The 72,089-nt window shown below is 36.1% G+C and overlaps 1 protein-coding gene across 2 annotated transcripts; it reads left to right on the forward strand.

Moving 5' to 3' along the window:
- The first annotated feature begins 3,695 nt into the window (after window positions 1–3,695).
- Window positions 3,696–52,329, forward strand: LCA5 (lebercilin LCA5). Of its 2 annotated transcripts, XM_020975512.2 has the most exons (9): window positions 3,702–3,786; window positions 16,728–16,989; window positions 32,347–32,870; window positions 38,866–39,003; window positions 39,776–39,872; window positions 41,494–41,636; window positions 45,628–45,748; window positions 49,763–50,600; window positions 52,241–52,329. In XM_020975512.2, exons 2-8 carry the CDS (start codon window positions 16,788–16,790, stop codon window positions 50,578–50,580), a joined length of 2,043 nt encoding a protein of 680 aa, XP_020831171.2. In that variant the 5' UTR covers window positions 3,702–3,786; window positions 16,728–16,787; the 3' UTR covers window positions 50,581–50,600; window positions 52,241–52,329. The 2 variants fall into 2 exon arrangements, with proteins under 2 accessions (XP_078011401.1, XP_020831171.2); XM_078155275.1 differs by lacking the exon at window positions 16,728–16,989 and having other exon boundaries at window positions 3,696–3,786.
- Window positions 52,330–72,089: the final 19,760 nt, after the last annotated feature.

A 72,089-nucleotide genomic window follows, 5' to 3' on the forward strand; every position in this document is an offset into this window, starting at 1 on the left:
TCAGACATCATTGTCTTCTGAGTTTGTATCTCAATCTTCCCTCTCACCATAGTAATTTTTATGGTTAGGTTATTTTTTGTTTGTTTGTTTGTTTTTGTTTTTGCTCATTTTTCCTGCCTATTTATTTTTAGCAATTCAATCACTTATTTATTGCTTTTTAAATTTTTTTTTCATTTTGAGCTTAAATACAAAAAGACAAAAAAGGAACATGTCCTTGTACACAGAACAACATAAAAAGATTCAATATAAAATCATGAATTTCCATTTCACTGTTTATTTTTTTTGAAAAGTTATGTAATAAATGCAACATCATTTTCAAAGCTCCCCTGCTTTTCTGTGCTTCCTTCTATGTTTTCTTTTGTTCTCTGCTGTGCACTTTCTTTTTCTTCCTCTCTTCTCATCTCACTCTAGAGAAGGCTACTGTTAGACATAAATCTGTATACATATGTATGCGAAACCATAGTACATATACTTCTTTTAGTTCTTTCTATGTTTTTTTTTTTGTTTGTTTGTTTGTTTTTTGTTTTGGCTAGATAGTGGGGTTAAGTGACTTGCCCAGGGTCATGCAGCTAGTAAGTGTCAAGTGTCTGAGACTGGATTTGAACTCAGGTCCTCCTGATTACAGGGCCAGGTGCTCTATGCACTGCACCACCTAGCTGCCCCTAGTTCTTTCTCTGGATGTGGATAGTGTCTTCCTTCAAAGATCCGTTGTAGTTGATTAGAGTATTTATAATACTCAAAATAACTTAGTCATTCGAAATTGTTCTTACAACAATAATGTTATTACTGAGTCTTTCCATGTTTTTCTAAAATCATTGAACTCATTTCTTATAGCACAGTACATATTACATCACAATCACACACCATAACTAGTTGTTCAGTCATTCCCCAATTGATGGGCATCCCCACAATTTCTAGTTCTTTGCCACCACAAAGACATCTACTATAAATATTTTAGAGCACGCAGGTTCTTTTCCTTTTTCCCTAATCACCTTGGGAAACAGATCTATTAGTGGTATTGCTGGGTCAAATGGTATACAGTTTTATAACTCTTTGGACAAAATTCCAGATTGTTCTCCAAAATGGTTTGATCAGTTCACAGTTACACCAACAGTGAATCAGTGTTCCAATTTTTCCACACCTCCTCTAACATTTGTCACTTTCCCCTTCTATCATTTTAGCTGATCTAATAGGTATAAGATGATATCTCAAAGTTGTTTTAATTTGCATTTCTCTAATCATCAATCCCTTATTTATGTATAGGTTCCCAAACATTTTTTTAACCTTTTTGGTTAAAATTTATATTAACGCACTGATTATATAGTAGTGTGAACTGAACTGCCCACTGTAGTCAACTGCTTTGTAATTCTTACTGATCTTTGGGATCATTTTAAAATTATTTCACCCATCCTACATCAGCAACTCTACCAGATGAGCAAGAAAAGGTGTCATACCTCAATTGTTCTACTTTTTAGCAATTCCATATAAATTTGGATGAAGAAAAAGATTATCAGTAATAAGTTCAGTTGTCTTTGATTGCCTGTAAATCTTACTTCTCTGTCTTCTGTCCTTTTCTATCCATAAATTAAATTTAGCTATACCTAGTGATGCTTTTCATGTTTAAGTAAAATATTTCAGGTATTTTTCCACTTAAATTTCCAAATGATTAACAATATCCAACTCAACGATTCAAGTCAAATTCTAAAAAAATCAAATTATGCAGACTTTTTCTCTTTTAGGCAACATTAATGGCCTTTGTACTACACAGCACATTTAGAGAAAATACTCAAGAGATTGGTGTTCATTTCATTATTTCAGTTTCATTTTTGGGATTCATCTTACTTCCAATGTCATATTGGATAGCTTCTCATGCAATCCTTCTCATGCAACAAAGTACATTCAGACATCTCAGTATTGGTGGGCATCTTCAACTGCATGTAAAAATATACTGACTTGCATAAATCAATACCTTTTCTTGTATAGCAAGGCTTGGTTCAGTCAAAAAAAATTACCTTATTTCACATATTAGAAGAGCTAGATGAGGCATTTAACCACAGTTATATTAAATGTGGTTCTCTGAAAAATCGAAAAGCATTAAGCACTTATTCTATGCTAGAATTGAATTTCAAACCTTATCACTTATATGTTGAACTGAATTTCTTCAAAACCCTACCTCTAGTAAACATATAATAACAGTGAAGAAGAGGAGAATTTAACCTTCCCCCCTCTTAAAATAAAAAAATACTCCCAAACTGTCAAGTCCGGGGCATGAAAACCAGAAAGCCAGAGGCAAAGACTTTTAATGGTTTTTTTTTTTGTTTCTTTTTGTGGTCCCAATAGCTAGCAAAAGGTGTTTAATAAATGTTTGTTGAATTGGATCCCAGTTACAAATATTACATACTCAGATTACTTAAGTACAGCATACATACATAACATTTCTCTTTTGGAACTTGTTAATCTCCTGAAAACCTGTTTAAAATCAGTCAATAAATTACTAGACTTCTATATGCCAGGAATTGTGCAAGGTGTTGAGGATATAAAGACACGATACTCTTTGTTCTCAAGGAGCTTAGTAGAACTGGGGAGACAAGATGCAGACTTATATACAAGCTACAGGTTAGGAGAACAGGAAAAATTGTATATCATCAACAGAGAGAAGTCTCTAGAATTAAGAGGGGTCAAGAAAGGCTTTTCATAGGTGAGATTTTTAGCTGCAACAAGCCAGGATGCAGAGATGAGGAGGGAGAGCATTCCATGAGAAGGGAAATTAAAAACTTATTTTAAATATGTTTCTAGTATTTAACCTGGAGTCCGCAAAATTAAGAAAAAAATATTTCTTTTCAAAATAAATGATCCTATCCATTTTATTTCATGCATTTAAAAACATTCCAGGGGAAAACAAAGACTTCACCACATTGCCAAGGAGGTCCCATGACGCAACAACAAATAACCCTGCAAAATAAATAGAACATCGATGGAGTTTTCATAAGACTATTTTTATTTATGCTTTTCAGCCTATTCTAAGAAGACCCCTGGAAACGCTGAACTTCTTCCAACGATTGAAAAATCTGACCCCCCGAAAAAGGAATCATTCTCTGAAAGGGCCGAAGCGCAAGGTGCCATCCATCCCCGTTTCTAGTACCACCGATTTCGCCAATTTTTTGCTCCCAGATCCCACCAATTTTCCTCCCAAAGGCCATCCTCTAGCCGGCTTCCTTTCTTCCTCCTTCCCCTTCTCCCTCTTTTCCGAATCCCCCTCAAACCCCAGGAATTCGAGAGGGGGATTTCTAAGAGATAGACATTCAAAAACACACTGGAGGCCGACTGAAGCTAGAACATGAAGAGCCTGATTGACATTCTCTGCACAGAGCCCTGGCAGCCAGCCAATGCCAGACCCTCACCTGCAATAGTTCCGCCCCCTCCGCGTCATCCACTAGGGCCTGAGCCAATAGGAAGGACAGGCCGCTAGCACCACCCAATGGGAGTCGGAGAAGCGGCGCCATTGGCCGGGGCTGTACCGCAGTGCAGTCTGGGCCCCCGCCTCCGTTACCCTGGAGCCCAAGTCGCTGCCCCAAGAGCCTCCTCCCCCGCCCTCGTCCCCGCCCCCGGCTCCGGGTTCAAACACAACGCAACCTGGCAACCGCAGCCCATAGCCAGCCCCGCACCCTCTCGGGGAGGGAGTCCCCCACCGCCCTCGGGCGTCTGCCCATTGGTGGGCCGACGCGGAGATCTAGGGCTGGGAGGCTCCTTAGCGGAGAGGAAGGTGGAGAAGACCGGCCAGATTTGGTGAGGGAGGCCTGGAGACTAAGAGGACTAGAGGGGTGGGGTGGGGGGCGGGGAAGGGGTGTCGAGATCCCCCAGTGTAGAGGGCCTTGCAGATGGCGGGGGGGGGGTGGCCCTGTCAAAGTCGGGGCGCGACACCTTGCCGAGGGGATGTGAGGCCCTCTTGCTGGAGTAGGGAGGATAAGGCCCTCTGGGTGGGGGAGGTGACTTCTGAGGGGGGTGTGGCCCTCCTGGTGGGAGGGGTTCGTGGCCCCTGTGAAGTGGGTGAGTCCAGGCCTGGGAACAGATGGGGTGGTGAGGAGGGAAGATTAGTAGGGGAAAGGGTTGGAGGCTGGAGAACGGCAATGGGGAGCCCAACTCTGAAAGGATACGAGAGTTTGAGTCCTGACTCTTGTCTCCAGTACCCCGTGACCTGCAGTAGGCCACCTTCCTTCTTTGAGACTTGGTTTCCTCATCTGTAAAGAGAGAGAGAGAGAGAGAGAGAGAGAGAGAGAGAGAGAGAGAGAGAGAGAGAGAGAGAGAGAGAGAGAGAGAGAGAGAGAGAGTGAGTGAGTGTGTGTGTCTAAGAATATGCAGATTTGAACCATAGGAGCCTTGTGGTTCCTTCCGTCTCTTAATCTACGATCTTATATTTATTAAAGGGACCCTGGAAGTGATAGTAGGATTGAAATAGAAGGCGGAGGCTGGGGCAGTTGGTCAGAGTGGAAAGGAACTTTTTAGAGAGGGTCATGCTTTATGATTCCAAATAGTCTATGTTTTCAGAATCCTGAGACCAATCAAAAATCTTATGTTGTGTCTCTTTTGTATCAGGAAGCACTGTACTGGAATATAGATACAAACAAGACACCACAGTGGGCCCTGGAATTTTGGAGTCAGGAAGACCTGGATTCAAATCTACCTTTACACCATTAATTACTAGCTGCCTAACTCTGGGCAAATCTCTTAATCTTTCTAGGGTCAGCTTGTTTCCTCATCAGTAAAATGGGAGATCCGATGAACTAAGGGGTTGGGAGAATTTGAAGGTTGTGCCTATCAGGAATAAATTGATGTGCTCTCAAAATTAGAGGATTCAAGATTCATGTAAAGAGAATTTATGGACTGTCTTCTCCCTCCTCTCCCCTCCCTTTTTTGGTTCTTGAATGCAAATGAATATAATGGAGGTGGAGTCCTGTTTTTTGTAGGTAATTATGTGGTGATAACTTTAAAAAATAAATTATGAAACTTCTTTGGAATTGAAATTTTCTTTCAATCATTAAGCACATATTAAGTACCTTTTATGTGCCAGGCACTGTCCTGTGATACAAAACCTTTGCAGCCTCTGTAGCTTCTGCCCTCTAGGAGCCTACATTTTTACATTCTTGATTTTGCTTCTAATCAATAAGAGGACTATTTAGGAATAGGATGTTTAAGAGGAACATTACAATTAAGTTTAGTACTTGAGAATGTGGGAACAGATTATTTTTTGAGAAGTTGTCAAGAACAGGGGAAATGATACATAACTGGAGACAAATGATAAGTTTCAGAAAGGTGTTAGAAATAGGCTTGACACCAAAAATTTAGTATCAAGAAAATTTATTACAGAGAAAGTCCAGAGGATTTAGATGTTTCTGGCCAGAAGCGGGCTCCACCCCTCTTCAGGAGAGGTGGGCCCTGAGTGCAAGGGCAAGTGTGCTTTTATGCAGTTGAATTCGCCCGGAAACCTCCCAGGCCTGGATTGGTCCATCGCTTCCCAGGTTACACCTTTCCTTACGTGTTTCCCCTTGATATGCTCAGGTATGTTCCCCCTCCCTTGGTCATATGTCCCATGACTCGTTAATGAGGCTTTAATTTTATGCGGGGTGTTTCAGATAATAGTAATGAAGCTCATTAAGCAGGCGCACTAACATTTTTCAGGTGTCCTCAGGTTGACCCTAACTGGTCTGAGCTGGTTTGACCCTTATCTTGATTTTGGGGTCTTTATGGAACCATCAACTTACTTTTTATTGGCTAAGCCCGAACCCACCTACAGTGTACTACTCCTGGAGCTGTTCTTTAAATCTCTGCTTTGTTCTACCTGTGGAAACTTAAGCCCTTCTAACTTTAACAAAGGGCTTAAGAAGATACTTGAAAATATGGGTTATTTAACTTTTCTGACCCTCCATTAACACCTCATAAAATGGCGTTATTTGCTCTGTCTCACAGGGTTATGAGGAAAGTACTTTTAAATGTTAATAAATTATTTAATGTGAGCTATTATTATTATTCTTTGGAAATTCTAGAATTGAGCTATTTAGGAAAGGAAGAGCCAGCATTGATTCATTAAAAATTATATTCAACTAATTTTCATTTCCTTTTTTCAGCAGTTGCTAGATATAGTCTTCATAAATTTCAGTAAGCTCATGATATCCTTATAGGCAAGGAGAATAGATGAGGCATATTACATGATAGTATGGTTAGATAGATTATTTTCTGGTTGATTAACTGAAAGCAGAGTATTAATTAATGGATCTATATGGCTCCCTCCTTGGTGCTCTACTGATCAATATTTTGATGTTTAATTTAGATGAAGATGTCTGGGCATACATAATCAAACTTGTAGATGATCCTGAAATTAGGAGAGTAGCTAATGATTGCATGAAGTTATTGAAAGCCGCAAAAATCTTACTTGGCTAGAGTGTGTCTAAAGCTGCTAAGATGAAATTTTAGCAAAGAGGGGAAATCATAGATTTAAAACCAGAAGGGAGATAGATCTTTATAGATCATCTAGCCCAGAGGTGTCAAACTGTGTGTGATTAGCCAGCAAAACTCCCTAATGAGTCTGAATCAGACTAAAATGTCTTTGGGAAATGCTTAACAAAATAAATAAATACAATATAGTGTTAATTTGTGATTTTCTAAGTCAGTATGCTGCCAACAGGGATGTGTTTCTATTTTAGTTTGACACTATGAATTTAATCCAGTCACCTAATTTTACAGATAAGGAAACTGAAACCCAGAAAAGTACACAACTAAAAGGTCCCTTTAATTGGTAGAGATGGGAGTTGAGTGTAGGCTTTGTCTCTAAACTCAGTACTCTTTCCGCTGTCCCATGGTGTCTCATTAATTAAAGGGATAAATATGAATGTGCACTTGTATTCAAAAGATGAGTTGCACAAGTATGGGATGGGGAACATGGTTCAAAAATAGCTCAGAAAGAACCTAGGATTTTAATGGACTATAGGACTATAGGGCTTTGTTCAGTTGAATAAATAAGCAAGTATCTGCTATGTGCCAGGTACTGTTAGACCACATGTGTATAAAGAAAATGAAAACTGTCTTGCCTCAAAGAGATTACATTCTGTTGGGAAGCAGAGGAAGAGGATGCATGTACAGAGATAAATAAAAATAAATACAGAAGTTTTGAATGGAGAGGGAGAGCATTACAGGAACTATACAAAGGTACAGCAGATGCAGTATATTATATATGAGGAATGGCAAATAATCCAGTTTGGCTGAAACATAGATTGTAGGAGGGAAGGTGAGATGTGAGTAGCATGGAATGAAAGTTTGGGGATGGATTTTAAGTGTCAAAGAGGAGATTTTATTTTTTATCCCAGAGGCACTATGGAGCCATGAAGCTTATTGGGCAGGAAAGTGGCATGGTTAGAACTATACTTTAGAAATACTGGTTTCACATGTTTGTAAAGGATGGACTGGAGAAGGGAAAGATTGGAGGCAGGGAGGCTGATTAGGAAGCTATTGCAATAGTCCGAGTAAGAGGTTATGAGAGCTGAAACCAAGCTTCTGAGTGGAGAGAGTTGGCAGTGATCTGTTAGCTAAAAACACAGTTTGGTTAAGTATCCCTAGCAAGAGAGATGATATTGTTGTCTTCTTCCTTCCAAATGTGAGCCCAGCTGCATTTGGAATATTATGTACAGTTCTAGGTACCACTTCCTGAGAGGACACTAACAAGCTATATCACATTTCAGAAGAGACATTGACAGAGGGTAGCAACTAGTATAGGGAACTGAATGATAACACTTCATGTTTAGGCTGGAATAGTGAAGACTTAGGATATTTGAAAGGTTATCCTATAGAAGAAGAGTAGGACTTATTATGTTTGGGGCTAGGGGTAGAGCCAGGAACAATAAGTGAATGTGATAGGGAATTAGCTCCTGAGTCAGTAACAATTAGAGCTATCCAAAAGTAAAATGGACAGCTTCAAGCAGTCCTGGATTCTCCTTCGCTTAAGGTGCTTAACTAGTTGTTTGGGATATAGATAGGATTTCAGTTTATATAAAAGGTTGTACTTGGTGATCTCTGAGATCACTTCCAATTATCAAATTCTGTGATTCTGACTTTGTTAGGTATAGCTATATTGATAAGTATATAATGGGGACTGACAGTCTGATTTAGAAAATTTCATCCAGTCTGGGTTTAGTGATATATCATAGCATACAAGAAAGTGCATGCACTTTGGGGGCCTTTTAAAGAAGGGAAGTGTGTTCTTAAAATTACATGAAGTGTTATCAGAGAGATGATAGACTTTAGAGGTGCATATGAGATATCTTCAGACGTCATGGATATATTAATGTTTCGTTTGACTAGAAGAGTTTCAGTTAGAAGTGACAAAGGCAATTATTTTCCTTAAAGTCGTTTTCAGTCTTGTCCACTCTTTGTGACCGCATTTGGAATTTTCTTGGCAAAGATACTGGAATGGTTTGCCAATTTACTTCTCCAGCTCATTTTACAGATTGGGGAAGCTGAAGCAAACAGGGTTAAGTGACTTGCCTAGGGTCAAGTACAAAAAAAAGCAAAAAAAAATTCAAGAGGACAGAAACAAACAGCGTAATTTTGTTAATACCTTGTTAAATTTAATATTTGCTTTTCAAAAGCAAACACTTCTTACAATTTTAGATACAGTCTCTTTTGTTCTTTGTGTTTTTCATAATTAAGTTCATAATAAAGAAATGTTTTTAAAAAGTTACATAGGGAATTGCATGGTTTTTTTAATAATAAAATGGGATTCGAGGTAATTTTAATTGTCTTTAATTTGTTCAGTGAAAAATAGTATTCTCAGGTAATGAGATGACATGTATAAGTGTAGGAGATAGAATATGATTCTAGCTTTATATTTATTATATTAATGCAGTGCTTTACAGTTTATATAGTGTATTCCTCATAACTACCCTGTGAGCTATATAGTGTGTCTTTATTGTCCCCCATCTTACAGATAAGGAAACTGAGACTTAAAGAGGTTAAATGACTTGCCTAAGATGATACAACTTATAAGGATCAGGGCCATTATTTGAATCCATTTCTCCTTATTCCAGTCTGGTGCTCTTCCTTCCATATTAAATGTGATAAATGAGCTGTAGATATTTGGGGGGAAATTATTTTGGAAGGGAGTGTACCTGTGATTATCAGGGTAACTTTAATATATCTGACAGGAAGGATTGTGAGAGGGCTAAGATCGGATTAAATCTGATTGGGATCAGTGATTATACGTTTTTTAAGGGAATAATTTTTTTTAAACTAATTGTTTGGTAATGATCTGTTTAGGCTAATATTTAACTTAGAATTAGATAATGGAGCTGCTGAGAGCCTGTGCATGTGTGTGCGTGTGTGTGTGTGTGTGTGTGTGTGTGTGTATCTTTTATCTCCATGCAAGCTATAGAGAAAAATGAGACTTGGAATAAGAATAAGATTGGGGAGATTTTTTTTTCCTTTCTCCTTTTCATTAAAAAGACCTTTATAGGGGCAGCTAGGTGGTGCAATAGATAGAGCATTGGCCCTGGAGTCAGAAAGACCTGAGTTCAAATCCGACCTCAGACACATAATACTCACTAGCTTTGTGACCCTGGGCGAATCACTTAACCCCATTGCCTAGCCAAAAAAAAAAAAAAGAAAAAAGACCTTTATGTATAAAGCATATTTAGGAGACAATATTGTTTTAATATGAGTGGCCATCAGTTATTTTCTAACATTCTGTTGTTTAGTGCTAGGCAGATTTCACATTAGGATTTCTTTGTGTTGTTCATTTGTGTTATTATACTAACATTTGTGTAAATCATTAGTTTACATTTGGATTCTTTGATAAAATATTTATTCCGGTGTAGAATATTACATAGCAACTTTAAAACAGTGAATTACCTACATATCCTCTGTTACTAGTGATATGGCAACCTGGAAAATTTTCCTCTATGAGGTCAAAAACAAAAGTACAGTAGAATTCTGACAGCTCGTTATTACACAGTATGTGTGTGTGAAGTATTTGGTTGTCTATTTCTGAGGTATCTGAACCATAAAGTAGGGGGAGATCAGAAATTAAACCCCATTAGTGTCAGTGATTCTGTATTTTTAAGGAACAGTTGCTTAGCTAATTAAAAAGTTGTGTTGATTATAAGATTATATGTTCCTAAAAAATTGCCTTGGCTGACCTAGGTCAACTCATATCCCTTAAAACAGAAGTCTGTAATTAAAGCCAGATATGAAATGATAGTAGTCCTGTTTCTTAACACTAGAGTTATGATGGTAAGCAGTCTCTTAACTCTAGTGTTATAAAGGGGTTCTACTTTATGAATGGTGATCAAACTACAGACAGATTATATTCCAAAATTTCATTTGCTGTATCCCAACCTCCCAGGCCAGTGTGAGCCTTTTGTTTTAGCTCCTCTTACTTGTGCATGTAGGTATTAGCATTTGGATCACAGATCCATTGTATTTGTACATTGGATTTTTTTTTTAGCCTAAACATTAATTTTTTTAAATGTTGCTTAAAGATCATAGAAAAGAAATAATTTGGTTTTGCTATTTCATTTGCCAGTGACTAAACTTACTATGACTAATTTAATAAAAAAAGAAATTATTGTAGTAAAAAAAAACCTTATGGGAGGGTCAGCAACATATTTTGTCATGTGCTGCACTTCATTTATGAACTACTGGCAGACCTTTAAAATGGGTTAGCATTAAATTAAAAGAGAAAAAAAAATCAAATTGGAGAGTAAAAGAATGATATAAAAGGGGAAAAAAAAAGATAACCGAGAATACCAACCAGGGATGATCTACCCAGACATAATGGAAGTGCTATAACGACCTGAATTGTTTTGAACTAGGAGTTCGCAGTGAATTTTTTAAAAATGTTTTCATAATTGTATTTCAGTATAATTGGTTCGCTTTGTAATCCCTTACATTTCATTTTATGTATTTAAAAAACATTAAAACATTCTGAGGGGTCCATAATCTTCAGACTGCCAAAAAGCATACTTGATGCAAAAAAGGTAGGGAACCTCTTTTAAACCAACATGAAAAAAAGTCCTTTTAAGTAAGTTTCTGTATAGACCACAGGAGAAAGGTAAAATAAAAGTCGACTTTCTAACTTTTTCCCTTTTTGGATTTAAGAGAGGCTCCAAAAGCCCTTGTCAATTTATTTGAATATTACTGCCTCTTAAAATTAAAAAGTAGATTTTTAGGAAATAACTTTTAGTGTCTATTTGCATTTTCTAAACCAGAGGCTAATATTTTCAAAGTAAATATTTTAGTCACATGCAAATTTCTCTTCTCTAATGTTGCATTCCATCTTGATGTGAACGTCTTTGAGGGTTGTACTAGTAAGGTATAAGCTCTGGAATTTTCTACTAATCTAAATAGGTTTTGATTATAGGCCCAAAGGAAGGCTGAATAGCTGTTGACCCTAAGTACCAGCATAGCTAATTTGGAAAATCTCATCACCAGATGAATTCTTTGCTCACAGTAACTTTTTTTTTCCTTCTTTTTAAAAAATTTATTTTATTAATTTATTTTGATTTATCAACAATCACTTCCATATGCTTTCGAGTTTAAAATTTTTCTCCAACTTCCTCCCCACCACCCTCCCCAAGATGGCGCACAATCTGATGTAGGCTATACATTTACATTCCTATTAAACATATTTTCACATTAGTGAAGTTGTAAGTAAAAATTAAAACCAGTGGGAGGAGAAGAGAAAAAAAGAGATAGTGATTCAAATTTCACAGTTATGATTACTATCTATCTTTTTCTCCATTCTTTTTTCCCCATTTATGCTTTTCTTTCTCCTTTCTCCTTTCTCCCCCTCATTAGTGTTTTGCTTTTGACCACTGCCTCCTTCAGTCTCTCCTCCCTTCTATTATCCCTTTCCTTTTCTTCCTCTTTGCCCTGACTGCTTCTTCCCTCCCTTCTTTCCCTCTGCTATAATAGGATTTTGTGTCTTTTCCTGTAATGTAATTTACCCTTGTCTTCCTCTTCCTTTCTCAGTACATTTTCTAAGATCAGACTAATCCACTTACTTGGATTCATTTAACCCACTTGATTAGTTTTTTTTTTTTATCATTACGTCAAAGTCAACTAATATCCACCCTCTTTATATATACTCCTTTAACATGGTATAATAACAATACAGTTCTCAGGAGTTGCAAGTGTCATCTTCCCTTGTAGGGATATAAACAGTCCGCCCTTATTAACAACATTTTGTATCTTTCTGCCCCATTTACCTTTTTATGTCTTTCTTGAATCTTGTACTTGAAGATCAATTTTTTTTGTTGAGCTCGGGTCTTTTTATGAGGAAGGTTTGGAAGTCCCCTATTTTGTTGAATATCCATCTCCTCCCTTGCAATCCAAGCTTCTTTGCCTTATGGAATATCATGTACCATGCCCTGGGGTCTTTTAATGTAGAAGCTGCAAGGTCCTGTGTAATCCTGACTGTGGTTCCATGAATTTTAAATTGTTTCTTTATGGTTGCTTGCAGCGCCTTCTCTTTCATCTGGTAATTTTGGAATTTTGCTATTATATTCCTTGGTGTTATCAATTTGGGATCTCTTTCAGGTGGTGAGCAGTGTATTCTTTCTGTGGTTATTTTACCTTCTGGTTCTAGGACTTCCAGGCAGTTTTGCTTTATGATTTCCTAAAAGATACTGTCCAGGTTCTTTTTTTTGTCATGATTTTCAGGTAATCCAATGATTTTTAAATTGTCTCTCCTGGATTGATTTTCCAGATTGGTTGTTTTACCAATGAAGTATTTTATGTTTTCATCTATTTTTTCCTTTTTTTGTTTCTATTTGACTGATTCTTGCACTCTCATAGAGTCATTAGTTTCCATTTGTCCAATTCTAGTTTTTAACAGATTGTTTTCTTCTGTAAGTTTTTGTACTTCCTTCTTCAGTTGGCCAATTGTGTTTTTTAGGGACTTGTTTTCTTCAGTGTACTTTTTTTCCAATTTGGCCAATTGTATTTTTTAAGGACTCTTCTACCTCTCTCATTAGACTTTTAAAATCCTTCTTGAGCTCTTCTAAGAAGGATTTTTGGGCTTTGGACCAGTTCATATTCCCTTTTGATGTTGCAGATGTGGGTTTGTTGACAATGTTGTCCTCTTCAGAATTTCTGTCTTGATCTTCACTCTTCTCATAATGTGACTCTATGGTGTGTTTCTTTTTACTCATGCTTTCTTTATTCCCTGGCCTTTAAAGAGATTGAGCTCTCCTGCTGGGGAACAGAGGGCACTGACCCAAGCTTCTTGTGTTGGGAGCCTAGGTCTTGGTCACTGGCTTTGTGTGCTGGGGCCTCTTATGTTGGCAATTGGAGGCTGTAGGGTTTTGGCAGCTTACCTGGTGTTGGGCTGGAATCAGCAAGGCTGGAACTTTCAGGCAATTCTAGGTTGCCTGCTTTTCCTTTCCTTAGCTTTCTTCAGCTCCTTTTAGATGGGTGCTGCAGGGTGTTTATCTGCCTGGGGCCCCTTGTAATGCTGCCTCCCTCCTTTCTGCTAATGCACTGGGAGATTCCTTTGAGGTAGAGTGCTGAGGCACCTGGTGGTTTTCTGAGCTGGCTTCTACTGGTTTCTCCATCCTCACTGAGGCACTCGGAGGTCCAGGTATGGGTGTTTGCCTGCTGTACACCTGGGCTTCAGAATCTCCTCCTGGTTGATAGTTGGAGGCTGTAGGGTTCTGACAGCTTACCTGGTGTTGGGTTGGAATCAGCAAGGCTGGGACTTTAGGAAGACTTAGGTTGCTTTCTTCAGCTCCTTTCAGATGAATGCTGCAGGGTGCTTATCCTTTGTAGTGCTGCTTCCCTTATTTTTGCTGAGGCACTGGGAGACCCGTTTGCTGGGCTGCTGCACTGATGTTCCCAGTCTTTCTCCTACTTCAGCTGTTCCAAGGTTTTTTTTTCTGGGGTGATATTTTCTGGGTTTTCAGAGGTTGATAGGGGAGGGTGAAAGCAACTACCTTTTTACTCCACCATCTTGGCTCCCAGAAGTGGAAGTCGGTCACAGTAACTCTTGAGGAGAAATTGTAGAGTGGTCTGATAAGTACATTCTAATGATGGCATAGATTTTTAAAATAAAGATTTTTATATTAAGAATTTATGTTGGATTTATCTTTCAAAAGAGACGGGGGTTCATTCTTAATAGGTATTTTCAGTTGACTTGATATGAGATCACAATTGTAGGACTAGTTTGAAAATAGTAGTTTTTTAAGTACTCATAATTGTCACCAAATATAAGAAAATGTTATATTTTCATTTTTTCCCTGTAGGTTTTGTTTGTAAGGAAAGTTATCTTTCATAACATTAATGTAAGTTAGGGAATTAATGGGAGATGGGGGAAAAAAATGAAACAAGGTCCCCAAATTTCAAAAGGCAATCTTTTTTTTTTGGCAGTTGGGGTTAAGTGACTTGCCCAGGGTCACATAGCTAGTAAGTGTCAAGTTTTTGGTCTGAGGCCAGATTTGAACTCAGGTAGTCCTGACTTCAGGGCCGGTGCTCTATCACTGTGCCACCTAGCTGCCCCTCAAAAGGCAATCCTTGAATTTACTACTGCATGAGTTTTTGGCCAGTAATTTCTTATGTAAAAGTGCTCAGTATAATTTTCAAAATTATTTTAAAAGATTTTATATTTACATGATACTTGTAGCATGCCACGTGAAAGATTTATAATAGCTATTTTCTGCTTTAGGGCTCAGCCTGAACCCTGCTAGAACAAGTAATAGGGACTGCTGCTCCCTGTATGTTCAGATAAAATTAAGCATCTAATGAATAATCAGTTTTTAAACTCATCCTACAAGTATTTGGCAAGAAATATCCATTTCAATATATATTCCAATATATATTCAAAATATATTTGAGAATTTTCCCAGTTTGTTTCTTACGTATGCTATAGTATAAGTAGTTAGTTATTATTATTAAAACGCTTTAAAAACAAGTTGTTGCTTTTTCACAGTTGCTTTTTCTTTCTATATATATATTCATAAAATCCATGGATGCTTTTTTTATGTTAACGTCTTTAGTCTTTTAAGTTTTCCAGAGCAGTCAATGATCTGCATTATACCAATGAAGTCAAAGGTCTGGACAAACAAACAAAACACACGTGCATGCGCGGGCACACGCACATCCAGACTAAAGAAAGTTTAGTATCTATGTACAATCGTCCATGATTGAGTCTGTCAGTTTGCTGTATATTTGTGGAATTTATTGGAGTCAAAGATGATTTCATGTAGAAATGAACCATGAATGAGTTTTTATTTCTATTGATAGCATTTAAATAGTATATAGATCTAACTTCAATAATTTTATATATTACAACATTTTCATCAATAAAAATCTAAGGTAGTGCTTATCTCACGTATGCTATTCTTATGTGCCCAGAGATATAGAGAATTTTTATTGTACATAACTTTTTACACAATACTATTTGTGTTCTATTTTGATTGTTTATAATTACATTATTCACTTGGCAGTCTATTACGGTGCCTTTCATTATGCTAAAGTTCACTGAACATGTTTAATGTCCTAATATACAGTTATCTCTTTACATAAATGGACTATTCTGCAGACTTCTACCTAAAGCAGTTTTAACATAATGTAAAATTTGCCCCTACCCACTCACTAAACTTAGCTTATATTACAAAGGCATATATACACCAAATAAAGGCTTTGCATAAGTCATATAATATGCTAAAATGCAGACATATTAAATATTGTACCATGATAATAAACAGGTTTATGAAATGAAAGGTAAAGTTAACGTTAAAGTATGTAAAGTACTATACAGTAAAGTTAACATAGGTGTGCAGTATGTTATCCCTTCCTTACCCCACTGTACCTAACCTTTATCACTGGTGATTGGCTGGGCAACTTTTTTTTTTAATGAAACTATCGAGAGATGTTTAGACAGTGGCTCTCTTATTCCATGTGCATCCAAGAATAGTTTTTCCTTGTGTATCCAACAATAGCAAGAAAAATTATCCTCAAGTCATCTTTTAACTTTTAAAAATTTTGAAGTATTTGGATCCATCTTTTCAATGTAAGGAAAAAAAATTCACTCAAATGATGAAATGCTTCTGCTAATTGTTTCATTGTGAACCTTTTTGATTCAACCTTGCCTTCTGAAGCTTCCCTTTCTTCTTCTATAGTCTTTGCAGTTAGCAGTTCAGTCATATCCTCATGAGGATTTCTTTCAGAATTCTTTATGGAATGTTGAGTTTGCTTAATGTGAATTTATATAAAGTGAGAACTATCTGTAATTGAGAATTTGGATTTTTTGCAGAGTTCAATATCAAAGTAGCATAGACTTACAGACAGTGGTGATATACTTTGTTCTTTCCTCTAGTATTGTAAATCATTATATATGAAAATTTAGTTCAGATTATATACCCTATTTTCTCCATTTAAAAAAAAAAGTAAAGCAGAATATGGTTGTGTTTTTCCTTTAAAGCACTTTACTGGCATTAGCTTTATAAAACCTAAAAGTAGGGTATTTTAAGACTATTCTGTTATTATCATAAAACTTTTATTATAGGAAAACTAGTTTTTCTATAAAAAAAACTTTCATAACTACAAAAGAAAGTATTATTAAGTAATATTATTGATTACTAATATGAAACTTGGGCGATTTGAATATGAGAAAAATAGGAATTACAAAGAATACAGTATTTTCACCAGAATTGGAAGACTATTAAAATGTCCTTCCCTATTATCAGGGACACTTCTGGAGAAAAGGATCCGTGAAATTATGTGAATACAGACTATATGTCAAAACAATGGGAGAAAGAGCAAGAAGCACAGATTTCAATCAAGACGGATACTCAGAACAAGAACGATGTAGTGATACCTTTTGTTCAGATGATTTTCCAAGTTCGTTTGCTTCTACCCTGTCATCAGCCCAGAAGGCCTATCATACTCCATCAGTAAGGAAGAAAGGTACTAAGATACACAGTTCAGATAGTCAAGTACAACACCAAGGTAGGTGCAAGGTCTACTAAAAAAAAAAAAGAAAGGTTCATTTTAAATTTTCTTTTCTTTTCTTTTTCTTTTTTTTTTTTTTAAGACAGTTGGGGTTACGTGACTTGCCTAGGGTCACACAGCTAGCTAGTAAGTATCGAGTGTTTGGTCTGAGGCCCATTTTTAATTTTCAAGGAAAGTTGGATAAAGGTTACTTTTTAAAGATGTCTATGGATGAGGTTCAGAGCTGGGGCTAGGAATAGGCAAGACAGGTACCTAAGGTACAGCATCAAGGATGGCTAAGTGAGAGTTAAATTTTGATATTACTTTTAAACATGTGTATCTTTTTAGTGCTAACAAATTACACTCTGGCAGGTAGGTATTTATTTTGTGATAATCTAAGTTTAATGTCTTACAATTAGGATTTGGTCTCCAGTAGGCAGTTAACATATATGAAGAGCAATTTTCAAACCTTACTGAAAGCTGTTATGTTGCTTGCCTCAGCTCTAAATTTGTACATATATATATATATATGTGTGTGTGTGTGTATATATATACACACACACACACACACACACATATATATATTTTATATATATTTTACATATGTATGTTACGTGTGTGTGTGTCTAACAGTGGGATTGTAGAAGTCTTTTGTAATCTATTTTGGATTGAATATAATGTTGGTTTCAAGGTACAGTGCTAGAAAATATTTCTGGAATAATATTTTATTTTCTATGCAAATACAAGAAATACATAATACAATAAAACATTAACTCATTATATGCTTGCTGTTCTGTAAATACAAGCAAAAACCACATATGATGATTAGCTTCTATCCCTATCCATCCATATACATAACACATTTGTAGGTGGTAGGGTGGGAACAGTGAATGGGAGAATACTTCTTGGTGTCTTATTTTCTTTAGGTTTTGTGATCAGCTGCTAGGGAGGGTACAGATTGTAGTGAGATAAACATACTGGCCTGCCACAAACATAGAGGGGCATACATGGGCTTGAAGTTCAACAAATATTTGTTAAGTACTTCCTGTGGACAGAGCATTATGCTAGGTCATGTGGGATATAGAAAATTTCAGTAGGATGCTAGTCCCTGCCCTTTTGGAGCTTGTGTCTATTTGTTGTTGTTGCGTCATTTCAGTTGTGTCTGACTCTTTGTGACCCCATTTGAGGTTTTCTTGGAAAAAATTCTGGAGTGGTTTGCCAGTTCCTTTTCCAGCTCATTTTACAGATGAGAAAACTGAGGCAAACAGGGTTAAGTGACTTGCCCAGGGTCACACAGCTAGTAAATGTCTGAAACCAAGGTTGAACTCAGAAAGATAATCTTCCTGATTCCAAGCCCAGTACTCTATCCACTGTGCCACCTAGCTGCTCTATAGTCTAAGAGATGGATATAAAATACAGATAATATGCAGGATAACATAAATACACTCAAGAGGTGCAGAACCAGTGCTTTAGATGCTGCTGAGGTGGGGCAAGGTAATTTCAAATTATGGAATCAGGCACAATCATGCCAGAGATCTCTTTTGAGTTGAGTTTTAAAGGAGGCATAGTTAGTTGCTCATTTGTCAAAGAATCGGAGAGAGGACATTGTAGGTGTAAGTACCAGCATGAGCAAAGAGATGAGTAGGCAGGGACACACAGGACATATAGTGAATCTTCTGGTTTGGCTAAATTGTAGAGAATATGTGACAAAAAAGGAAGTAGAGTACCAGATTGTAGAGTGTTTGAATGCTAGGTGAAGGAGTTTGAAGTAGGGAATCACTGAAGATTTAAGGAGCATCAGCATGAAGGATAAAGGATGAATCAGCAACAGGATGAAGAATGGATTGTATTGGGAAGAAGTGGGACCGGGAAGCCTGCTGTTATAGGACCAGCAGATGGTGATAAGAGCCTGTGCTAAGGTTGAGGCAGTGGGAATAGAGAGAAGATGTGGACATGTCATCAACAGGCCTTACTAATTTTGCATGGAAGAATCGGAGGAACACTAACATTTTGAACAAGGAATACTGGGTGGTACTGCTGGGAATGGTAGTACCACTAACAGAAGTAGTAATATTGTGGTAGGGGGTGGTGTGAAACAGATTTACGATAAAATAAACTCAGTTTGGGGCACAGAATTTTAAAACTGAAGTGAACCTTGGAGGACATGTTGTATTTAACAGCTACATGGCGCAGTGTATAGAGTACCTGCCCTGGAGTCAGGAGAACTTCAGTTCAAATGTGGCCTCAGACCTTGACACTTACTAGCTGTGTGACCCTGGGGCAAGTCATTTAACCCCTATTGCCTCAACAAAAAGAAAATTAGGACATCCAATACAGAGAGATACTCTGTAGAAAAATGCAGGATAGGAGCTCAGGAGAAAGAAAGGGGCTGGTAGATTTAGAAGTCATCTGCTTAAAAATGATAGTTGAAGCAGTGAGAATAAGATTGACACTAATCATAATAAAAAGTGGCACATGCTGAGCACTCAGTAAAAGCTTGTTGACTGATATTTATTTATGTAGCACTGTACTCTTTTGAACTTCCAAACAATCCTGTGAAATAGGTGCTGTAGCTGATGCTGTCATTTTACAGATAGGTAAACTAAGGCTCAGAGAGGTTGAGTGACTTTGTCATGGCCACAGAGCTAATAATGTTAGAAAGGATCTGAACCTCGGTATTCTGATTCCACATGCAGTACTCTTCCCCACTACATGGCACTGCCTCTAACAAGAGAAAGTATTACATAAGGACAGAGCCTTGGGGATTACTGATTTTTAAAAGCCTGGAAGAACACATGGGGTATTAAGACAAGACATTCAAGAAAGTATCTCAGAACCCAGGGAGAAGACACTACCTTTAGAAGAAGAGGTGTCTACATGCTGCAAAGAGGTGAAAGAGAATGAGGACCAAAGAAAGTGCTTTCTGGTTCTGGTGCTTAAGAGTTTATTGTTTACCCTTGAGAGTGCAGTTTCAGGAAGTAGTGGGGAGAGGAGACCAGACTGCAAGGGCATAAAAGAAAGTGGTTGAGGAAGTGGGAACTTGGATAATTCAACAAGTTTAGCAGTAAAGAGAAAGAGAGGGGATAGGATGCTAACCAGATGTCATATATGGAATAAGGGGATGCTTTGTGTCGTTTTTTTTTTTTTAAATATTGGGGAACCTGTGTATAGGCAGACGGGAAGAAGCTAGTAGAGAGGGAGAGATTAAAGATATATGAAAGAAAAAGGATAATTGCTGGTACCAGGTCTTGGAAAAGATAGGCAGCAGTATGTGCTCAGGCATACAGATTAGCCTTAATGATGAATAGGAATACCTTTTCCTTTGTGACAAGAGGCAAAGAAGGGAGAATAGATGATAGTGCCGAGAAGTTTTGAGGAGTAGAGTATAGAAACTGAGGGAATTCTCTTCAGGTGGTCTCAGTCTTAGTAAAGTAGAAGGCTGTCATCAGCTGTGAGGTTCAGAACTGTGGTTGGAACATAAGAAGAAACAATTTGGAACAGTTGTTGCAAAGAATAAGATATAAGAATAGAAAATTTGTTGACCACCACTGATGACTTAACTCAAGTTACATATCATAAGTTTATTGTAGATCTTTATTTCATGAAATTCTTTTTTCCATCAGAGTTCATTGGATAAATCAGATCAGATCTACCCAGGAATAAAAAATCAATATGTCTGAAATAACAAGTATGAGGGAATTTGGAGTGTTGAGTTAGTGAAATATTTAAGGTAATGGATCATATACTTAAAGCTGGATATGGAGATAAGTAAAGGCAGTGGAAGAGAGATAGAATGGGACAATAATGTTTGAAGACAATAGTGGAGGTTGAAATCAGGTTTAGTGTGAGGGAATGGAGAGTTGGAAGGATAGGAGACTATGGTTGGTGGGTAGAATTTCAAAATACAGGATCTTGGAGTACAAGGGAAAGCCAGGTTTCAATAAAAAGAGAAGAGGTGAAAGGATTATTGGTTGAAAAGTTTAATGTAGCAGAGTTTAAGAAGTGAATAGTGGTTGGGGCAGCTGGGTGGCATAGTGGATAGAGCACCGGCCCTGAAGTCAGGAAGACCCGAGTTCATCCAGCCTTGGACCAAATACTTGATGCTTACTAGCTGTGTGACCCTGGGCAAGTCACTTAACCCCAATTGCCTAAAAAAAAAAAGTGAATAGGGGCTCAAAAGGGTACATTAGAATGGGCTGGGGCATGAATGAACCAAATTGGAGTAAATTTGGAGAAGAGAAGGGCTGCTCAGAGTTGTGCTTATGGGTTCAGTTAGAGGTAGTATGAACATGCAAGCTGTAACTGTAAGTCATAGACTGCTTGGAAGCAAAACATTGATATCATCATTATAAAATTAAAAAAAAACTGTTTACATATAGCTCTTTAATGTTAGCAAAGTGGTTCACATACATTTTCATACATATTTTCATTTGATCCTCACAACTCCATGAAGTAGGTGCTATTTTTATAGACAAGGAATCTGAAGTCAGAGAGGCTAAATGATTTACCAAGTCAGAGAGCTGGTATGAGAACTTAGGTTTTCCTGACTCTGAGTCCTAGGCTCTCTCTGTCTGCTCTGTGATGCTTTCCAACTAACTGACATTTTATATAGTACCTTAAAGTTTGTAAAGTGCTTTACATCCATTATCTTACTTGAGCCAAAGATCAGATGAAATCTAAGAATATTTAAGCATTTATAGTTTGAATTCCAGTAACCAAGGAATATATCTTACATTTAGAGCATTTATTCTGTAGAACTAAGTGGTGGTTCCCTTATAATATTATTTTACCTAATTTCATATTTTTGTGGAACCAGTTATCTTTAGGTGGGGTGTGTGTGTATATATCTATATGCATACACATATATACATACACGTGTGTGTGTGTGTGTGTGTGTGTGTGTGTGTGTGTGTGTGTGTATAAATGGTTCTCATGTGAGTTTATGGGGTCATGAAGATGTGAATAAACTCTAATAATTTGACCATTCCCCTTTTCTGTTAATGACCCACTGTATTCCTTTAAAAATAAAAGCATAACAGAATTCAGTTACCATGAAGAATAGCAATAATTCTCTCAGTTATAAGACCTTTTATTTTATAAATTAGGTAAAGTACTTATTCCAAATAATGCAATAAGTCAGTCCATAGGAGAGTCAGAGCCAGAATCCAGAAATAGAATTTAGTCTTTGAATGAGATTGTGTTCTAGTGGAACAGAAGGAAATAATTAGGAAGAAAATGTCACCAATCTGGAACACTTGAATCCAGAGTCTGTAAAGTAGACAAGTATACCATAAAATAAACTAAACTAATGAGAAAATTATAGTAGAGCTATAACAGGTAAATAAAGTATTATATATTCTACTGAAATAGTAGAAGATCAAGTAAGGTCATGTGTACATCAAGTAAATAATCTGGGAAGGAATAAAGCATATAGGAATCATGGTATTATTTTCCTGTTATATACCTAAGTCTTATGTCTGCTTTGAAATTCAGCTTAGAAGGAGAACAGTAATAGTGATTTTAAAATTTGGAACATAGAAATTAGGTCTCCTTTCACCTCTTCTCTGGGCAAGATAATTCAAATAGCAATTTTAAAAAAAATTTGTTTTAATCATCCACAATCTGCCCTCACATCCTTTCATCTCAACCCCCTAACCCTAATTAAGAACGCAAGGAAAACAAAACCAAAATCAAACATTTTTAATCAATCAAAGTAAATTTCCACATTATCCACGTCCAAAAAAAATTTGGCCCATTTTACATTGAGTCCTTCACCACTCTGCCAGATGATGGGTAGGGTGTTTCATCATTTGTTCTTTAGAACACTGGATGGTCACTACTTTGATAAGAATTTTTTTTCCTTTGACCTGGAAGCCCTATGATGTTCTAGGGAGTTTATGTGTTGGGGTTTCTTTCAGGAAGTAATTAGTGGATTCATTCCATTTCTCTCTGATTCTAAGAAATGTGGGCAGTTTATTTTTAAGGTTTCTTGAAATGTGATGTCTAGGTTCTTTTTTTTTTTTCTTTCTTTCTTTTGGCCATGGGATTCAGATAGTCTGTTGATTCTTATTCTTTTCTCCTTGAGCTGTTTTCAAAGTCAGTTGTTTTTTGGGATTTTGTTTTTGTTTTTGTTTTTTGTTGTTTCAGCCTTTTGACTTTATTTTGATATTTGTTGCTTCATGAAGTCATTGGCTTTTATTTGGTCATTTTAATTTTCAGAGAGTTTGTTGCTTGAGCAAGGTTTTGTACCTCTTGTGTCTAGTTGTTAATTCTCTTTCCAATTCTTCCATTTCTTTTCCAATTTTTTCTCTAAAGCATTCTCATTCCATTTATAAGAACATTTTAAACTCAAAATTATTTCTTCTCAGAATTCTAGTTGAGTTTGAGTCTAGCTTATGTTTTTCTCTGAGGCATTGCTTGTTGATGTTTTGGAGATAGTGTCTCCTCTGCATTTGTGTCTTGAATATTCCTGCTACCAAAATAGAATATAGTTAGGGTTCTTTTTTGTTTGCTTATTCTTCCAGCCTACTCCCTGATTTTGGACTTCTTGTTAGATCTGGACTCTGTGGTACTTCTGGAAGGAAGGTCTAGGCTGGTACTGTTGTCTCTTTCTTGGGGTATTGAGTATTGTATTATTCCAGGGTCTTAGGAACAGCAAGCTTTTGTTGCTCCCAGAGTAGTCTATCCATGCCCTCTGGTATGAGATCTGCAAGTTCCTAACCTGGATTTTGTTCATCGGAAGAGTAGACTGCTGCTGGACCAGCCCCTATCGCACAGCTGGAAAGCTCTGACAGAAGTGTAGGTCTTTTGGTCTGCAACTTCTCCTTTGGTTATTCCTCTGCAGGCTGAGCTAGATACTGGAAGTGAGAACAGGATCTAAGCTTGGGGTCTGATCCAGCCCTCTGCAGCTTGCTTTTGAACTTTCTCCTTTCCCTATAACCAGCCCAAGGCTTCCCTATCTGGAGGCACTATTCTCTAAAAAAGTCCCCTTCTTACTCCACTCTGGATCTGTGACCAGGAACTAGGTAATGGGTAACAAAGCTGCCAGTTGACGCCTAGCGTGGGTCTTGTAGAACCCATGTATTGTCTGGGATGTCCTTTTGCTGATATGCACAGCCTCTCCCAGAGTAACACTCTGCAGTGTTCCTACTCTTCCCTAGCATCTAAAGACCTCTCTGTCTTCCTCTGCAAAATTGGGCTCTCTGTGTCCTTTTCTGGATTTCTCCATCAATATCGGTTTGGTGCATTTTCTAGGTCTTTTCGGAGGAATTTTGTGACAGAGAGCTTGCCACACTGCTTCTTAACACTCTTGCCATCTTGGCTGTGCCCCAAATAGCAATTTTCAAAAGACTTGATTTTACAGAGTACTGATCAAACAACAGATACATTTTTTGAGCACTACTGTATGCTAGGCATTATGGGAGTGACGAAAGGAATACAAATGATAAGACAGTTCTCTGCCAGCAAGAAAAAAGGATAACAGTAAGAGGCAGTATATGGAAAGTGGCAGATACAATGTAGGGCACCAGACAGAGAACAGACTAACTTAATTTCTATCTTTGGTACCACTAGCACCTAGCAAAATGCCTCAATACAGAATAAGTACTTAATTGTCAACTCCTGCCAGACTAACGTCATTTTCTTTTTTCATATGATAGATCAGGGTGGACATAATTAATCAATGCAATATACACAAAGCTGGGAGGGATATAGTTAACACACTGAATTATAGAATCAAGATGCAAAAAGATCCTGACATGCTAGAACGATAAGACTTAAACAAATTAGATTAAATTTCCTAAAGGGAAATAAATGATCAGTAAAATCAGTTTCACAAGTACAAGATAGAAATAATAGTTCATGGGGGAAAAGTTCCAAGGGTTTGAGTGAACTGAAGTGAGTACAGTAAGTGTTTGCAGTGCAGCCAAATTAGTTCTTGTTCTTTTTTGGAATCTTAATGAAGAAGTATTGCCTAGTCCAAGGGAAGTAATAGTCCTATGTTCTCCCCGCTAATCACATCTAGTATACTTTATTCATTTTTGGGTGCCAACTTTTAAAGATGACATTATCAAGCTGGCATAGTTTCCAGAGGAGGGTGACTAGGCTGGTGAAGGTTTCAAGGCCCTGCCTGCCATAGAGGGATCATTAGAAGGAACTTAGGATGTTGTGCTTTGAGAAAATAAGTCTTGGGGGATCAGGAGAGGTGATAGAAGTATGTGAAGGACTGTCATGTAATGGGCTGCCTTGGTTATTAGTTAGTAGATTCCATTTCACCAGAGATCCTCCAGGAAAGGCTACACATGTTGTAGGGAGATTCTTGCCAAGACCTGATCTCTGGAGGAAAGTGACTGTGATGATAAGAGGATTTAATACTATGCAATATAAAGTTGAAGAAAATGGCGGTTGGTCTGGAGAAATGAAAACTTAGGCAGGACACTGTCTTCAAGAATTGGATTTGTTCTCCTTGGACCTGGAGGGAAGAATGGGAACAATAGATAGAAGCTTGTGGTGTGGATATCAGCTTGATTATTAAAATAGATTTTCAACAATTAAAATCTCTTCTAAAAGTGGATTTTCTTCATGGTATTGAGTTCTTGTTGCTGAAGGTTTCTGAGGAGTGGTTGAATGACTACAGTATAGGATATTGTGTAGGAGATTTCCCATTCATATATGTACTGAACTAAGATGACCTCTGGTCCCTTCTATAATTCTGTGTTTCTGTTTATTCACATAAGGTATTAGAGAGTTGGTGAGTAGACAGGTGTGACTGGAACATAGAGTTCGTGTATGTGAATAGTAGATGATAAAGAATGGTAATTCTTTAGATTGGACCAGCTTTCAGAGACCTCAAAGATCAGGCTACAAAAAGTTTTTACTTTATTCTCAAACTTTTGTTTCACAGAACCTTGTATTGTCACAGAGCAACCAAAGAGATTTCTTGAAGAAAAAGAGTTGTAGTGGTGCTAGACACATGCAATAAACCTGTCAGCTCTTGTTGTCTCAGTTGATTGTATATTAACATGTGCATTCCGCTGATGGAGAAAACCATCAAACATTGGTTTAATTCTGTTTTGTGATGAAAAATTTTTCATTACGGACCTGTAGTATACACTGAATGCATTAGCATGATGCAGATAATTCTTAGTCTTTCTTAGTATAGGGAATGTAAAATAATCAGTGTCCACATATAGGCTTGCATTTTTTAATCTATGAATTGTATTGTGCTTTTTTTTTTAAATGGCAGCAATCATTATGGGAAATTTGAAGAGAAAGCAAAAGTGTTGATAGCCAAGACTGACAATGAAACAAACATATATGAACCTATTTCAGGTATTAAGCATAGAACAAATGAAAAAGTGATTATAACTATCTCTGATTTGCAGACTGTATTTATCCTACTAGTTCTAAATTTTGTGATCTTCCACATCCATAGTCTTAAAAACTGATCCATGGTTCCAGCAAAATTGTAAATATATTTACAAACAAACAAAATTTTAAAAAATACTTTTAAATCTTTAAGGCAAAGATATTGGCTTATATAAGTTAAGAGGAATATTAAAATTATTGTAAGGCATCTTACAAGTAAGCTATCACTTCCAGTGTTCCCAAATATAAAACACTAATAGGACCATCACATCCTCATTAAGCAAGCTATTTGTGTGATCATTCAGTTTGGAAGAAAAATTATCTGGAAAAAGCATGTTTTTAAAAAATCAGACTTAGGTTATTTGGTAGCATTTCCAATAGTCGTTGAAGGTCCTTGAGGATAGGGACAGTGTTTTTTTGCCTTGTGTGTGTGTGTGTCTCTGTGTGTGTTGTGTGTGTGTGTGTGTGTGTGTGTGTGTGTGTGTGTGTGTGTGTGTGTTTTCCCAGCACTTAGCACAGGGCCTGGCACAGAGTAAGCACTTAATGCTTGTTGATTAACTGACAAAAATAACATAAGATTATTCTGAGTTTTTGCTTAAATGTAGGATTCCAGTGTGGTTTTTAAAAAATTATGAATTTTTGTAATAGATTAGAAGTAGGAGGACATTGAGTTATCTCATTGATGATCTTTAGGTTACTTATAAACCAGATACTTAAGTATGATGATAACTAGAGATTTTTTGTGACTCAAAATTGTATATATATTTTCCTAAATAAAAATAATTTCTATACATTTGTTCATGGGCTTTTTATTTCTCATATCAAACAGAAGTACCAGTAATGTATTAGTGATATCACAGTTGATGACTTCAGTATTAAAAGTTCTGTAAGAATGTTGAACTTCAATATCACTTCAGTTTGGAAAAAAATTGTTGGTTGAAAGAATCCCAGTAAAGCTAGAGAACATAATTTGTTTTCAAACAGCTGAAAGGTTATCACGTAGAAGAGGAATCATGCTTATTCCTTTTGGGCCACAGGGCAAAGCTAGGCCAGTGGTAAAAACTAGGAACACAAATTTTGACATGATATAAAAAAACTTCCTTACCAGCAGAACAGTTCTAAAACAGAATGGGCTGCTTTGGAAGATTTTTGAGTGAGGTTAGGTATTTATGTTGTAAGGGTGATTATAGTGGATGATTACTAAGGCCTGTTCCACTTTGGGGATCATATGATTTTATATGAACTTCAAAGCTGAACTTCATGAACTTGCTCATGGAAAGCCTTATTTGAAGGCAACCATTTCTTTTCCTTTGTTTTCCTCCTATGCAGCTTTGAGTACTGCCCCAGTTAAAGAAGCAGAATTTATAGCCATGATAAAATCTCACATTTTTAATTGAAACCATTCCAGTATCTTTGCCACAAAAACCCCAAAAGGGGTCACGAAGAGTTGGATACAACTGAAATGACTAAACAACAAAAAATTGTTGAGAAAGCTATTCACATAACCTTTACTTGAGAGATTTTCTTTATTTTCTGACTTGTACTTTTCTCCTGGTTTGAAATCTCTGGTTAGTTATTTTCCCTTAAATTAAAAACAAATGATAGAACTAAACTGATTCATTTGGAACCATCAATTATTAAAATAACAGTAAGTTAATTTCTCCTGGTTTAATTGCAATCACTGTTATCTGAACTAATGAAAGAATATCATGACATAAAACAATTTCTTTCTTTTGTATGTTTGTTGTTATTTAGCCGTTTTCAGGTGTGTCCGACTCTTCACGATCCCTTTGGGGTTTTCTTGGCAAAGAGACTGGGGTGGTTTGCCATTTCCTTCTCTAGCTCATTTTACAGATGAGGAAACTGAGGCAAACAGGGGTTTAAGTGACTTGCGAATGTCACACAGCTAATAAGTGTCGAAGGGCAGATTTGAACTCAGGACTTCCTGACTCCAGACCCAGTACTCTATCTCCTGCTCCACCTAGTTGCCTATAATTCTTTTTTTTAACATTCAACATTACTGACTTTGAGTAAGGTTAGGAATAAAAGCATATTTTAATATTTTTGATACAATTTAATATTTTAATACAATTGCTAGAAAGATAGTCAGCATTAAACATTCCTATTGGTTATTTAACCAAAAATGTCAACATTGAATAGTAGTTTTGCTATAGTTCATATTTTGGTATTCTCCATTTAACCACATGTAGCCACATTATTTGTATACACGTATACATGTAAAATACACTATAGCTGTTCTGCCTTCTCTTTCCATCATAAATAACATTTATCTTCTATTTCACCACTCAAAATTTGGTAAACCATACATAAGAAAACCTAGAATTTTTTCTATAATGAAGAAATCTTCATGTTCATTTTTTAAAAGATACACTCACTCCCTCTCTCTGTGTCTGTCTCTCTTCCTCTCTTCTAAGAGGGAAAAAGTTTGAAGGCCTTTTTGTACTCAGTTTTACCCAAGCTAAATAATTGAAAATGGAGATTTGATGCCCGTTCTTATCCTACTATTCAGTAAAATTACTCCAAAACCTTACCTTCTGTGCTGGACAATTCAAACATGTACATACATGTATGTATATGTATATGTGAAACATAACAATTTGGGTATGGAGTGTTTCCCAACCAAAAAAAGAAGTATCAAGTAGGAAATCCACATATTTCCAAGAGTTGAACATTTCCTTTATTGTTATATTATTAGATACTAATAAGCTAATTATACTATCTAATAATAGCTAGTATTTAGTGCTAGCAAATAGTATTTTGCATATATTATCTCATCATGATTTATCTTATTTGATCCTCACAACAACCCAACCTTATGAGCCAGACACTATTAATGTTCCCATTTTACAGATAAGAAAACTGAGGCCAAGTGAGGTAAAATAACTTGCCAAGGACCACACAGCTAGTAAGTATCTGAGTCAGGGTTTGAATTCAGGCTTTCCTAGATCCAAGTTCAAGGCCTTAGTCTTACCCCATGGGATCAACTCATCTCCAGCAGTGAGAAGTTGAGTCCTACACTCCCTTCCAGTCAGTGGGCTTGTCTCCAATACAACCATGCCTTCTCTTATCACCACATAAATTATACACTCAACATCTTCCTCCACTGTTGCAAGTTTCCAGTCCCCTCCCTTATGCATACCTCATCAGCTCTTCTGAGAAGCTTTAACATACTTATGACCCCATCCCTACCCCCCAACCCCCACAGCAGCAGGTACCATTGAAAAATTCTACTAACTCCTCAACACCTTCCAGCACCTAGCTTATAGACTCACTGCCCTCCAGGTGTCCGTTTGGAGTATTAGCTCTGGAGCAGTGACCTAATGAGTTATGCACACCTCTTCCTTGCCCTTCTCCCTTTTCATTTTGGATGGGACAATGAATCATACAGGATGAGCCAGTGTGGATGGGCTGCAGTATACCTCAAAGATCTTAGGGCTGTCTTTACCCCCCAAATCCAGCTTTCTTCTGAACTTCTCTTTTTTCTGTGAAGGACACTGCAGTCCTGTTCAGACAGCAACCTCAGTCTCATCCTCAGGCCCTCATTTGCCCTCACCTCACACATATATAATCAGTTGGCAAATCTATATCTGCGCCTCTTGCCGCTTCTCTCTACGGAAAAACTACGCACTGGTTCAGGCCCTGATCACATGTGGTGTAGACTTTTCTAACCGCTTTCCAAGTGGTCTCCCTTCCTCAAGTCTCTCCCTGCCAATCCGTCCTCCACACAGCTTCCGAAGTGATTTTTCAGAAGCATAGGTCTGACCATGTTTGTTCATTCTCCTATTCAGTAAACTCTAGTGGCTCCCTATTGATTCCTGCGTCAAATTCTCTATCTTTATCTTATCCTTTTTCTGTTTTTTGTATGTTTTTAATGTACATAGTTGTATAGTAACATATATATGTGTGTGTATATGTGTGTATATATACATACATATATGTGTGTATATGTGTGTATGTGTATATATACATATATGTATATATACACACACACACATATATATATGTAAATATACACAATGGTACTATGCACAAAAAATTTTTACTGCTGGGGTGTACTAGTTCTGACCCCACCACACCCATTCTAGTATAAATTACTAAGGGAAACTTAAGTTTTTATATTTTTCTTGGGTTTTTTTATTTTCCTGTAATTGCCATTTTACAAACTGCCCCTATTATAAGGGTAAAGGGGAAGAATTAGGAAAAAGGGTCCAGTAACTTTAGTATATCAGTTTTTCTTGTGTATTGTGTCTCTGAATTTCATTTCCTTAAGGAAAATAAACTTTCTTTTTATAGTTTTTCCAAATTTCTTGGCATATAGTTATATTTGTTTAGTTTAGGGATCAGACCTGTGATTTCATTAAGTAGGGAACACTGATGGGAAACTTCCCTCTACCATGGCAAAATTGTACTTACCTTCTATTCATTTCAAAAAGAGCCTTACAGAGTTGCCCGGGGGGACTGAGATATTCAGTGACTTGCACAGAATCTTAACAGCCAATTTGTGTCAGAAACAGATCTTGAAACCAGGTCTTTTTGATTCTAAGGTTTATTCTTCATCTTGCCACAGTATCTCTCCGGTATATCAGTAAATATTGATTGTACTAAAATTTGAAATCTTTTTCACATAAATATTCTTGTCACTTCATGGTTACACTGCTGTAATCATCTGGGCTATAATTTTCCGTAATCTGAAGCGGTAATGAATACGTCCCTACCTTATCTTCTATTATTTTCAGGTGTATGCGTATAGTTTTTTAAAAAATGAAAGCAAAAACTTGGCTTCATTAGTTGGTTCTAGTTCCATTCACATTAATATGTATACAAAATTGGAACTTAGAGATAGTTTTAGCCTATTCAAAACAAGTGCTATTAAAATATTTTTTTTAAAAAGCAGTATTATGTAGTCTTACATAATTTTGACTCCTAGCATTTCACTTTACCCCTACTTACCTGTTTAAATTGTATCTGATTTCAGGCTTATAATGTAGTGACCCCAGGGTGAACCAGGGAAGTAGGAGAGGTTTGCTTTTTTCAGTTTTTTTCTAATGCTCTGTGGCTTAGAGTGTGTTTCCACTGGAAAACACTAAATCACCTTGGAGATAATTCTAAACCATAGGAGTCTTACAGATGCCTCTCTTAAAGGGATAGATACACCACAGACTGGGACCTGAGATTCCTTGTTAATTGGTATATATGCCAGCCTCTCCAATTGGTATTAACTCAGACATCTTGGTTTGATCTTGCTATAGTTGATCTGATGACTTTTTGTCAGCATTATGTAGATTTTTTGGAATATGCTGTAATTAAAGTATATTTAAAATTTTTGTCCATCTTTTTTGGTTGGCTGGCTGGCATGTTATAGATGGATGGATGGATGGATGGATGGATGGATGTGTTTTGGCTTGAATTTTCATCGGAAACCCTAAAAGAAACCATTCAGTTCTGAATCATTGATGAATGATGTGCTTTTTAAAAGTATCTGTTTAGGAAAAATAGTTATTAATTCATATAGAATTTAAAAAAATTAATTTTTCATCAATCATACCATGTCACAGATTGATACTGTAGGCTTCTGTGGGTTTGTTTTTTCGTTTTGTTTTTGCTTAGTTTTTCTGGTGAAGTGATTTTTGGTTCATGTCTTCTAATTAAATTATAAATAGGTTAAATCTGGAGCTATTTTTCTTTGCTAGAATAACAATAATTCTCTAGAAAATTTTAAAATAGTAAATATTAGGGTTTGTGTTTAAGAATGAATTGTTGATTTTTAATTTGAATACCATTTCTAGTGCATGATTTTTGAGTTGTAGCCATTGAAAAAGAAAGCAAATCTTGTTTAAAGGAATAAATCTATATCTCTCTATGCTAAAATATAAAACTTAGTTCATTCCTCCCAGAGAGAAAATTTTTAGAAATATATAGTATAATATGTACCATTAATACTGTATTCTGTGAAATTATGTACTATATGTAACTATTATTGCCTTTTAGCCCCTAGAAAGATAAGCTACAAGTTTCCACTAAACAGAAGAGGATTCCGAATGGGATATCGCAGCGTCAGTAGGGAGCCTTCCCAGAGAGATATTGATCTTCTCACCAAACGGGTTCTTTCTGCCAGACTGCTGAAAATCAATGAGCTGCAAAATGAAGTGACTGAACTCCAGTTTAAATTAGATGAGCTGCTAAAAGAAAACAAGGCTTTGAAAAGGCTTCAGTACAGACAGGAGAAAGCCCTGAATAAGTTTGAAGATACAGAAAATGAAATCTCACAACTTATAGTCAGACATAACAATGAGATTAAGGCACTGAAAGAGCGCTTAAGAAAATCTCAAGAGAAAGAACAGGCAACTGATAAAAAGGTGAAAGACACAGAGTGTGAACTTCATAGGACAAAATGTTCTTTAAAGAAACTGAAAAAGCTCTCTGAAGCTAAATACTTACCTGAACGAGAAGATCTGGCAAAGAAACTGGTCTTAGCAGAGAACAAATTAGATGATACTGAGAAAAAAATTAAGGTGAATTTTAAGGAACCTCTTCTAATTATATTGTCTTGTGTCCCTTTCCCATTAAGAATTTAATAATGTGTTCTGTTTAAAACCAGTTTCTGTTTTACTGAAACCCCTTGATAAATGAAACCTTTTTAGTAGTTTGGTTGTAGGAAGCTAGAGAAAATCTCAAGTAAACATAAAAGGGAAATGTGAAGAATTAAACTGTCAAATTTTATTAGTAGATCAGCTCTTGTGAGAAGTAAATTAATTACTTCTTGGTTCTGTCAAGCCATTCCTGGAATTTATTCCACATTCTTTGTGGTTTACCAACTTACTGCTTTAGTGGTCCTTTTCTTTCATGCACTTATTTCCTGGTCTGTTAAGGAAGAAAATGCCACAGGAAAAGTCCTTGAGGAAGCTAGGTGGCTCAGTGGATAAAGTACTGTACCTGGAGTCAGGAAGACCTGAGTTTAAAATCAGCCTTAGACACTTATTAAGCTATGTGATCCTGGACAGGTCACTTAACCTGCCCACTTGAGTTTATTCATCTGTAAAAAAGATAATAATAGCACTTCCCTCCCATGGTTATTGTGAGGATAAAATGAAATAATATTTGTAAACAGCACTCTAAACAGCACTCTGTAAACCTTAAAGTGCTGTTATGTAAATATAAAATGTTATGTAAATTAAATGAAATTATATAAAACTATTTACAAAATTATATAAATATATAATTATTATTTGTTGTTATCACTTTAGTGTTTCTTCAAACAAATACAACACAAATTAAGAGTTCCTAATAGAAAAGATTATAGTGAGATTTTTAGCATAAAAACAGTAATTCACTAAAAGGTACTCTAATAACCTGAAAGAATTAATGCCCCTCCAATAGTACATAACACAGTAATTTACTTATTGTGATTCAAGCTTGAGAGATGACCTGACATAGTGGGTAGAAATCCCCCTCTGAGTTCAAGGCCTGCCTCAAATATACTGACTGACTCTCTGAATCTGGTGAGTCATTTAATTTCTCTGGGCCTCCAGTAATCCTTTAGGACTATAAATGCAGAGTAGATACTGATATGCATTGGTAGAGGGTATTTGCATACTCAAACCTCTTATGCCACAGGTCTGGTCCCAAAAAATGATTTTACTTGTTACTTTCCAGTAATGAGAAAGCTATGTCAGCTAAGTGGGGAAATTTTCAGCTCCAGTTTACTCTTCCAGTAAAGGGCATTGCTCAAAAAACAGCGTTGCTCCCTGTTCAGTGCTACAACACCAATTCCCCTACTTTTTACCTTTCCTAGGTGCAGTTGTTAGAGATCAGAGACTGTGATGAGTTGGCTTTCCTGTAAATTCAAGTACTTGTCAGATTTTCTTGATTCTTCCAAAGTGTTATAAAGGGAGAAAGGGATTTCTATCTTTATTTACTTTTCAGTTTGAAGGGGAGGAAAATGGCAGTAAACAGTGGCAAATTCTATCTGTCTTTAGTTAAGCTATTCATTTTAAAGAAAAGTGCTGTATATTAGGGACAGTATTATTAACTCAGTAACAGTTTTTCATTCTATATTTACCCCATAGTGTTTTCATAAATAATTGAATTATTTAATATACAGCATAAGGTTATTGGGGCTTTTTTGTGGGGGAATGGAGTTGGCCTTTCTATGTATCCCCAGTGCTTCACACTGTGCAGCGCATGTAGGAGGTGTTCAGTAAATGCTAGTTGACTGACAGGTAGGTTATTTAGATGCCTTGAGCTAATTATTGCTTTGATCAGTGGCCAAATCAGATGTAAAACTTTTTTAAAAAGCAGTTCCAATTTTTTTTCACAATGAATTCCTAGAAACTGGGCATAAAACCAAACATTGTAAAACAAGTCTCATTTTTCCATAAAAATAATGTTATAATTGAGAGTAGCATTCTTGATCAAGGACTCATACTTAGAACAATAACATGTTAGAGATAGAAAGGGCCTTAGAAGTAATCTAACCCAATACCCTCATTTTATAGATGAGGAAATGGCAGCAAATAAATCATAGGTATTATCTATAAAGTCATGAAAACAAAAATGCAATAATAAGCCTTTATAGTAATTTAAAATAGTAAAATTATTCTCTTAAGTTCTATAAACTAGTCATAAATATATGAATTGATATTAATGCATCCTCAGTACAAATTAAGTATTGAATAAATTTCAAATTAAGTTGAATGTTTTTGTTTAAGGTACGTTTGTCTCACTAAAAGGTATGTTTTAAAAATGAACTAGACATTCTTTTTTTAAAATTTACTGCCTCCTCAGTTTATCCAGAATTGTAAGTGAAGCAGCTCCGTAGACAAAAGCAATGTTACCTAGAAATAAATGCTGCCATGTCACTAATTCTTTTCCTTCACTGCCACAGCCAGTTCTGCCATTGTAATTCTGTAGCAGCCCTACCAAAAAGTGATTAGAGGCCCAAATGTCGACCACGACATATTTTCTATAGTGGGCTGTTAACCTTGTCCAGAAGTCTAGTCTTCTTTCTCCTCTAAACACCTCCCTACCGAATAAAGCTAATTGGAAAAAAGGAATAAAGCTAATTAGGACATCCCATCAAAATGTCTGTAAACCAGTAGCCAAATTTCTTGATATTATGTCCCAAGATTTATTCAACAAATATTTATTGTGGACACAGTATATGCAAGGTAGGAAGTACGTTCTTATATAGTACATTACAATCTGCCAGTATGAACTTCATTGGGAAGCCATAATAATTACCAGGTCTTCAACACAAACTTAAAAAGCAACTATAAAAAATAAACTCTTTGAGAACTCTCAAGATTGTTGTAAAACAGTATCTTCATTTATTCATGTTCTGTTGCTTTATTCTGTGAAGAAACTTACCAAATGATTAGTAAAAGCAACAGAAAATGAACAGCAGATTCTAATAAGGTTGTGCAAAAGGGCTATTATGATACAGTAAAATCTCATTAAATTAAATCCTGAAAGTCAACTGAAGTTAAATTTTTTACTCTCTCCGAGAGTAAAGATTTGCTAATAGCACAGTGCTGTGGAAAGAATGCTGAATTTGCAATTAGAGTACCTGGGAGTTTGATGGGCCACTAATGAGGGACCCCAAAAAGGAAAAGCCTCTGAACTTTCCCACAAATTTCAGGAACCCAGCCCGTGAAAGCCAAGGATCTGAGTTCAGGGATTGGGTTCCAGATCCCATCCCCATCAGGTTCATATTCTGGCTCTTTTATTTGCTATGTAACTTTGGTCAAGTTATTTAATTTCGCTGGGCCTCAGTTTCTTCATACATAAGATGAAGGGGTTGAAGTAGATGATCTATCCTAGGGTCCCAATTGACAAAATGAACCATAAATGTTTTATGGTGTTTTTTTAAAATAGTCATTTACATTACTTAAAAGACCAAACTTGTCTATTACAGATTTTCGTTTACCTAGAAGCTAGTGATTAAGCAATTAGAAATACTTTTTAACTATCAAAGTGGTCTTCCAAGGACCATTTATTAAATAGTACTTTGCTAATCTAGTTTTAATAATTGTAGGTGCTTGAAAGTAATTAAACTGAAATTCTTTTAAGATATTCTGAAACTAATAATTTTTACTAATTGAAATTGGCCTTCCTCTCAGTCTTTATCAGCAAGGTGTATTTGAATTACGTGTATGCAAAAAGCTTATCTTTAAAATGGCGCTAATGTTCCAGAATTTGGTTTTTACAAACATTTTAGTGAGAAAAATATGGACAAAGGAAGTTAATGAACTGCAAACAAATTAAAATGTGACATTTATGATACCACAACTTAAAGCAGTTCAATTCTTTATGTAATTCAGAATTTTGTACACATAATATGCAAAAATTTGAGTTATTATTATTATATATGTTTGTCATTATAAATCCCCATATTGGAGCTTAGTCTTAACAAAACTGCATTTGTTTTTGTTAGTGGTATGTTTTTAAAAGTTATTATATTTAATGGTGAATTTCTTTTATAAAATTATATTAAAAACAAGTTCAACTGTAAGATGTTTATTACTTAAATATCACTTTGTACCAGTGCTTGAAGTAAAAGTTCTTTTAAATTATATCCTGGAATTTTAGAGCTAAAAAAGAAAGACTGTTAGTGTTAAAAAAGGGACTTGAGAGAGAGCATGTAGTAAAACCTGATGATTTAGCAGATCAGGAAGTTTGGGGCCTATAAAGACTGACCTGCCTAATAGTGAGTTAGTGGCACAATTAGGACTAGAAAGAAGCTAGATCTCCTGATTCCTAGTGCAATGCTGTCTCCAGTTTTGTAAAGTGCTCCAACTAAGATCCACAATACAAAGTTCTGACTCAAAAGTAAGTGCATTTTAAATTGCATACTTTAATGTGTGTGGGGGTTTTAAAAAATTTTTCCAAGGATACCATAAAGTAAAATATGAAAATCTGATTTGGTCATTTGGAAGTCAGAATATTTTGCTCCTAGCCCTCTTTTTTCTACCACCTACTAACTGCATAACCTTAGAAGTAATTTCATTAGACCAGGAGGGTGGGGAACCTGCAGCCTCGAAGCCACATGTAGCCCTCTAGCTCCTCAACTGTGGCCCTTTGACTAAATCCAAACTTCAAAGAACAAATCCCTTCAATAAAAGGATTTGTTCTATAAAACTTAGACTCAGTTAAAAGACTGTACCCAAGGACCTAGAAGGCCACAGGTTCCCCACCCCTGGGATTAGGTCATTGATGTAGAAATAAGAGACCTGGTCTAGTGCTCTCAATTTATAGATAAGGAAACTGAGGCTTAGCTGGAATTCTAATCAAGAACCTCAGACTCTAACTCTAGTTTTCTTCCAGGTAGCTCTCTGACTTAGTTTTCCTTATCTCAAAAGTGGAGATAAATGTTTAGAGTCTGGATTGTTACTGGGATCAAATGAATTAGTGTGTGCACACAAAGAAAGTGCTACATGAGTGTAAATTATATAGCTTGTTTTGTCAACTAGTGCTTTCAAAGTGCTTGAAAAGTTCTGAAATTAAGTAGTTTAATGATGCCTTTTGCAGTTGTTTAGACTTTCAGATTTTGTCCTTTATAAAAAGAGGCTTTGCCCTTTAGCCCACCTATTTCCAAATTAATCCTAAAATTTAAAGAGAGCAGATAGCAAACTAATGTGTTTTGCTCAATTCTAGATGCTTTTTTTTTGTTTTTGCATTAAATGCAGCATATATAATCATTTTTTTCTTGTAATCTAGAAAAGGAAAGGCAAGCAAATCTTCCCTTCTTTGATACTGTGCATAAATCCACTTTAATTTGGCCACCTTGTATGCTTTGATGACATAATTCCCTACTTTTTTGGCTCCTTCCCCAATACCCCTTTCTCCTCTAGTTTTTACTGAGCCCCCTTCCATTGCTTTGTCTCTATTTTAAAAGAACAATGGATGCTCTGATAAGGAAGTTACTCTCCAAAAGAAATGGAGATGGGGAAGAATGTGAATATTAATTATGTTTTTTTTTAACAGAAAGGCCTATTATTTTGCTGATACTTTAAACCAGTTTAGAGGATGTGAATAATTTTTTTCATGTATTATTGAATACTGTTGGAAATAACTGGTTGCTTTTTATGCTAGGAATGCTTTATTTTACTCTGGGTACCTTTTGGATGCAAAATATTTAAATATTGGTATTGCTTTTTTTTTTTAATTAGCCTTAGAAATAACTTAAACAAAACATTTCTCTTCCCTGCCTCCCAAATTTTCACCTGCCCACAAAACTTATCAGCTTTAGCCCCTCCTACTATTCCAACCATATTCGTTTCAGGCTGACACATGCTTGCACACAAATTCTCAAAAAAGAAATAAAATAGACAAAGCTGATTGAATCTGCATAGTTCTTCTCTTATCTCTTTTAGGGCCACAACCTGTCTGCACAAGATGATTTGTATGCTTAGCATCCCATTTTAAGATGATGTTAAAAGTGGTGGTTCACTAAGAGATTCCTTTTGAAATAAATAGCTATTTTTCTCATTGGTTTACACATAATTACAGGAACTGTCAAAAAATCTTGAGCTGAATACTAGTAGTTACCAACGACAGTTGCATGCTGAAAAGAAAAGGACACATGATGCTCAGGATGAAAATAAAATTCTCCAAAAGGAGCTACAACAATTACATCAAAAACTGAGGGTGAGCTTTGGGGAAAAAAAAGTTAAAACTGCAGTAATTTTCTTATATATCATTACTGTAGAACTACTTGACTTTTAGATGTAATATATTTTTATTTGGGAAAAGCCGTACTTTGTTATGTGACATTTCAGTATATGTTCATTAACTTTGGCTCTTAGTAAAACTTCTGATAATATAGTGGTTGGAATGCACTCATAATAGTGAATTATTAAGTACTCTGTTACAAATACACTACCATAACTATAAGAAAATTTAAAATTATTGAAAAAAATTTAAATACCTAGTCTTTTTTTATATGTAACATTCCTATGTAGAAAACAAACTTTTTTTTTTGGCTAGAGAGTTGCAAATAATATCATTTTGATTGTAGAGATACTATTATATTAGACTGATTTAAAGAATAAAAATCACCTCCTCTCAGCTCAATATTTTGTTCTTTTACACAACTATTTATTTAAATTTTGAAGGAACTGCTTACTTGCTTATCCCCATGTCTTAAGACTTATGGGGCAGGCAAGAAAAAATTGTGGAGGTTGGTGATCCTGAAATCTGTAATGGGGAGGGGCGGGGTAGAAAAAGAAGTACTCTACTATTCCATTTCTCTGAATACTTACTTCTAGAGCATAAGGTCGTAAAGGTGCTCCTTTATCTAACTTAATCGGGAATTTGAGCTTGAGTAAGCCAAATACCAGGCTATAGGAAATTTTCTTGAATAATTGAGTTAGGGTGGAGATTTCAAAACCTTAGCTGATTGTACTGGCTTTATTTTCAGGAAAAAGAGAGAGAACTGGATGTAAAAAATATATATTCTAACCGCATACCAAAGAAGACTCCCAAGAAGGATAGAGATGCCTCTCCAAGAAAATGTGGTACAGTCAATATATTTTTTTTATTTTTATTTGTTTTATTTTTAGGCAATTGGGGTTAAGTGACTTGCCCAGAGTCACACAACTAGTAAGTGTTAAGTGTTTGGTCTGAAGCTGGATTTGAACTCAGTTCCTCCTTACTTCAGGGCCAGTGCTCTATCCACTGTGCCACTTAGCTGCCCCAAAATTGTATTATAGTCATTTGTTTGTTTGTTTGTGTGTTTGTTTTTTTGGCAGTTGGGGTTAAGTGACTTGCGCAGGGTCACACAGCTAGTGTCAACTGTTTGGTCTGAGGCCATATTTGAACTCAGGTACTCCTGACTTCAGGGCGAGTGCTCTATCCACTGTGCCACCTAGCTGCCCCTTACAGTCAATATTTTTAATTATGTATTGACAGGACTAGGGGGTGGGGTAGAAGAGCTAAGTGAAATAAAATGAAGTAAAAAGCCATGTCAAAAGCTTAAAATTTAACTTAAAAGTAAGAAATTGTGACTCCAGCTTTGTAAAACCAGGAGGAAGGCTCCTAACTTCTCTGCACATCAATTTCCCTAGCTATGAAGTGTGGTTAAGATGTCTGTCCTATCTACATCACAGGGTTGTATCAAAGGAGAATAATATATGTGAAAGTCCTTGGAAATTTTAAAGTTATATATAAATATAAGGTCAAACTATTATTGCTGTTTTAAGTAAAGTTTTAAATTCTACATTATAATTTCAGTATACTCTTAACTATATTTGTGAAGGCTTATACTTTTCCCTGTAGATGTTTTTCACAAAAATTCAAGGTGAACTTAACCATTTTTTCAAAAATTTAAATATTTTCCCATTTCTTAACACTGAAATTGAAAAGCATAAATTATAATATAAGTTGAATTAACCTAGTCATAATTCCCATCCCCACCCCAACATACCTTCCAAAAGGCCTTTGGGAGCTGAATATCTAATGGAATTGCCTATCTTTCACAGAACTATGAGTAATAGCTTCATACATCACCAAACTATTTCACAAAACCCTGGTATTCTATGTGATGTCAGTAAAGGTTCTGTGAAATGGGGTAGAGGTGGGGGGGAGAATACTGTGATAGCAATATTATTCCCATTATATAATATGATATTTTGTATGTATCAAAACTACTTAATACATGAACTGGTTTGAGAGTATGAAAATACATATTATTTCTTTTATTCCACTATAATATTTCCCCATGTTCAAAATTCCTGTTTATCTGAGTGATATTAATTGTGGACATTGGTTTATCAATATATTTCATGCAGCAGCAGAGTGGATAAAAAGCCATCTTCAAAGTCAGGAAGATCAGAGTCCACATCCTGACTCTGATATACATTAGCTCTGTTACTGTTAGCAAGTCGCTTAACCTGTCAGTGCCCTCGGCACTAATCTCAGAGTTGGTACATTGCAGAACAGTGCTTGTTCCACACAACGTTGTAGAACAGTAGTTGGTCTGCATTAGGGGAAGGCATTTCCTTACCAGTGATTCCCTGTACTGATGAAATCACATGACTGGGCCCAATTCTAAGCCCCATAGTGTTTCATAGCTACATTAACTGGGGATATAGCAACTTGAGCAAATTTTAAAATATTATTTGGTTACAATTTTTTTAGTATCTGTGAGCCACAATATTAAAGGAACATATAGCTCAAAAGGAGTACAAACCAGTGAATATTGCAAAGAAGACAACTTGTCATCACCAGATTTTGATTCTCAAGACTCACCCACACCAGAAGAGGAGGAACTACTTACTCTGGTGAGTTTAGCAATCTTGGAACCAAACTTTAGACCTTACTTTTTCCTAAAAATAAAGACTGTGTTAAATTTTCTGAACTATGAAAAACAGTACCAGTGTTACTTCTGTTTTTCTGACCCAAGCCAGGACTTAGGATCTATTTTCCTCTTTAAAATTTTAATTGCATTTTTGTAGTCTATCCGTAGTCTCCCTACTTCAGATGTATATCTCTGAACCAATTTTTAAAAAATCTATATTGACTGCTTTTTTCTTATTCCTTCTGGTGATTGCAACAGGTGCTTTATAAATTTAAGCTGCAGTCATTATTTTTTTCTAATAGAATTTTTGGACAACCAACATAGTTTAGGGAAAAGAACACATTTAAAACAGGAAACATATTCAGAGCTTGACCTTGCCTTTGTCGTTAGCTAGCGCTGTGACCGTAGACAAATCACTGAATCTTTCTGAGTCACAGGGGTAATGCTTCCTGAACTGGATGTGGGTTTAAAGCATGTTTCTGGAGTTTACTAGCTGCATGACCCAAGGACAAGTCATTTCAATTTCTGTGTTTCAGTGTACTCATCTGCAAAATGAAGACAGTGCTACCTGTAGTACCTCTCACCTCAAGTTTTTATGAGGGTCAAATGAAATTATGTATTTAGAGCATTTTACAAATTGTAAAGTACTTTATGAATGTCAGTTATTTCTAGAGGGACAGGGTAGCATAATGAATTGAGTGATAGATTTGGAGTCAGGAAAACCCACATTTCAGTTGTACCTCTGATATTTTCAAACTGTGTGACTATAGGCAAGCTGTGTCACCTCTTTGAGCCTTAGTTTTCTCATCTGTAAAATGGGGCAAATTTACCAGGATCACACAGGATTTTTATGATGCCCAAATGAGATAAATACATGGAAAGTGTATGCAATTAAATTTTTTTTTAATTTATGGAATAAAACAAGCATTTCCATAACATAGTACAATAAAAAAAGATGGTTGCACATGAAACTGCAAATCTGCTATGGACAACTTGCTATTCCTTTCTAATATACAGCAAAATCATATAAATATCTCTTTTCTCTTTTTTTTCTTTCCTGCCACTCTGCTTACCCCACTCCCCAATGGCTACCATTAGACACAAATAAGTATAAGTAAAGTATAAGTATTAAGTATAAGTAAAATTATTCTATACATACTTCTGTTTATTCTTTCTCTGGATGCAAATATCATCTTTCTTCATATGTCCTTTATAGTTAATTTGAATATTTATAATGGACAAAATGACTTATTCACTCAAAGTTCTCCTTAAAACAATATTGCTGTTACTGTATACAGTGTTCTCTTGATTCTGCTCATTTTGCTCTTCATTATTTTGTGCAAGTCTTTCCATGTTTTTCTAAAATTGTTGAGCTCATCATTTCTTATAGCACAGTAGTATTCCATCACAATCATGTACCACAACTTGTTCAGCTATTCCCTGGTTGATGGGCATCCCTACAATTTCCAGTTCTTTGTCACCACAACGAGAGGTGCTGTAAACATTTTAGAACATGTAGGTCCTTTTCCTTTTTCCCTAATCATCTTTGGAAATAGACTTATAAGTCTATAAGAAATAAGTAGTAGTATTGCTGGGTTCAAGGGTATAGGTAGTTTGGACATAATTCCAGATTACTCCAAAACGGTTGGATCATTTCACAGTCCTACGAACAAAGAAGGTATCCCAGTTTTTCCACATCCTCTCCAACATTTGTCACTTTCCCCTGCTATCATTTTAGCCAATCTGATAAGTGTAAAATGATATTTCAAGGTTGTTTTAATCTGAATTCTCTAATCAATAATGATTTAGAGCATTTTTTTATATGACTATAAATTGTTTTGATTTCTTCATTGGAAAACTGCCTGTTCATGTATAGGGTGAATATATCACTAATGAAGATGAAATTAAAGCAGTTATAAGTTATTTTGCCCAATTATGTGCCAATAAGTTTAACAATTTAAATTAAATGGAAGAATGTTTACAAAAATATAAATTACCTAGATTAGCAGAAGAAGAAATAGAGTTATCTAAATAGACCTCCTTTTAAAAAGAAATAGGCCTTAAGTAAGCTTCCTAAGAGAAAAGCACCAGGACCAGATGGATTTACAAGTGAATTCTACCAAACATTTATAGATCATCTAATTCCAATATTAAATAAATTATTTGGAATAATAAGTAAAGAAAGGATTCTACCAAATTCTTTTTATGAAACAAAAATGATACTGATACTTAAATCAGAAAGAGTAAAAACAGAAATAGAAAATTGTAGACCAATTTCATTAATGAAGATGGGTGCAAAAATCCTAAATAAAACACTAGCTAAAAGATTACAATAATATATATTACAAAGATTATACGTTATGATCCAGTGGTATTTATACCAGGAATGCAGGAATATTTTAACATAAGGAAAACTGTTAATATAATTGATTACATCTGTAATTAAAGTTTTTAAAAATCATATGATTATATCAATAGATGCAGAAAAAGCTTTTGGCAATGTTCAACGCTCATTTCTATTAAAAACACTTGAAAGTATTGGTATAAATGGATTTTTCCCTTAAACTGGTAATAAGCATTTATCTAAAACCATCAGCAAGTATTATTTGTAATGGAGATAAACTAGAGGGCCTTCCCAGGAAGATCAGGTGTGAAATAAGGATAAAAAATTTGAAGTGTGTATAAATGTCAGTTACTGTTATTATGCCCCAAGGTTATTTTAAAAAAAAGTGTTTTATAAAGCACTTTATAAATGTGAGTTGTTAATAATATTTTTAATCCTACTAGGCACTAAAACACACACCATCCTAGAATAATCTGTTATACTCTAGGTGTGGTTTTAGGGCCTAGCAAGAATAGGGGCAACACATATCCTAAGGTAAGACATTTAAATAACCATCATTGCTTCCTTGTTTACTATAACCAATATTAGTGACTTACAGATTTTTTTTTGATTCCCTCCATGACATTAAATTTATCTATCCTTGAGTACATTTAAATTTAATACATTAGTAACATGATGAATAAATAAGCATGCTGGAATCTTTACAGTAGCCACTATTGAGTGGAATACAGTAGGTCTGTGTTGGACTACATCCAACAGGATTTAGTTATACATGCAGTCAGATGAAAAAGTTATAAAATGCTTTCACTTATAAAAACATTTCACAATCTATACCTTAAGTAGTACAATATAGCAAAGCTCAAGTGTATTCCATATAACTGTGGATTTTAGAAGCTTGCAACTGTCCAGATAATTCAAATCTCATGTTTGTTGGAGTGAAAAGGATAGATCTTTCCCTCCACTTCCATATACCCAGGATTGTTTTTCCCCTACGAAGTTGTTGAGCAGGTCAGCCAAGTCTCATAAATGTCTTTCTTCTAAACTTGCATTATCAGTAAGATAATCCACATTCAAGGTGGATTAGCTTAATGGAGATGTAAGCTAGTAATGGAAAGGTAAAGTTGTTTGGTGGGGGGAGGGGGATTTGGTGGTTAGGTACTGTCTGAAGGTTTCAGAATGACAGGCCTTTAGATTTTCTTTAAACCTAAAGAGTACTTAGGATTTTCTAGATTTTCTACTGTCTCTAGCTGCTTAAGTGTTCTGGTTGCCTTGTGTGCTGGTTAAGTGGAATATTAGTTTAAATTGATTCCTCCACATGTTCAGCTACCAATCTGCTAATTTTGAAAGAATCTAGTACATATCTCTGCTGCTATTGCTGAAGTCTGCTGATAAGCTTCCTTATAAAATGCCTCCAGCTATTTCTGTATCAATAGAAATTTTACTAATTTTTAATTTGCTTATAGAAGTAGAAGACATTCTTATGAAGTTGGTCTCCTTAATTTTGTATTAAAATATGTAGATTTTAATATTTCCTGTGATATTAGTAGAAATTATATTTTTGATCATAAGGTAGGGTTTTCCACATTTTTAGTGGCCTTTGTTTTTTTAAAAGAACTACTTATTATAATAGGAACAGGAAGACCCAAAAGAGGAAGATGAAGCTGAGACTCCAAGTACAGAAAGAGAAGAGAAACTTAGAAAAAATGAAGAACTATGTGTTATAAAACAAAAAGCTGAGATTCTTCAAGATGGTAGGAAAATTAATCTATTTAAAAATAAAGAGTATTTTTTTATCAAAGTTTTTATTTCTTAGGTCTTTCCTGCTTCACATAAGGTTTTACAAAATCAGAATAATGAGGGGAAGGAAGATAGCTAATATGAAAAATAGGAGCTACATAAGAAAAGTAGAAATTAAAATCACCACTTTAGTAACTATTTGTGATATGGAGAGAGAAAAAGAAAAAAGGAAGGAAACTAGAATGCTGTCAAGATAAAGAACTACCTGGCTACCTGTTAGAGTAATCCATGATGCTTAAGTGAACAGCAAAAAGTCAGAGCTGGGGAAACATGAGATAAATCATGCATGGTTATGGTCATTTTGAGTGGTAATTTTTCAAAATATGAATGCCTTGGCAGTAGGATTAGAATGTCTTCAGATGTGATTCAAAACTTAAATTAAAACTCCAAATTAATAGCAGTTTGGAATATGCCCAGACTTAAATGCAACTATGTATTTGCTACTTAAATCTCACTCAACATTGACATCAGCAAACAGCTAATAAGTAACCTAGTTAGCAGTGTTTTAGGATGCTCCCAATCATTTGCTAACTCTTTTGTAGAAACTTTTACCTGTAAAGAACTACAACTGTAAACTAGTACAACTGTATCAGAGAAGTCCTGAACTAAATCTCTTCAAAGTTTTAATTCCCTAGCAATTCCACCCCAGAATAATTAGGATAGAGACTGAAGTGAAAGAGAACCAGAAACTGATTTTTTTAAGATAGGAATTTGGGTTTCCTAATTATATGTCATACATGTAGTTCTGCCACATACATCACTAGTTGGAATTTTAATTCAATATTCATTTTTTTAATTTTGAGGTCTGTAACAGAAGCACAGTAGTAGAAGCAGAAGGAAGAAACAAAAATATTTAAAATTTTAGAAAATCATTCCTTTGCAAAGGAAAGTTAAAGAAACTTAGTCTAGTTATCTTGGAAAGAAGTTGAAGGAAGCTTTTTAAAAAAGTTATCCAAATACATGAGTGTGTTTTTCTATTCTAGGAGGACAAGACAAGAGGTAATAGAGTAGGTGGAATTTAATTTAGATGTATGTTATTCAGTAGCTTCTTAACAGTGAGAATTATAAAACATTGGCACATATAACTAAATAAATTGTTCCAAAAGAATGGCCATTTTGGTTTGGTTTGAATGTAATGCTACATCATTGTAAAGGATCAAAGACCTTTGAATTCAGTATTGTGAAGCAGTGAGTGATTCATTATGTGGCCTGAAATTGCTATGACACAAGACAGTTAGAAGTAAAGAAAAATATTCAGTTTGCCTGGTATTCTTTGAATAAAGGGTAAATAACAGTTGGAAACATTTATTTCATTTTATTCCCAGGCCTTGTAAGTTGGGTAATGAATTAAAGTATTGTATATATATCTGATTTTAGACCTGGACACTTAGGCTAAGGAGAAACAAGCCCAGTTGCGTTTTCTCATTTCAGATACCATCTTGGATTTGATCCATGGAAATAGTTGGCCAGGGAAGATTAAATAGAACTGTATAGGATAAGTAGGCCTACCCAAGGCAGAGGAATACTATCTTTAACCAACAGTAGGATACAGCAAAAGAATAGGAATTTTATAGAGTTAAAATGCTAATAATTTCTCACTGCATGATAGGAACATATATATATATATATATATATATATATATATATATATATATATATATATGTGTGTGTGTGTGTATATATATATATTAGAGAGAAAGAGATAGGTACACACAGACATACACACACACACATATATACATATGTATGTGCATACATACACACACGTTCCATCTTCAGAAGGGTGATAAAATTATATCAGTGTATATGGACATATCAACTCGAGAAAAAAATGAACAGAGGTGGTATTTGTGTCTCTTTATGAGTCCTATCCTATGTATATTGACTAAAGCTCATCATCTAGGAGTTAATGCTATATTTACTACCTTATCATTACATCTCAAACAAGGGTTAGTCCCTCTTTTCTTACCTGATGAGCTAACATATCTAAAGCGGTGATTCCAACTTTTTTTTGAGTTTGAGGACTTCTTTTTAACATTTAGATATTTTGTGAATCTCTAGTACTTTTTAATGTCATCTGTTGATTAAGAAAACATATGATAACAAAAAGCTACTCTGGAGTCAGTACTGTTTTTAAATGAATTAGTATTTTATCAGTAATGATAGCACCTATATATATTTGAAAATTGCTATGTATTTATGGGAGATCTGTTTATGCATTCCACAGAAGGTTAGTTTGCATATTTATTATTCAAAGTCATGCTGTATATAAATTGTTGGAGCTAGAGAAAGAGCCAAATTACAGCTCTTGGTTTACACATGGATTCATGAACCCATTGCAGTAGTTCTATGATCACCTGTAATCCTAAGATTAGAAGTTAGAGACCACTGATATATAATGCATTGAATTTGCTGACACAATAGGTCTTTGTAGTCCTGTAATTTCTATTGCTATTCCCTTCTTAAACTGATAACTATATCAGTGTTCACCATTTAATTTGGTATTTTAATGAGTAAAATTTAATAAATTTTAGATACTGGACATGAAGCTCTGGGATAATTTTAACATTTTCATTCCCATTTCAGAAAAAAAAATGACTCAGAGGGGCAATATAAGGAAGAAAGAACCTTGATGTTCTGCTGTATAAAAAGTTTTAACTAAAAAAAAATTCTTTTTTGGGGGAAGGGGTATAAAGAACTATACAAAATCACATCCTGATTATTGCTAACACATGTATACCTGTTTTTAAAATAAACTGTTGGAATAGAAATTCTGCTTATATATCTTTTGGCTAGTGCACATGGAAAGATGCTTTCACGAGGTAAGCTAATAAATGGAAGAATAGTAAATTAGACAGTCAGTATTTCTTAGTGGAAGGGAACCCAGCCTTGAGACCAGGAAAAACAAATTCAAATCCTACATATTCAAGTTCCAACATATATTCATTGTATGACCCTGTACAAGTCACTTAATCTATTAATGCTCTAGGCCAGTGGTGTCAAACTCATAGAAGCAGGAGCCACTATCTATACATAAGAATCCCAATAATTTCTCACTGCATGAAAGGAATATAGACATATATATATATTAGAAAGAGATAGGTACACATACACAAACATACATACATGCACATACATATGTACATATATATGTGCATACATACACACACACATATGTCCCATCTTTGGTGGATGTCCCATACTGACTTAGTTTTAAAATATAATGTTATCTGTATTTTATTGTATTTTTATTTGGTCTGTTAAATATTTCCCAATGACATTTTAAGCTGATGTGGACCACATGGAAATGATGTAGGCAGCCTGCATGTTTGGATCTACCATAGGCAGCTATGCCAGTCTGCATTGGTAAAGAGAGATTTCTCAAATGGAAGTTCTCTATTCCAATGAAATCATAGATCCAGTGCCTGTCCATCTTGTCCAACTAGAACATGAGGAAAAGCATAATATTACAAGAGAACAAATAAAAAATGACTTACTTCTTATTGTCCTCAAGCATATCTATAGAATGATCTCCTGATGTCAGACAAGTCTGTATCATGTAAAATGCAAATGGACTAAAATTGGAGAACGCTGTAATGGAATACTACATGAAAATCTATAGTACTCTTGAGTTTACTTCTATGTTTGGAAAAACCTTTTCACTGACTCATCCGCTGTCATTAAGTGTTTCATGTGCCTACAGCATTGTTTTAGCCTCTTTAAAGGGGTATAAAATAAGTAATCCCCAGGAGGCAAAATTCTGGGTGTTAAAATAACATTTTTAGAGTATTTATTGGGAGAATATTTTTTCATACCATAATACTGAGTTGAGAAATTATGGTATATATGATGATACTGAAAGAAGTTATTTAGCTACAGATTAAAATTGATGATACTTGAACCTATCTGTTAAGAGTTTAATTCTGTGAAATTATTTTGTTTTTGTTTTGTCATTTGATTCCTTATAGATTGGGCAAAAGAGGGCCTTAAGGAAAATCAAACAGAAAGTGTGATTTTAATTGAGAAAGAAGAAAAACCTACAGTAGGAACAGCAATTTACCACATTGAAAATGAAAATAGTCAAAAGTCAGAAGAAGAAGAAGAAGAAAGATTAAAGAAAGAGATGTTACTTGCTAAATTGAATGAAATTGACAGAGAAATACAAATTTCCCTGAACTTAAGAAGTTCACACTCAAATTTAATTTCTCCAGAGAAAAAATCCCAAAGTTTCAGGTTCTCAGAATCCACTGAGAGGTTATTTAATGGGTTTCTTAACCAAGATGGCAGTTATATATCCACAAATAATGACAACCAGAAAAAAAGAAGTTTTTGGAGCCCAACCTCTGTCCCTGATTTCACATTTGGTAGTTATGTGCCTTCTTTTGGGAAAACATCAGGGAGGTCGAGTCTGTTTAATCAAAAAAGTGGCATTGCAGATTTGCCAAGAAGCACCAAAGATGGTGGAGATTTAAGTACAAAAAAGGATAAAAAAGCTAATCTCATGGAGCAACTATTTGGTGCCAGTGCCAGCAGCACCATTTCCAGTAAAAATAGTGCCTCAGGTTCTCTGACTAATAGCAAAGGAGACTTTGACCCTCTAAATGTACTCCCTAAGGATAAAGGCAGCAGAGGCAAAGGACAAGATGAAGATGATGACTTTTTCCTCAGTGAAGAGAGAAGTTTTAACCCAAACAGGCACCGACTAAAACACACAAACAACAATCGACCAGCAGTAAAGGCAGTTGATTCTTTGGAAGATGAAATTGAAGAAGTAGTACTGAGATGACTATACATATTTTTCCAATTGTAAATATTATTAAAACACCTAAATACAGTATTTATTATAAAGAATTTAGACATTTTTCAGATATTCAAAAATTCCTTATTTAGGAATTTTTATAGTAATCAAATAACAATGGAGATAGTTAACCAAAGCAAAAGTAATTTACACAATATAGCTATGTGGCGTCATTTTAATTTGCCAAGAAAATGAAGATTATTTTGAATGAAATAGGCTTAAAGCTTTCTTTCTTGGATTTTCCTTTTTATTTTTTTCTTACTGATAGAACCAGCATAAGGTCCTATGTTAAACCAGCTGAGGTTTTATGCCTTTGGAGACTTCATTTATCTATCTAAATTATACTTTGTTAGCCTTCTACCATATTGATATCTGTCATCATCATAAAATTGAATATTATCAGTTCTCATTTATAAAGGAGGAGGAATCAGTGGTGAAAGGAGTCCTCCTACTGACTAGACTAAGTGACGTGGCTCCTAAACAACACTTTGTCAGTATTCCCTCCTCAGGGTAGAGACAGGCAAAGTTGCTTCAGTAAGTAGGGGCAATGTCAGGATGCCCCACTGTCCAGTAGCCAGCCTGTCAGGTAACCTTAGCACTTGAGCTGTCTTTTCTCCATCTATAATAACAGAGCAGCAGAATGAATACTTAACTTTGTGAAGTCCACCTAACTGTTTACCTCCATTAGTGCCTATATATAATCAGAAGTTAATGAATGACTTTCTGAAGAACATATCCTGATTTCTTCTTCATAGAGCTAGATGAAAAGAGAGTTGAACAAAACTTTCTTTTTTCCAGAAGAATCTTTGTAAGCTCTTCAACCATGTTTACTGATTATCAACTTTAATTAGAAAAGGGCTTTTTCAGTAGGTCCACTATCTTTGGTTTTCTTCATGAGGATTGCCCACTAGTGTACCACAGATCAGATCAAATGTGTGTACTGGAAGTGGAAGAAAAAATATACAGAGAGAAAGCATGTAGGCCCCAGTCCACATGAACCTTGTAATGGTAGAGCTTCATCCTGATTAGGAAATCAGTTTACTTAGGGAAAAAAGTTTACTTAGGGAAGGGTACTTTTGTACCTTCACCATGTACAAGCCTCAAGATTATGAATTGGTAAATAATAGTGATATTAAACACATTGAGGTCAAGAAATTTGAACTCATTCTTTGGGGAAATGCTTTTATAGCCTAAGATTCTGATCTTAATTCCCTACATGCACTTCAGACTTTCCTTTGGTTTTCAGTGTGATTTTAGAATAACGTATATCACCAAATATTTTAAAAGCTGTTTCAAAGTCTCAGTGATGGAGAAATATTTTCAAATAACACAGCTCTAGTCAGCTTTTTCTGAGGCGTCATCGTCTTTGATTTAAAAAATACTAATAATGCTGGAATTCCAGAAATTGGTGATATCAGCTGTTGATGATTAGAACATATTTTATAAGTTTCTGAAAGAGATATATTGCAAAGAAGGTTTATGACAATTTAAAACTTTTGGATTCTTACTGTTTCCATTTCTTCTCTTAATATAAGAGTTTTACCTTTATTAGATTTAATGCAGAAAATAGCCACAATAAATTGACCTAAAGACTCCCTCCATTCATATCCTCATGCAAATCTGATTACTGTGGCTTATCTTAACACAGCTCCTGAAGACTTCTGCAACCGTACTGATTGTAAATCCCTGGCAGATACAGACAGAGGTGAAGTCAGAAGATATTTCATTGTGTAAACAACTCATTGCGGCCACAACCTGAAATACTTGTATGTAGCACAATCCCTTAAGTTCTCCCCACTAGTATACTCTTTAATCAGGTGTGAGATTTTGTACCTAGTTTTTTCATTAGAACTATTCCAGGCCAGCTCTGAGGACAGTCCCTCCAGCAAAAGCACTATCATTACACAAAGAAAGACTGCCAGCAGAAATATCTCCCCAGTGATAGAGATGTGCACTTTAGTTTTGACAGGCACAGTGATGTTTCCATTTTAACCTAGTGTCTACTTTATATTAGTAAATTTTATCTGTATAATGTAATTTTTGATGCATTATTGGCTTAAACTGAATAGCCAGATTAAATATATTGAACACCAGAATATATAAATGATAGGTAAAGATTTAAATGCAGTTCATTTATAGCAAAAAAAAAAGATACACATGTACATTACTATACCTACAGTCATGTATATTTCTTGACTCATTTAATGAAAAATATTGTCAACTCAGAATTATGTTTTCATAATAATGTAGTTTTGAAATTTTAATGTGCTGTTCAAGATTTGAACCTACACTCAAATAGACACTAAGGGGACAGCATTAGTATAATGTTGTCCTGTACCTCTGAGTTAGTAAGTAGCTGCTCTTTAAGACCATGACTCTGCTTTGGCAAGTTGATGTAGGGAAGAGATAATCTTTTTCAGATTATAGTGGTTTCCCCTGGACTGCTGTAATTGACCATCACCTATAGCAGGAGTGTCCTGTATATACAAGAAGTATATTCATGTTTTTTAGATTCAACAGAAAAGAAACATAGATCCAGGATAAGGAATAAGGAAAAATGGTGTGGCAAAGAATGAGTAAAGACTCAAGAATGGCACATGCTATGACAAATGATTTATTCTTCCATCAATATTATTGATGAATTTGGCTATACAAGGTTGATTTCCAATAACATGAATACTAAGGGGCCTCAAATTGTAATATTTACCTTGGAACCTGTACAATATCTCTTCACTTAGTTTGACAAGACTTAACTTATAAGTCTCTAATATATATATTCTCCTTATCATCTTATAAAAGGTGATCCTCAGATATTAAAAATGGGTAAAATAACACTGACCTATATTAAACAGTACTCACTTTATTAATAAAGAGAAATTGATGTCTAACATATAAACACTTAATATGTTACAAATCATTTTTAATGTTTATAAAACAAATAATTATTGTAATACAGTTCTGGTATACAATGATTCTAATTATATTTATTATGTAATGTTAATTTTGTGCATAGCTGCTAATTTTTCTGCCTAAATGTTCTAATTATAATATTGTTTAGTTTTTAAGGTGTTTTTTTAAGAGTTTGAGTAAAGATTTTATATTTAGATCATTACTGTGTAAGAGTAGTTTTTTTTATTTTTTCTTTTCTAATTTTTTTTACTATAACAGTTTGCAAAGACTGCAGAATTATTTAAATTAACCCTAAAATTTAATTTTTGGTTTTAAAAAGGAAAATATTAAGCAATTAAGAATCAGATAGGGAAATTACAGAACAGACCTTCTCTTATGAGCAGATCTACTGAGAATGGACAAGAGTGTGTTTCTTTCATGCTCTGAACTCCTATTCCTAAGTTAAAAGAATATTATGGTTCCTTATTTAAATAGTATCTTGGAATTGCACAGAAAATATACTGTAGAACCAGATGCCATAGGGTTAATTTTTTCTTATAATTTTCACTTTTTTTTGCTTGAGAGATTTTTGTAATTCAAATAAAAGGATTTGCCCACAGACGGTTAGACCATATGCTAGTCTTATCAGATAATTGCACTTTTAATTAATCCTTTCACCCTAAAGAGCTATCTTAATAGCACATATTGCTTTTAATAGCAAAGAATGGATGACTAAAGTGATTCATGAAATAAAAACAAACATTTCATACCTTTTTACCTATGCCTCTGTCTTTCCTGATTACCAACCCTTTTCCTACTCCATCATCTATGTTTTTTTCAAGGTTTTAGTGCTTGTTGATAGCACTGCCTGTTCCACAGGGGTGAGGAAGCTTTAGGTTACTATGGGAGGATGGACTCTTAAGTCTGAAGAGTGACTTGTATGGAGCAAGAACCTGCATGTTCATCCTACCACAACTATCCTCTTAGAGAGTGGTAGCAGGGAGTCTGTGAGCCCCCATTTTGTAGACACAAAGCACCTTACTTTACTTAGCTAGTATTTTCAAGGAATCTAATTATCTGACTTTTTTTAGGCCAATAAAAGATTGGAAAGTGAAAACTGGAAGGAGGTTGGAGGGACAGGAAAACTAAATAGGACTGACAGACACCAAACTGTAACTGCACAATACAACAGTGATTGTTTATAACAATATCAAGAAAGGGTTAAATTTTGGCAAATTTGACTTCCTTTGTTGATGCAGTCTGAATGTCCAATGGAAAGAGCACTAGTCTTAGAATCCTGAGAACTGAGTTTAAGCCTCAGATAAATGCTGACTGACTGTGACCCAGGGCAAGTCAATCAACGAGCATTTAGTACAAACCTAGTATGTACCAAACACTGTGCTAGGCCCTGAAGAGAAAGTTATAGAATCCTCTTAGATTTAGGGCTAAAGTTTATCTCCTGTGTGCTCCATCTGTAAAAAATGGAGTTAATCAGTACATAACTACCTCACAGGGTTATTGTAATAAAAATTTAAAACCCTATGTAAATAAATAATATCTTGGGAAAAGTTTTCCATCTAAAATAATTTTTAAAAAATTTTGTCATTTTAAGATAGCTTCTGTTCTCTGGGAAATTCACTTATGTAGAATGTATTAATCAGCAAGCATTTATTAAGCAGCTACTCTGTGCCATGTGAAAGGTTCAGTGGTGGAGAACTAGTCTCTGACTCTGGATGATGTGGTTCACAGTCTACCTCCTACACATTATGAGACCTTGAACAAGTCACTTAAACTTTCATTGCCCTGAGAAATTCCTGATGACCATAAATTTCATAACATTTGCTAATCTGCACTCTTACAAAAAGTTTCTTCACTGGGGCTTCTCTATGCCAATGAAATCACTGCAGGTTGGGCCAAAAGAAACTTATTTATATTCTGCTGTTGTTTGGGGGGCAGGGCTAGCTAGCTATTCACCATCCGCTCAGCCACCCCTGCCAGGTTACTGGCTGTGGACCAGAAAGGGAAAATGCCCAGAAAGGAATTGCTCACCCCAAAGTTTTCTACTTCATTCTTGGGGAATGATAATCAAATAAATGGTACCTTTACTATTGTGAAAGTATGACTTATCTACTTCCCAGAATCCCTAGGATTCTGAGTCCTTTTCTATCTAGGCCAAAGTCCCTTTCCATTATTACTCACTGCTCCCTCTGCCTGTCTGTCCATCTTGTCCGTTTCCCTTCCATTATGCTCTATGAAACTTGTTCTGTTGTTAACAAACTGCCTTTCAAATTGGACTGGTTCCTCTCAGTACCTTCCAGTTCCCTGCATTCACAGAAAACTGGCCCTCCCTCTGAAGAAACTGAGTCTCTGGCCACCCTCTCTAGTGCTTGATGCACCTTCACTCATGACCCCTGAATCCTTAGACAAAAGGAGAAATAGGCATGCTTTTTGTTCCTCACTGCCTCTTCTAGATCCTCTCCCTGAGTATCACTATGCAACCTGTCCTTTGAGGTCCACTCCATCCAGATATCATCTGATCCAGATCCTGGTGGCTGCCCTTTACTAGTCCTGAGGTTCTTCCTCTTTCTCAAGGATTCCAGTACCTGGCTCATAGTCTTAACTCCACCCCACACCCTGCCCTTATACTTGGGGAATTCAATGTACAGGATGATGTCACCTCACGTATTTTTGCTTTCCAGTTAATCACTGAACTCAGCTCCCATGATCTGCACTTTTGTATCATCTCAGCCATACACAGAGATAGCCATACCCCTGATATTATCACTCACAAATGCACTGTCTCTACTATCCATAATTAATATTTCTTTGACTACCTTGCTCTGGCCTCACCTTTATTCCTTCAAAATCTCTTTCCTTTAGTTAACCAATTCAACTTTATGCTGACCTCTATGTTTGATTCCTTTACCCTATCACTGTATTGCCACTTATCCCTTTCCAAGTCCCAACCCTGGATAGCCCCCATCATCAGCCTTCTCTACTCTGACCAGCAGCCAAATGCTGCTGGAGGAAGTCATACAAATGTTCTGACTGGGTCCACTACAAATTTATGAGCAGAGTACCCCTTCACGGGGAAACAAAATTGAGGCCATCTGTCATGAATGTACTTTTCTTCCCAGCTCTCTATATGCATCATCTTCTATGCTGTCCTCCTTTGCTCTAGTCCAGTCCTGGTTCCAGGCAAGATAAGGCAACAGCTCATCTATGAGAGCACAGTTATCATTGGAGTGGAGTCAGGATTTTGACGGGGGGAGAGGTGTCAAAGGATGAAAATAATGGCCACATTGCATGTAGCGTGGCATTGTATGACCAGGAAGTGGTCATTTATCCTGTCTGTATATCTTTTGCCTTTTGCAGTCAAACTCCTAGAAAAAGTTGTCTACTCTTAGTGCTTCTAATTTCTCTTCTATCACTTCTCAAACCTTTGCGTTTTGGCTTCTGACCTCATTGTTCAAATGAATCTGCTCTCTTCAAGGTTACCAGTGATGTGTTACTTGCTAAATCTGATTGCTTTTCCTTATTCTGTACCTCTGCAGCATCTTACCCTGTTGATGAGTCTCTTCTAGATATTTGCTTCTTCTCAAATTTCTATAACACTAGTTTCTTCTGGCTCTTCTCTTGCCTGTCTGGACACTCCTCAGACTCCTTTACTGATTCATCATCCATTTTCCTTCTCTTCTTCCCTACCCCCATGAGTGGCTGTACTGCAAGGCTCTGTTCTGGGCCCTCTTCTCTTGCTATATACTCTTGGCATTCTTAGCACCTTTTGTATGTTCACCTGTCACATCTACCCAGACAACTCCCAGATGAGATCCCAGTTTCTCCCCTAAACTCTAGTCTAGGACCACCAGATGCCTATTTTTGTATCTTCATTTGGATGCCCAGTAGGCACTTCTAACTCAATATATTTTAAAAAGAACTCATTATCTTCTCTCACTTCTTCCTAATGAGGGCCACCACCATTCTTCTAGTCCCCTAGCTTCTCAATCTCTTAAGTTATCCTTGACTCTTCATGTTGTCCTACTTAGGTACAAAGTCTCATGTATTCTATTTCCAGAAGATCTCTCTCATATATATCCACATCTTTTCACTTGCACTTGTACCACTTGTTCAGGCCCTTGTCACCTCAAGGTCCACCACTTGTGCAGGCAGAATAGCCTCCTAATTGGTCTCCCTGCAACCAGTCATTCCCATCTCCAGTACTTCACCCATGCAGCTTCTCTAAAGCACAAATCTGACCAAGTGACTCCCTGATCATAATTAGTGGCACCATCTTGCTTCCAGAGTAAGATACAAATTGCCTTTTAGCTTTTAAAGGCCCTGAAAATCTGGGTCCAGCCTATCTTTCCAGACTTCTTATACATTATTCTTCATGAGCTCTACAAGCCAGCAATACTAGCCTATTTACTATTCCTAATAGAAAATCAATCAATGAATAATCATTTATTAAGTGTTTCCAGTGGGTCATGCACTGTATTAAGTACTGGAAATACAAAGAAAAAAAAACCTCCCTGTCCTTCACAGTTTACGTTCTAATAGAGAATATATCATGTGTGTGTGTGTGTGTGTGTGTGTGTGTGTGTATGTATATGTATATACATATATATCTATCAGTACATGAAAAATAAATATTGAATAGATGGAAAATTCTATCTCTCCTTTCTGTGCTTTGGCAGAGGCATCCCTAGAATGCCTTCCAGCCTCACCTCCACCTCACAGAATATCTGGTTTTCTTTAAGGCTTAGCTCAGGTCCCACTTTCTATGGGAAGTTTATTCTGCTTCCATCAGTTGCTAATATCTTCCCCTTCCAGAAATTACTTAGGATTATAAAAATCTTTTCCCCCTATTCAGTTTTATTTTTTAATTTTAAAAATATTTGTTTATTAACATTTTTAAAATTTTGAGTTTGAAATTCTCTGCCTCCCTCAAGTCCCTCCCCCAACAATTGGGGAATTGCTTTATACATATGAAGTCATGCCAGACACATTTCCATATTAGCCATGTTGCCAAAAACAAAAAGCAAGAAAAGTAAAGTGAAAATATGCTTCAGTCTGCACTGAGTTCATCAGTTCTCTCTGGAGAGGGACAGCGTTTTTCATTATGAGTCCTTTGGAATTGTCATGGATCACTGTATCTATCAAATAAGCTAAATCTTTCTCAGTTGATTATTTTTACAATATTGCTATTACTGTGTACAATGTTCTCCTGGTTCTGCTCACTTCACTTTGTATCAGTTCATATAAGTGTCTCCAGGTTTATCAGAAACCATCTCCTTTGTAATTTCTTACAGCACAGTAGTATTCCATCACAGTCATATACCAAAACTTGTTCAGCCATTCCTCAACTGGTGGGCATTTCCTCGATTTCTAGTTCTTTGCCACCACAAAAAGAACTGCTCTAAATGTTTTTGTACGTATGGGTCCTGTTCTCTTTTTTTTTTTTTTTGATATCTTTAGGATATAGACCTAGTAGTGGTATTATTGCTTGGTCAAAGGGTACATACACACAGTTTTATAGCCCTCTGGGTATAGTTCCAAATTGTACTCCCAAATGGTTGAACCGATTCACAACTCCACCAACAGTGAATTAGCGTCCCATTTTTTCCACATCCTCTCCAACATTTGTCTTTCCTTTTCTGTCATGTTAACCAATCTTAACAGGTCTAATTATTAGTGATGTAGAACATTTTTTCACATGATTATTGATAGCTTTGATTTCTTCTGAAAACTGCCTGTTAATATCCTTTGACCATTTGTCAAATAGGGAGTGGCTCTTATTTTTATAATTTTGGCTCAATTCTCTGTATATTTGAGAAGTGAGATCTTTATCAGCGAAATTTGCTATAAAATTTTCCCCCAGCTTCCTGCTTTCTTTCTAATTTTGCCTGCATTGGTTTTCTTTGTGCAAAAATTTTAATTTGATGTAATAAAAATATTCATTTTACCTCCTGTGATCCTCTCTCTTGTTTGGTCATAAATATTTTCATTAGCCACACATCTGACAGATTTTTTTTTCATGCCCTCCTAATTTGAGTATGATATCACCCTGTGTCTAAATCATGCACCCATTTTGACCTTGTTATATGGTGTGAGATGTTGGTCTAGGCCAGGGGTGGGGAACCTGTGGCCTCGAGGTCACATGTGACCTTCTAGGTCTTTGGGTGCAGCCTTTTGACCAAATACACATTTTACAGAACAATCCCTTTTCTTTTATAATTAATTTATTTATTTTTAATTTTCAGCATTCACTCCCAGCAAAGATGTCCAGTATTACTAGTATTATTCAATATTGTAGTAGAAATGTTAGCTTTAGCAATGAGTAGAAAAAGAAATTGAAAAACCAAAAACAGGAAACAAGGAAACGAAACTCACCCTTTGCAGATAAGATGATATACTTAGAGGAACTCAGAGAAGCAATTAAAAAATAGTTGAAACAACTGACAACTTTAGCAAAGTTGCAGGATAAAAAGTAAACCCAAATAAAGCATCAGCATTTCTGTATATTACCAATAAAACCCAGCAGGAAGAGATAGAAAGAGAAATCCCACCTAAAATAACTATAGACATACTTGGGAATCTACCTGCCAAGATGTACCCAGAACTATATGGACACAGTTACAAAAACACTTTTCACATAAAGATAGAGCTAAACAACTGGAGAAATATTAATTGCTCATGAGTAGGCTAAGCCAATATAATAATATTGAGAATTCTGCCTAAATTAACTTAACTATACAGTATCATATCAAAGTCCGAAGAATTATTGAGTTAGGGAAAAAAATCATCTGGAAGAACAAAAAGTCAGGAATATCAAGAAAATCAATGGGAAAAAATGAAGGTAGGAGGCCTAACAGTTCCAGATTCCAAACTATTCTGCAAAGTGGTAATCATCAAAATAATATGGTATTATATAAAAAATAGAGTGATGTATCAGTGGAATACACATTATACAGAAATAAATGACCACAGTAATCTGATATTTGATGAACCAAAAGATCCAAGCTTTGGGAACAAGAAGTCACTATTCTGCAAAAACTACTGGGAAAACTGAAAAGCAGTGTGACAGAAACTAGGCCTAGACCAGGGGCGGGGAACCTGCAGCCTTGAGCCACATGTGGTCCTCTAGGTCCTCAAGTGCAGCCCTTAGATTGAATCCAAACTTCACAGAATTACTGCTTCATTCTCGTGGTTCCTCCCATTAGTTCAAATTGTTCTTTACACCATGACTAATGGGAAAATATGCTTAATATGAATGTATAAATAGAGCCTGTATCGTATTGCATGTAATCTTGGGGTGGGAAAGGAGTGGGAGGGGGAGAAAAATAAATTGGTTAAGACTACTAATCAATTTAAGGAAAGTTCCGTTTCTTCTTATGCTTTCTAATGTTTTTAATAGGAACAGACATTGAAATTTGTCAGGATATTTTTCTATATCTACTGATACAATCATGTGGTCTTGCTATGGCTTTTGTTACTAATTATGCCTATATCAATTATATATATTATATTATATTATATAAATTATGCTTATAGTTTTCTTAATATTGAACCAGCTCTGCATTCCTAGTATAAATCTCACCTGGTCAGAGTATATGCTTTTTGTGATATAGTGCTGTAATCTCCTTGATAGTATTTTATTTAAATTTTTGGCATCAACATTCGTTAGGGACTTTAGTGGTTTAGGGATCAAAACTATATTTGTGTCATAGAAGGAATTTGGTAGGACTCCTTTTTTATCTATTTTTTTCAAATAGTTTATATAGTATTGGAATTAATTATTCCTTAAATGTTTGGTAGAATTTGCTTGTAAATCCATCTGGTTCTGGGGATTTTTTTCCCTAGTGAGTTCATTGATGGCTTGTTGAATTTTTTTTTCTAAGATAGGGTTTTTTTAAGCATTCTGTTTCCTCTTCTGTTAATTTGGGCAATTTATATTTTTGTAAATATTCATCCATTTCATTTAGATTGTCAATTTTATTGGCATATAATTGCTTTAATTTCATCTTCACTGGTGATGCAGTCACTCGTCATTTCTGATACTGGTAATTTGATTTTCTTTTTTCAATCAAGTAAATCAGTTTTTTTTTCATCAAACAAAGTTCTACTTTTATTTACTAGCTCAGTTTCTTTAACTTTAAATATCATTAATCTCTTCTTTGAGTTTTAGAATTTCTGTTTTGGTATTTGGGGATTTTTATTTTGTTGGTTTTCTTTTTTTACTTGTTTTCCCAGTTTATTAAACTACTCTTTCTTTTATTTATGCAAATATTTAGAGATACAAATTTTCCTTTAAGTATTGCTTTGACTACATCCCACAAATTTTGGTATGTTTTCTCGTTGTTGCCATTAATGGAATAATTGTTTTTATGATTTCTTCTTTGACCCACTCATTCTTTGGAATTAGATTATTTAGTTTCCAATTAATTTTTAATCTATTCTTCCATGGCCTTTTATTGAATGTAATTTTATTGTATTATGGTCTAAAAAAGTGTATTTGATATTTCTGCTTTTCTGCATTTGGTGGTGAGGTTTTTATGGCCTGATACATGGTCAATTTTTGTGAAGGTGCCAGATGCAGCTGAGAAAAAGGTATATTCCTTTCCATTCCCATTCAGTTTTCTCTAGAGGTCTATCATATTTAACTTTTCTGAAATTGTATTCATCTCTTTAACTTCTTTCTTATTCATTTTATAATTAGATATATCTAGTTCGGAAAGGTAAATTGAGGTTCCCCACTAGTATAGTTTTACTGCCTATTTGTTCCAGGAATTTATTTAACTTTTCTTTTAAGGTTTTGGATGCTGTGCTATTTGGAGAGTTAGTGGCTCAGTAGATAGAGCGCTGTGCCTGGACTCAGGAAAGCCCAAGTTCAAATTTGGCCTCACATACTTACTAGCTAGGTGACCCTGGGCAAGTCACCTAACCCTGTTTGTCTCAGTTTCTTCATCTATAAAATGAGCTGAAGAAGGAAACAGCAAACCACTCTAATATCTTTGCCATGAAAACCCCAAATGTGATCTTGAAGAGTTGGATATGACCAACAACAACAAATGCTATTTGGTGCATGTATTTTTTAGTACTAATATTAGTTCATTGTTTTAGCAAAATATAGTCTCTTTGATTATCTCTTTTTATTAGGTCTAATTTTGTTTTTGCTTTCCTGATTGCTATCCCTTTCTTTTTTACTTCAGCTAAAGCATAATAGATTCTGTTCCGGCCCCTCATTTTAACTCTCTGTGTCTCTGTTTCAAGTGTGTTTCTTGTAAAAAACATATTGTTAGATTCTGGTTTCTTATCCATTCTGCTGTCTACTTCCATTTTGTTCATCCCATTCACATACACAATTATGATAGCTAATTGTATTTCCCTCCATTATATTTTTTTCTGTTTTTCCTTCTCTTACTTTTTCTTTTTATCCTGTCCCTTCTTAAGTTTCCATTGCTCCTACAAGCACTGCTCTCCACCAGGGGAGCTGGTGGGTATGCTACCTAGAACTGGGGAATGGAATTGCCAGATGGCACCTAGTCCTGAATCCAGTGCTAGCACAGGACCCCTTTAATGTCTTTATGACCAAGTGTTCAATCCCCTTAACATCTCTGGGTGGTGAAAGCTCCAACCGAAGCTACCACCGCTATCTCCAGGGTTCACAGTTGGTGTCACTGCCATGCTACACTCTCTACCAGCCCCTACCCTATGGCCACAGACCTCTCCTGACCTAAGTTGTCCTGGACAGGAAAAATGTCTCACTATAACCTTTTGTGGGTTATGTCACTTTAGAATTTGATTCCTTTTTTTTTTTTTACATCCCCAGGATTTGGCCCCAAGCAGTGACTTAAATATTTGTTGAATAAATATTGGATGCCAGGTAAATGAAGTGTCACCAATGAGCCACAGTGGTCTAGCAGAAAGGCAATCAAAATTCTGTTCCAGTTTAGCTAGTAGCTAACTATATGACTTTGAGCATGTCATTTAACTTCTGTGGGCCTCTGTTTCTGTAGCAGTAAAATGAGAGGGTTTGGTTTAGATTAGATCTAAGGTTCTTTCCACCTTTATAAGTCTATGATCTGTGGATACAAATTCAGAAGTGTATGTAATAAGCTGGGGATGGAAGGGAGAGGGAGATATTCAGGTCACAGGTATATGATTAAATGCACATTTTGTCAGATTTGAACTAGCTTATAATTTGATACATTTTTACTGTTTAAACTTTAGAAACTAACGCCTAACAGATCCAACTGTTTTGTAGTTTCTATATTGGTTATATTCACGTAGAGATCATATATAAAATATCACCTTTTCCCTAAAAGTGTGTTTGCCTTAAATTAAGAGAGCTTTTGAAATAATTTGTTGTAAATTACCTTAAGAAAAAGGGAAGATGATTTTTTGAAATGTTATTTTCATCTCATAAAGGTTTGCTATGACTGGATAATATTTGAAAGTGAACTTAAAATAAACACTACATCACTGATATCCACATGACTGCTGATTTGCACCTGCTCACCGCCAATAGGAATTTGTAGTGGAGAAAGGCACAAAAGAAGTTAGTAACAACATCAAGAGAGGAGGACATATGTCTAAACTTGTTAAGGCACGCATAGAGCCACAATTCACTCTGTTATAGCCTCAAACCTAAAATGTACATTGTTCTGGCAGATGTACACATCAGTTGTTTGCTTTTACTAGGGATGCATACCAACATGTAGTGTCTGGAAAAAATTTCTATGTGCATAGTGTAAAGAATCATTCATTTGTTCTTTCAGCAAGTAGTTATGATGCACCTAACATATGTGAAGCATTATGCTGTATGCTAAGGGGGATGCAAGAATAAAGACCATTCTCTGAGTTCAACCTAGCTTGCAGCCTAATTTGAACTATAAGATATACATAAATAAATATAATACAAATTGGAATATAATAAGTGCATATCACTCAGTAAGCATTTAATATGTACTAAGTACTGTGCTAGATGCTGGAGATTGACAAAAAATGAAACAGTCCCTGCTCACAAGAAGCTTAAATTCTAACAAGGGAGGCAACATGCACACTTATAGGTATATGCAGAATACATACAAAACAAATGTGAGGTAACCTGTGGGCAGGGCTGTTTGCTCAGAACATGGTGCTTGAGCTGAGTCTTGAAGAAAGCCAGGGATTCCAAGAAGACAGAACTTAATACCACCACCACCACCACCCCACCCCACCCCCATGATAGAAATACTTAATGTGTGAGTTCCCCTTGCCAGCAAACAAAACGAATAAAACATAAGGTAGAATTACACTATGACCATGTTAGGGAGCATAACGAGTAAGTAGAATATACAGTAAGACACTCAGAATACATAGACTCTAGAGCTGTCTCACCTAGCCTAATCGCTTCATTTAGATGAGGAAACTGAGGCTCAAAGAAGTTAAAGGACTTGTTAAGTGCCAGAGTTGGGATCACAACCTCAAGTTCTCTAATTCCAAATCTAGTATTTCTATGCAGTCAACTAGAGGTGCACTTTAAAGAGAGTGCTGGTAAATGTGTTCAGCAGCCAACGCTCAAAAGAAAAGTGTGCCAAACACACGTTTAAGTTTAATCTGCATTAGTAACGTTTTTTCATCACTTTCTTAAGACCAGACAATCAAGAAAACAATAGATCAAGTCCTGATTTATGTTATTTGCTGGTTTCTGAGGTGTAAGTGCTCACACTGAAAATTTAACAACTGGCTCTCAGAAGCTAATTTGAGCTAGTTCCCACACATTCTCGAATCTTAAATGGAAGAAGACTTGTCTCTTGAACATTATGGACTGTTTCAAGCTTCAACCAATACCCACTGACATTTTTCCAACAAAATTTGATGCAGTACTAATTGTCAATAAGGAATTAATTTTGAAAACTGAAGAGCGTTCTCATAGTTCCTCATTTGCCACCTTTTGTAAAAAGTGTTTGTTATGCCTAGTATAGGTTGCAATTTCCTAAAACATCCCATAGCTTTGCCTTATTGGTGGTTTCCTAACAAACCAGCAGTCTAATGGCCTGGCAATGCATTAGGATTCAGGATGTAACTTTAAAATCTCCCTGGGCCAGCAGGAATGAATAGGACTGTCCAGCTAATATTGCTAAAGGAAGCTCCTTTATTTCCCCAATTAACTGACCTGAATATCAAATGTCAGCATTCCTGCCCCATACAGCTGAGCTATTTGCTGGCTAGCTATGTTGCTACCCTAGACACATATCAGAATCTTTTCTTTTTTTACCTAATATGGAAAAAACATCAACCTACCTGAGGTAGTAAAGGGTTAGCCAGACTAGTGAGTCAACCACCCTCACTGAGGAACCCTGCTGAGTAGGCCCACTACTAATTCATGTTATATAATCTCAATCAGGCTCTCAGTGTAGCAGAGCAAACATTGTCTCTTTGATTCACTATCCCACCCTCCACAGCAGCTATGTAAAACTTAATTTCCCCTTAAGCCTCCTGCAGCATTCTGTCCCTCAACTCTCTCAGCCTGTTTTTTTCTTTCCTCAACTTCCTTTTTATGTGTTGTCTTCCTCTGTAAGAATATAGACTCCTTGAGAGCAAGAACATCTTTCTTTCTGCTTGTGTTTCTATCCTAGCACAGTGCCTGCACACAGTAAGTGCTTAATAAATGCTTGTTGTCTGACTGAGTGTTAACTCATATTTCACTGAAAAATTGAAACTATTTGACAGAACTCTCCCTTATCCCTTCTTCCTCATTTCACATCATTCAGATGAATTCCCCATTGTCTTCACTCTGGTCTCAAGTGAAGAGGTGGTCTTACTCCTTGCCAAAGCCAGCCTCAGTATATGCACCCTTGATCCCATTCCACTTCCACCTTTTTCATTCCCCCACCCTTATTTCCCCTCATTCTGTCTTTTGCACTCCCCCCAACCTTGAACCTCTCCTCATCTATTGATCCTCATCTTTCTCTGCTGCTACAGATATACCCACATCTCCCCATCCTTACAAAACCTCACCAAATGCAACCCTAACCCACAGTTGCTATCCTTTATCTCTCCCTGCTTTCTCAAAGTTGAGAAAGTCATTTACACTAGTTGCTTGTACTTACTTTCCTCTCACTTTCTTCTAAACCCTCTGCAATCTAGCTTCCAACCTTATCATTTAGCTGAAACTATGCTCTACAAAGTTAGCAATGATCTTTTTATTGCCAAATTGAGTGGCCTTTTCTCAATGCTCATCCTTTTTTTTTTTTAACCTCTCTGCAGTATTTGACATTGCTGATCACCTCCTTCTGGATTCTTTCTCCTCTATACGTTTTCATGACTCCATTCTTTCCTGGGTCTCCTATCTGACCAATTGCTTCTTCTCAATCTCCTTTACTGTTTCTTTCTTAGTATCATGCCTTCTAACTGTGGCTGTCCCCTAGTGCTCTATCTTGGGCCCCCCTTGTATTTTTCCTCTATACTATCTTATTTGATGATTTCATCAGCTCCCATGGATTCAATTATCATTTATATACAGATGATTCTGAGTTCTAGATATCCAACCCTACTCTCAAACTCAACACACCCTAAACAGAACACATTAGCTTTATCCATAAACCTTCTCCCTTTCCAAACCTCCCTCTTTTCTTTGAGAGCACCATCATCCATGCCCAGGCACCTAGACCAACAATCACACCTTCTCCCTTGACCACTTGCTCACATATCCAATCCATTGCCAAATCTTGTTCCTACTGTCACCATATCTCCACTCATATATCCACCACTCACACATGTCCCATCTTTTCCACTCATACCACCACAATGCTAGTCATCTTTCACCTGAACCACTACAAGAGCCTACCAATCGCTCTTCTTGTCTCAAATCTCTCCCAACTCCAATCCAAATGTATCCACCACTCAGTGGCCAAAATGATTTTACTAAAATGTAGGTAGTAGGGGCAGAGCCAAGATAGCAGAATAAAATCAGTGACTTTCTTGAGCTCTCCCCCAAACCCTTCCAAATACCTGTAAAAAAATGGCTCTAAACAAATTCTAAAGCAGCAGAACCCACAAAAAGACAGAGTGAAACAAATTTTTATGACATCCTGCTCCCACCTTGTGACTATACTAATTTTGGATGCAGGAGAGTCTGGAAGAGGTAGGGAAATGTAGGAAGGTGCAGGTTATAAAGAGCTTTAAATGCCAAACAAAGACAGTTATGTTTGTTCTTGGAGGTAATAGGAATCTACTAGAGCTCATTAAACAGGACCTACATTTTCTTTTTTTTTCTTTTTAAAATTCATTTATTTTTAGTTTTCAACATTCACTTCCACAAAGATTTTGAGTTCCAAATTTTCACCTCATCTCGCCCCTCCCCCATCCCAAGATGGCATGGATTGTGAATACCTCTTCCCCTAGTCTGCCCTCCCTTCTGTCTCTACCTCCCCCCTCTTCTCTTATCCCCTTCCCCTTATATTTTCCTGTAGGGCAGGATAGATTTCTGTACCCCATTTCCTATATTTCTTATTTCCCAGTTGCATGTGTTTTTTAAAACTTTGGGTTCCAAATTTTCTCCCTTCCTCCCTCCCCACCCACCCTCATTGAAAAGGCAAGCAACTCAGTACAGGTTATACATGTGCAGTTATGCAAAACATTTCCATAGTAGTCATGTTGTGAAAAACTAACTGTATTTCCCTTAATCCTATCCTGCCCCCCATTTATATTCTATTCTTTCTTTTGACCCTGTCCCTCCTCAGAAGTGTTTGCTTCTGATTACCCCCTCTCCCAATCTGCCCTCCCCTCTATCATCAACCTGCTCTCTTGTCCCCTTTCCCCCCATCTTCCTGTAGGGTAAGATAGATTTCTATACCCAATTGAGTGTGTATGTTATTCCCTCCTTAAGCAAAAATCTGATGAGAATAAGATTCACTCATTCCCTCTCACCTTCCCCCGTTTCCCCTCTACTGTAAAAGCCATTTCTTTTCTGTTTTTTTGTGAGATAATTTACCCCATTCTACCTCTCCCTTTCTTCTTCTCCTAGTATAATCCTCTCTCATCCCTTAATTTTATTCTCCAGGTATCACCCCTTAATCTTCAACTTACCCTGTGCCCTCTATCTATCTATCTATCTATCTATCTATCTATCTATCTACATACATATAATTTTTTCCCTCCAACTACCCTAATACTGACAAAGGCCTCTTAAGTTACAAATACCATCTTTCCATGCAGAAATATAAACATTTCAACCTTAATAAGTCTCTTATGATTTCTCTTTCCTGTTTACCTCTTCATGTTCCACTTGAGTCTTGTATTTGAAAAATTTCTATTCAGCTCTGGTCTTTTCATCAAGAATGCTTGAAAGTCCTCTATTTCACTGAATAGCCATTTTTTCCCCTGAAGGATTATACTCAGTTTTGCTGGGTAGGTGATTCTTGGTTGTAATCCTATCTCCTTTGCCCTCCAGAATGTTATATTCCATGCCCTGTGGTCCCTTAATGTAGAAGCTGCTAAATCTTGTGTTATCCTGATTATGTTTCCACAATACTTCACTTGTTTCTTTCTGGCTGCTTGCAATATTTTCTCTTTGACCTGGGAATGTATGATTAGAAAAAGATATGGGCTGGTCATTAGCAAGAACAAGATGATAGTAGATGGACAGCCCAAATGTTGCACGAGTATTCACAAAATGTAAAAAGACCCAGAAGAGGACCCCTGTCATATTAGATGGGTCCTCTGAGAGGCAGCATAATGTGGAAGATAGAGTGCTGGACTTAAATTCAGGAAGATCAGGATTCAAATCCTGCCCTTGACACTTGCTAGCTACATGATTCAGGGCAAGTCACTTAATCTGTCTTGACCTCTCAGCTACTCCACTATAAAATGAGGGGGTTAGACTCAGTGGCCTGTGAGGTCTCTTCTAGCTTTACATCTGTGATCCTTTGAGTAAACGTGGAAGAAGGTGGATTAGAATTGCACAGGATGAGAAAGTATGGATGCATTGTAACCTGCACCAATGGAAAAGGATTACTTATATGAATGGAGTCTTGGGATGGTGATGCTTACTGCATGCCTCTCTATTAATGTCCTTCACCAGTGCATCATTGTGACATGGCGGTAACCCTGGTTCTCAACAGCTATCTCCGAAGAATTCAAGCTCTGGCAGGACTTATAAAGCTGGCAAGGCTCAGTGGTAGATGATATGTCTATTGCCTTTAAATTAGCCTTTTTGTTGTTGCTATTCAGTCCTTTCAGTCATGCTCAACAATTTGTGATGCCATTTGGGGTTTTCTTAGCAAAAATACTAGAGTGGTTTGCCCTTTCCTCCTCTGTCTCATTTTACAGATGAGGATCTGAGGCAAACAGAGTTAAATGATTTGCCCAGGGTCACATAGCTAGTAAGTTTCTAAGGCCAGATTTCAACTTGAGAAGGTTAGTCTTCCTAATTCCAGACCTGGCACTCTATCCACTGCGCCACCTAGTCAAATTCAAGGAGTGTTAGCACCAGAGGGTTGGTCAATAAGTGATGATGGGTTGGGGGTTGAAGGATGGCAATTTATGAAGATAGTCTAATATCTGTATCAGAGGGCCTGGGATCTGTATCAATGAAAAAAGCATCCCATACCAGTGAAATCATTGTTCCCTGAAGTATTGGATGGAATTATTTATTCTGTAAATAAGTGTGGCTTGTGTGACTGATGGGTGAAAAGTTGATTGCAGCTTCATGTAAGAAAAGAACTTGAGAAGTGGTGTGCAAACCCATCAGTAGAGGTCTTCAAGCAGAGCGACGACAGCTATTTGTCAGCTATGTTGTAGAAGGTATTCTTGTTGAAATATGGGTTGAACCTCTGAGCCTCTGAGATGTGATGAACTTCCAACACTGAGATTTTAAGAGTCTGCTTGTGTTTTCCATACCAAAGTTCAGCATTCCATTATATAAGTTCCATTTGTCTCTACCCCTTTCGCTGCCTTTTAGGCAAGGTTATTTGACCTAAAATAAGCTACTCCCTCTGCGTTCTACTATGGTCTGTTACTGTTAACGTATGTCAAGGTTGCTTAATAGTGTACTTTAAATTAACACCCCTAAGAACCTAACTGGTCAGGGGTGGGGTATGTGTGGTGGGGTCTGGGGGAAAGAGGAAGGTTTCCCATAAGAATGCCCTTTCCTTCCTTCATCTTCTCTTCAGCTCCTCCTCTAGACCAAGACCACTCAGAACCTATCAGTGCTTGGTTCTTCATACCATTTGGATAAAATGGGAATCACTGTTTCTATCCCTTCCAAGGAGATAGAAGACCACTAGGCATTACAATATGCCCTGCCTCTGTCCCCTCCAGACTTCTTTATTGGTATCTGACCTACTAATACTAACTAAAACTACTCTCTGGGCCCATCTGCCCTGTAGATGACCACTTAGGGCTTCTGGGCCTTTCTATTTACCCTGCAGCAGAGCTTTCTTTTTTGTGTTGCTGCCTCCAATTAGAGCATGAGCTCCCTGAGAACAAGAGCTCTCATTTTTTTTTAAATTGGTCTCCTGAATGCTTAACACAGACAGTACTTGACTTATAGTAAGTGCTTCAATACATGATTTTTCATTCATTCAGAAATTATCTTTGTGTAGTGCTTTACAGTTTACAAAGCCCTTATTTTATCTGTTTTTACCTTCATAACCATCCTGTGGATGAGGCAGGGCAGGGATTAAAGTAATCTCCATTTTCCCCCAGAGGAAAATCTTTAGCTCGGAGAGGTTAAATGACTTTTCCAGAGTCACATACTTTGTGCATAGCAGAGCCTATTTTAACCTAGATCTTCATTCTCAGAGTAGTGGTAAAGTAACTAACACCAGAGGCTCTGGGGGTCTTCACAAAGCCAACAAGGCAGATTCCCACCATGTATGTCACTATACTGTCTTTCAGGCTTTCAAAAGTACATTAAAAACATTGTACTTGGAGAACTCCAAGAAGACTCAGCCAAATTATATTTGTGTATAGCAAATGTATTGTTCCCATAATTGGCTCCTTTATATTTAAGATCAAGGGAAAACTTCAAATTCAAGAATTACTAACACTCAAGAAAAATACCTCACTTTTTAACAATCCAGGCACAAAGATTAATTTCTCTCCTAAAAGAAATCAAATGAGCAGAGAAATGTTAGTAAGAATTCAAGATAGAAGACAGGTGACAATTCACCTTGCCCACCCAATGCTGCACTTTCTTGATCCGTCTATTCAATAAATGAATTCTAAGAATTAAGGTTATGAAAGGGAATTTAGGAAACATGGCCAGGGAGCATGGTTTCCTGATGATTTTTCAAATATTTACGAGCCTAGATTCTTGCTGCTGTGTTTTGGTTCACTGTACAATTCTATGTATGTTCTTCTCTAGGTTTTCTTGGTTTTCTTGTCAGTTTCCAAAAAAAAAAAAAAATTAAAATTAAATTAAATTCCTCAAAGACAGGATGTTGTGCTAGAGAGGCAAAGAGATGTAGTGTGTAACAGTTTTGGAACCAGAGAATTGGGTTCAAATTTCAACTGTATTGCTAACTACTCATGAGTCATTACTCTCTGAACCTTATTTTCCTCTTTTGTAAAATGAAAGTGTTGGATTAGATGAGCTCTAAGGTCACATTCAGCTCTAAGTC

This window comes from Phascolarctos cinereus, unplaced genomic scaffold (assembly GCF_003287225.1).
Source record: "Phascolarctos cinereus isolate Bilbo 61053 unplaced genomic scaffold, phaCin_HiC Scaffold_5;HRSCAF=322, whole genome shotgun sequence".
Taxonomy (NCBI): domain Eukaryota; kingdom Metazoa; phylum Chordata; class Mammalia; order Diprotodontia; family Phascolarctidae; genus Phascolarctos; species Phascolarctos cinereus.

Excerpts from the sequence above, each read along its gene's own strand:
- LCA5 (XM_020975512.2), top strand. The coding sequence starts at position 16,788 with ATGGGAGAAAGAGCAAGAAGCACAGATTTCAATCAAGACGGATACTCA. Across the intron at positions 41,637-45,627 it reads AGGAGGAACTACTTACTCTG|GAACAGGAAGACCCAAAAGA; the intron begins GTGAGTTTAGCA and ends TTATTATAATAG. Across the intron at positions 45,749-49,762 it reads AGCTGAGATTCTTCAAGATG|ATTGGGCAAAAGAGGGCCTT; the intron begins GTAGGAAAATTA and ends GATTCCTTATAG.